The 60948-nt window shown below is 43.0% G+C and overlaps 3 protein-coding genes and 1 long non-coding RNA gene across 7 annotated transcripts in view; all 4 read right to left on the bottom strand.

Annotated features, from left to right (window-relative positions):
• Window positions 1-5067: 5067 nt before the first annotated feature.
• p2ry10 (P2Y receptor family member 10) lies at window positions 5068-14161 on the bottom strand. 2 transcript variants are annotated; one of them, XM_035411535.1, is made up of 3 exons: window positions 14035-14161; window positions 7645-7869; window positions 5068-6927 (listed from the first exon to the last, which is right to left on the bottom strand). In XM_035411535.1, exons 2-3 carry the CDS (start codon window positions 7821-7823, stop codon window positions 6099-6101), a joined length of 1008 nt encoding a protein of 335 aa, XP_035267426.1. In that variant the 5' UTR covers window positions 7824-7869; window positions 14035-14161; the 3' UTR covers window positions 5068-6098. The 2 variants fall into 2 exon arrangements, with proteins under 2 accessions (XP_035267426.1, XP_035267427.1); XM_035411536.1 differs by having other exon boundaries at window positions 13985-14153.
• A 5940-nt stretch (window positions 14162-20101) lies between these two features.
• lpar4 (lysophosphatidic acid receptor 4) lies at window positions 20102-30097 on the bottom strand. The gene is made up of 2 exons (XM_035411194.1): window positions 29568-30097; window positions 20102-24942 (listed from the first exon to the last, which is right to left on the bottom strand). Exon 2 carries the CDS (start codon window positions 24705-24707, stop codon window positions 23646-23648), a length of 1062 nt encoding a protein of 353 aa, XP_035267085.1. The 5' UTR covers window positions 24708-24942; window positions 29568-30097; the 3' UTR covers window positions 20102-23645.
• Window positions 30098-35060: 4963 nt separating this feature from the next.
• On the bottom strand, window positions 35061-42892 carry LOC118224041. The gene is made up of 2 exons (XR_004764556.1): window positions 42450-42892; window positions 35061-36896 (listed from the first exon to the last, which is right to left on the bottom strand). It is a non-coding gene; the product is annotated as an uncharacterized LOC118224041 (long non-coding RNA).
• Window positions 42893-58057: 15165 nt separating this feature from the next.
• The window catches only part of LOC118222890 (type-1 angiotensin II receptor-like), an 11151-nt gene continuing 8260 nt past the window's right edge, over window positions 58058-60948 (bottom strand). For 2 of the 3 annotated variants that reach the window (XR_004764351.1, XM_035408805.1), the window contains exon 2: window positions 58058-59528. Coding sequence is in view for 2 of the 3 variants with exons in the window: in XM_035408805.1 (XP_035264696.1) it covers window positions 58853-59528 (676 nt within the window). In the remaining variant the exon portion in view is untranslated. Of the gene's footprint in view, window positions 59529-59908; window positions 60046-60948 lie in introns of those variants that run through there. The other variant, XM_035408804.1, reaches the window with a different exon arrangement.

Here is a 60948-nt window from a genome sequence, read left to right as displayed (position 1 = left end):
TTATTTTGCCCAGTTTTAATTAGCCAGAAAAGGTTACCTAAATGCAGCAGGGAGACTTTACTCTGTGTGTGTTGTTTCGTGTTTTTGTCTAATTTGACCAATGCATGCAGAGAGTTGGTTCAGTTGGTATGAAGCTGTTCTGAGGCTGCATGGTGTTAGTGGAGGTTAGTGAACTTTGCCTCAGGACCAGCTGAGTGAGGGGGCTCTTCACTGGGCTCAGCTTTCAGCATTGCTGGGCCTTGTAAAGGTATGAGTGAGGGTCATTGTATTAGATGTCTCCCAAATTTTACTGCCCTTTTGTTTGATGAGTACTGGATATTTGCCTAATTCTGCATTCATGCATTGTTGTTTTGTGTGTGTGTGTGTGTGTGTTGGGGAGAGAATGGTTATTAAGCAGATATTTGTTGTTCTAACAGATAAAATAGAACGATTGAAGGTCAGACAGGTCACGTTGAGTGCTTGTATGTTTATTCAGTTTTATTCCTTGCAAAAAATGTGAAAAGCTTTTGTCCTTTCCTTGTTCAGAACCAATCATTTTCTTTACTGACATGGAATTAGATGCTTCATGTTGATCCATAACCATTTAATGTGAATATAACTTTTTTATGAAGCATGGGAACTGACAAAAACCACTCGTTTGTGGCTGAGAACGAAAGTGAAGAGCGAGAACATTCATTAGCTGTACCACAGCATGTGCAACGTATTTACTGAAGACATCTCTGTGTGGCATCCGTATTCATATAAGAATACTATTTGGGTCTTCACAGAACAACATCCACCAGAAGCTGTGGTTTGTTCTACCCACCTTTTTTTGTAACAGCCTTCAGTGTCTGTTCTCCTTGAGCCTTAATTTTTCCTGAAGATTTGAAAATTATGGGCAGGGGATTTCTCCTTTCTGATGGGTATTTTTAAGGTTGTGAAAGTCCCTTTGAGCATGTCCTCAAGTTACAGCAGTTTGTGCTGCATCACCAGCCATACATGAGAGAGAACTTCTGTATTTGGTTGCTTTGATAAACTAACTTCAATGAGGTGGTACCACATACAAGTAACTCTATCCCCTATGTGTGAAATATGTCTTTGTTCCAAAAATGATGGAGCGCATCCGAAAAACACAATCCCAACTGTGAAGCAGCATCAAGTTGAGGGTGTGTTTTGCTGGAAAAGAGACTGGTGCACTTCAGAAAATTGATGGCATCGTGAGGAAGGAGCATTATCTAGAAATACAGAAGCAACACCTCAAAACATCAGCTAGAAAGTTCAAACTTGGTCACAACTGGGTCTTCCAGCAGGACAATGATTCTAAGCATACCTCAAAAGTTGTAACAAAATGGCTTAAAGACGACAAAGTGAAAGTATTGAAGTGGCCATCACAAAGCCTTGACCTGCATCCCAAAGAAAATTTGTGTAATGAACTGAAAATGTGTGTCCGAGCAAGGAGGCGCACAAACCTGACTGAGTTACACCAGTTCTGTCAGGAGGAATAGGCAAAAATTACGGCAAAGTATTGTAAGAAGCTTGGGGAAGGCTACAATTAAAAGGCAATGTCACCAATTACTAACAAAGTGTATGTAAACTTTTGACCCACTGAAAGTCTGATATAGTTAATAAAAGCTGAAATAAATCTGTCTCTTAGCTATTATTTTGAAATGACCTCTTTTTTTATCTTTCCTTGTACAGCACTTTGGTCAACTTCTGTTGTTTTTAAATGTGCTTTATAAATAAACTGACTTGACTTGACTTATGAGAATAAAGTAGATACCCTAATTGACTTAACACAGGAAATGTATGGTAACATGAAATGTGTGGAGTTGTGAAAAATGAGTTTGAATGGCTTTAGCCTAAGTGTACAGCCTCAACTGTATGTATTTTTCTAAAACATTATGGAGCTCACTATATAGTATAGCTCCATTATGTTTGGGACAAATACATATTTTTCTTGATTTGGTTGTTTATACCACAGTTCTACCCTTAAACCTCATAACATCATGCTCATTCCCTTGGACTAGGCACAACACTAGAAAATACCTTCATTTGTATAAAAATGCATTTTAATAAAAGTTGAAAATCTGCACTTTAACTGCATCTGCAATGTTTGATTACAAATCTACAATTCTGGAGCATAGAGCCAAATCAAGAAACATTATGGAGCTCACTGTCAGACCTCCAGCTCTTGTATTTCTAAATGATACACTGTACTTAAGAAACTGTTATTATTTATCATTTCAGCCTATTAAACAGCAGCTGTGCAAATGGGAAGATTTCCACAGTTCATAGTGACGGTTGTGCAAAGTGTTATCCCATAAATGACCACTAGATGGCAAAGTGGTTCCTCACAACGGAGCAAATCTCTGACACCCGTTTTGTTTTTGGCGCGCATTTTTCTTCATGTATGATTGAAATGCAAATTTTATGAAAAATACAAAGGAGTAAACCATTGACAATAACGATTATTGTGTCAGTTACTTTTACAAAGTGCTACTTTATCAAATTGGACATATTTTGGACAAATTTTGTTTCTGTGTGCTGAAGGACCTCCTTTGCTGCTGGAACAGCCTTTACTCTTTTGGGAAGGCTTTCCAGTAGATTTTGAAACATGACTACAAGGATTCAGTTTTATTCAGCCACAAGACCATTAGTGAGGTTGGGCACTGATGCTGGGCGTAAGGCCTGGCTCACAGTCAGCATTCCAATTCATCCCAAAGGTATTTGGTGGGTTAGAGGTCAGGGCTCTGCACAGGTCAGTCAAGTTCTTCCCCACCAAACTCAGCAAACCATTTCTTTATGGACCTTGCTTTGTGCACGGGGGCATGGCTGTTACAGGGCAAAAATTTGATGAACTGACTTTTTGGAAAGGAGGCATGCAATGACAGTGCCACGATGAAAATCACTGAGCTCTTCAGTATGACCCATTCTACAGCCAATGTTTGTCAATGGAGATTGCATGGCTCTATGCTTGATTTTATGCACCTGTTAGCAATAGTTGTGACTGAAATAGCCCAAACCACTAATAACATGGGGTGTCCACATACTTTTGGAAATGTAGTGTATATTGTAAGATGAGTCAGCAGCATCTGAAATAATAATCAAGAAATATTGCAATATGCTCATCTGAAATAAGTGGTTTACTGTGCAATTTGTATACTACTTGCTCAATTTCCGCTACTGCTGTTTAATAGGCTGAAGCAATCTTAAGTGCAGTGTAATGCTATCTTGTGAGTATGCAGTAGCTTTATATGTGTCTGCCTCACAACTAATTACTTGCTATTTTGAGTATCATCGAAAACTGAAACTCATTTAAAGTGGGTTTTGCAGCTGCACCGCAGGGTAGAAGTCTCATTGGAAACAGCTGCAGGTGGAAAACTTATTCAGACGTTAACTGCAGGGTTCCAAGTGTACTGTACAGTCTCCTTGTAATCATAAGGAGTGATGATGAGAAGGATAAAGAATGTAGCTGACTCTACAACTCAACACGATGACAGATATGGCTTGGTATGCACAGTAGGCCTTTATCACAACTATCATCACAACTACATTTTAAACTGGCCAATGTTAGAACAGACAGAACAACAATAGAGATGCAAACAACCAGAACGAGTCATCTCCATCTTACACTATTTTAATCATTTGAGGAAGGTCTACTGTGATGTCCCCAAGGGTGCTGTGGTGGAAACCATCGTAAATCTGTCTTCACTGTAATGCGTGGCATAACTAGAACACGTGAACCAGAGCAGATCATGCTAGGCTACACGATGATGAAACTGAGCCCCAGCAAAATGGCGTCTCAGCTCAGGGTGAGCCTTCCTGTGAAGATATATCTGCTGGAATGCAACTAAACGCTCCACTGTTGACGGCTCTTATCTGTCTGCTGTAATGACCATTTGCGTCAGTGACAGATTACATTCGTTTTTCAGTAGTGGTTTCGAAGCCATCTTAGCTAGCCGCTGAGGCAGTTAGCCGTTTAGTCCTGAGAGAGTAGTTGTGAAACCGCGGTTTGGTACGGTGTGTCAGAGCATCAGCACTTACACGTCATTGCAGGACATTTATATTTAAACAGAAGCCATGTTTCAAGCAACCTCCATGCATGTTTGTTTGATTATGTGTGATTGTGTGTGATTGTGTGTGTGTGTGTGTGTGTGTGAGAGAGAGAGAGAGAGAGAGAGAGAGAGAGATATGCTCCAACAGTATCTGATTTGGCAGTGTTTGTTTCTGCTACTATTGAACAGGCTAGCGGCAATCCTCATGAATTTATTATTTCGCTGCTTTTTAAATGATAGTTATCCCTTTTTATTGCTGCCATTCATTTTTTATTTCTGTAATTTTATATGACTTTCTTTTTCATAACATATGAGCTTGTGAAAGAATATATTAAAAATGTAAGATTTAAGTTCCAAAATATATTCTTCATGCGGGCGTGAATAAATAGTCTAGTCGAAGTATTGATTTGGATCTGAAGTGAATACAACAAATAAGGGGAATTAAAGGGAACGCTCTCCCCCACTGAGGGGTTGTGTAAAATAAGCTGTTGACTGCGAGCAGGCACATAATACTAAGTGACAGGATGGCGGTTAAACCGTCATCAGCCTCGAGGCTTGGCGCAGGGGTTTTAAGCAGCTGCTGATGCCAGTGTGCGTATTTGAGAAAACGCAGCAGCCTTTCCACCCTCTAGAGGAACAGCTGCCTCGTGTCCCCATGCTTATGGGAAAATACGACTTTCGCTTCCTGCTCAGCGCAGCGACTTTGTCCCCCCCCTTACTGTGCCGAACAGTGCAGGAGAAGTCTTTGACTCCTGACAGTCTGCGCATGCACAGTAAGGACGAGTCTGTGCTCCGGGTGAGACCGTTGGAGTCAGACAGCCGCAGGGGCAGAGACTGGTGAAAATAGAGTCTATATTTCAGCCTGTCAGGTTCCCAGCATCCCCTCTGAGTCTCGTTAAACTCATAAACCTGATCCTGCTGCTGCTGTTGGTTCAGAGAGATGACTGATGACAGCAAGGATCTAGCTGTACACAGAGAGAGAGAGAGAGAGAGAGAGAGAGAGAGAGGCAGAAACAGTCTTGCCACTCATCACTGCTTTCATTGGAAAAGTTTATTGCTAGAAGTGCACATCTCAGAGTTTAAATAGCTTACAGCTGACTCTTCCCCATCCATCTTTTTTTGCCTAGGGAAGGGTATTTTGTAGCCCCCTACAGAATGTCTCTAATAAAGGACAGTCAATGCAAGTTGAAGTTCTGACTAGGCTATGAAACAATAGCCTAGTTGAATTCTCAGAGACAGTCATAAAAATGAAAAGACAATGTAATGTGCTAGAGGACTGGCCATTATATGGCTCTTTCTCATCACGTTTTTTCTTTTTTTTTTTGTCATTTTGAACATCATATGTTCCTTTTGAAAATGTCTTCATTTACACAGTCCAACTTCTAATATTAGACTTACTGCAGCATGCAACAGGAGTGTTTCTTTTGAAAACCACTTTCTACTGTCATATTTTTTTACATCATTTAAAAAAAATGAATAAACAAACAATAACATTTGCTTTGCATGCTGATATTATTTCCTAGGTACTGAATTGTATTGATTTTACAAGCCTACCATACAATACCATGAAGATTTAAGAATAATGTTAAGTCTGAGGGTTTTAGCTGAACTCTAAGCTGAGGTCCAATATGTCCAAGCTGTTAAAAAAACTTCATTGCTTTTTCATCTGTTAAAACTGTTCATTATAGTGACAAGACAGTCACCCAATAACTAGCATTAGATGTTGAATAGAACTAGGTCTACATCATACAGAAAAGTCGGCAAACAAAATAGAAAAACCCTACATCTTTTATGACAGATAATTATGTAGGCAGGTGACACCCCCTCACTGTAGCTAAGCATAAAAAGAAATCACGGTCGGCCATGTTCATGCCAGCACATCTAGCTGTGAGGCAGTGGGACTTACACCCCATGGTCCGTGCCAGCAGCATTCAGTCTTCGTTTACCATTGCTAAATTTTCACAGAGAAGCCCATGTGGAGCATTGCAGTTCTGTTTGCTCCGTACCCCCCAACACCTGGCAGTCGGCAGAATAACCCCACGCGGCCAGTGCTCGGCTGCCCTGTCACTCCCTATAGGAGGAGGTGCTCTCCATGCTCATGAGACGGCCCCTCAGCATCGAGCTCCCGTGGCGGGACAGCTGTTCTCGGAACTCGGTGGTCAGGAAGTAGTAGATGAGGGGGTTGAGGCAGCAGCTGAGGCTGGCCATGCAGAGGGAGATGGGGTGGAAGTGCTGGACCACCAGCCGCAGAGGGCAGTGAGTGATCACGTCCTGGGAGACCAGCTGGTAGAGCAGGAAGTTGATGTGGTAGGGGGCGAAGCAGAAGAGGAAGACCCCGGTGCACACCAGCACCATCCGCAGGGCCTTGCGCTTGTCGCTGGTCGCCTGCTGGGCGGGGCAGGCGTGGTGCAGCAAGCGGGTGATGTAGTAGGAGCAGAAGCTGATGATGATGATCGGGAGGACGAAGCCCAGGAGCTCTCCAGCGGCTATCATGGGCACGTACAGGTTCAGGCTCAGCTTCTTCGTGGGCAGGTCCTTAAAGCAGCTGCTGGAGTCGCGCGACTGATTTTTCCTCATCAGGATGAAGGGCGAGCAGCACAGCCCCACCATCAGCCACAACGCGGCGCTGATGCGCACGTCGTAGCGCCGCTTCCACTTCTTGGCGCAGAAGGGGCGCGCGAGGAAGGCGCAGCGCTGGATGCTGATGCACACCAGGAACACGATGCTGGCGTACATGTTGAGGTACTTCAGGTAGAAGCAGAACATGCACATGAAGTGGCCGAAGGGCCAGGTGTGGTTGAAGTAGTAGTAGATGCGCAGGGGCAGCGACAGCACATGGAGCAGGTCGGCAACAGCCAGGTTGATCATGAAGATGATTGCTTTGGTCTTCTTTCTGTGTGGGACGGAGACTTGATCAAGTTACAATGGAAAAAACACAAACAAAGGTTTCTTATGCAGTATTAATAATGTTAGGCAGCGTAGCATTAATACTACACTTTTACAATTATTGTGCAATACTGTTAGATATTTGTTCCGAAAAGAAAAATTGGTGAGCTAGTGATCTGTTCGTTTGAAGGAAATTGTCATTGTAGTTGTGCTATTTAGAAATAATAAAATGATTCAATCATGAAATAATAATCAATCCATCCATCCATCCACCCATTATCTAGATTCTCTTATCCTGGTCGTGGACGCGAGGGGTGTGTGTGGGGGGGGGGGGGGGGGGTTGGGTTGCTGTATGCATTGGATAAGTGGCAGGAATACACCCTGGACAGGTCGCCAATCTATCTCAGGGCACACACGCCATTCACTCACACACTCATACCTATGGGCAATTTAGAGTCTCAAATTAGTCTACCCGTATGTCTTTGGACTGAGTACCCAAAGGAAACCCACACGGACACAGGAAGAACATACATACTCCACACAGAAAGGCCCAGACTTTCAAACCCAGGACCTTCTTGCTGTGAGGCGGCAGTGCTACCCACTGCACAACCGTGCCACCTTAAATAGCAATGCTATTTTTAAATAATAATTAAGGGAAAAATATGCCATTTACAATGTAGCTGTGTACACCTGTGAGATCTTTACTGATCAGTCCTGTGCTCACCTGATGAAGCGACACAGCACCCACAGCGCAATGCTGTTGCCCAGCAGTCCAGGTATGAAGATGAGCAGGTAGAAGTAGGCGTAGAGCTGGTTCATTGCTTCCTTCCATGAGCTCATGTTGTAAGAGCAGATAACCGAGGAGGCGTTAACCCCAGGGAACGATGCATTCGGAGACGCCATTCTGACGCTGTCGTGTCATTTATTGCAGTCTTCCAGAAAATGAAATCTGAGTTGGAAAGAAACACAATATTGTTTTGATATTGTCAAAGAGAATATTTGTAGAGGAGTTGCCATCCTCCTGATTAAACTGATTTTTCTCAGCCAACTCTCTACTTGTAGTGAGTGCAGTGATGTAGCCCCAAACTATTGTGCACGCTCCAGTTTCCTGCTTTACTATGAAGTACAATGGGGCAAGTGCTCACAGTCTATGGCGGACAGCTACAACACCAGTCACAGGTTGCCGTTTTCACTGAATACAAAGGGAGGGGCTGGGTGTTACTACTTGGCCTAAAAGCCATTTTTTGAGAATGTCTAACATTACTCGCCAGGAAGCTAACCACTAAAGAAAGAAAATATAGGTTTATGGTGTTCAGTTCAGTTTACTTTCAAGCTTAATTTTGACTGAGAAAAAAACGCCGCTTCCCTATAGTGTGGGAAATTGCAAGAGTTTAACTTCGATAAAGGAAGCAATTTATTTTACCGCCAAACGCAAGATGAGGGTGAGAGAAAACAATGTCTGACTACAATTGGGAAAGCTGAACATCGTCAAGACACACCTGAGACTGAGATAAAGAATGTGCAAATGTGTAGCAGACACTTTTGCCCAGGTGATTTTGAGCATAACATTCAGGCAAGACTACTGAACATACCGAGCAACTGTCTCTTAACTTGGTCAACGCCCTCTTTACAGTGTTTTAAAAACAGTCAGAGCCCAATCAGAGCATCAAACCCACTCCTACTCTCCCACCATATCACAACCCCCATCCCATATTCTTGTTATGGGGGGTGTGATGTCCCATGTGACTTCTGAGCTTGCCATCAGTGGCTTGATTTGGCCCTGAAAGAAACTGAAGCCATTATGCCACTTCCATAGTCACAGAGATTCTTTGTCAAGTGTGATTGGCCGCAAAGTTTAAACAGAATGTCAAGTGCAGCTGCACATGTGCGGTCAGTTCTATGTGTGCGCAGTAGCAGGAAGTGTCTGAAATTAGACATGTCTGGGTGCGCAGGGTGGTTCCAGTGTGGAAGTGTGGAGCCGATGGGCCCAGGCACATGCTCCAAACCCGGGGTGCCGAGAGTGACTGTGCTTCTGGCACGCCGAACACCACAGTCATTTTGTGCCATGAGATAAGCTTTCCGCCTTTACGGGTGGTCTCAGGTATTAACATGGACAAATCTGGCACTATGAGATACAGAAGGATAAATAAAACTCATGTGATTCTATAGCTGCAGTACTTTAAAACATTTAGTAGCAGTACGCTGTATGCATGGCCATTTACCCAAGGCATTCTCTACACTCACGACAACAGGATGCGGTTCATGAACCAGAAGCCACCCTCTTACCCTCTTTGCGAATGTGCCAACAGTACTGTAGTATGTTTCTGTGACACAACCGAAGCCCCAGCTAGGTTTCACAACAGACTACTCCCTTCCTCTGAAGACCAGAGACAGCGAGTGAGAGAGAAAAAGAAACTGAGAGATCTCTATCGGAACTGGTCATTGAAAATGAACAGCCAAAGTCCCCAATCATGCATTTTTTTAAAACTGCCAGCTTGGCTTTTTTCATAATTACTCAAGTTAATGAAGGACTTATTCTGAAATAATATAGTGATAGTCCTAACATTGAAAATCATTTGGTCTGTCCTGCTGTTTCATTGGTTCAGTCAAAGAAATCTGTTATAAAATACTCTCTCATAGTAAGAGATGTTCTCTCATATCAATTGCACAGTTTTTCTGTATAAATTTTGATATGTCATTATTGATATAACAAACAGGAAAGAAGCATTAACTCATATTAATCTGACCTCCATTCTGACTGTATTCTCTGCCCTGGTTCTGTAGTTATTAAAACAAATAGCTATGTGTCCAAATATGCAAATATCCTATACTCTAAATCTGTGTGTTTCAAATACGCTGTCCCGTGTGACAGACTGTGACTTTGGCTGCTGACCACATCTGTCTGACTGCACCATGAGCTCTTGACCCTTTATCTGTCTGGTGAGAGCTTTGGTCCATATTTCAATGGGAGTTCGTTATGTAGATTGCCTTTTTCAGGAACCTACATGGAGGACAGGCTAACTATGCTCCCCAGCAAGGTGGAGGACTGCACTGCTTCCTGCCAGACCCCCTATCAAGACCCAGCCCCGAAACTCATATGCGGAAATGCAGTCACAGCGCAAAAACCTAGCGGTCTCCACACCCCTGTGATGTCACACCATCTCCTTCATCCACATGTTGGAATGCGGTGATGATAAGCTAACAAACATAAGATGTGATGACAGCATTCAATCGCAGGTGTGCCTGAAACAGGAACCTACCAGAACATTAATTCTGCACTGTGGTTAGGGGAGTTAACTTGTAAATACACAGTTGTAGGTCTGAATTCTGAACTGGGCAGGATAACTGCAGTTGCACTCTTAAGTATGGATTAACTTTGAAAAATACAAGCTAAGCAAGCCCCAGTAGTAGGACACAGGTTGAAGGAGCCTTACAAAGCAAATTAATAATGTGATGAACCGCGACTGGGCATGTCATGTGCGTTTCACATCCTGCAAAAACACAGAAATTTCCCTCAGTGTCTTGTTCTGCTGCTGCACTCTGTAAATGAACACAGTGGTGTGCAGCACTAAACCACCATGTACAATGTGTACAGTTATGTAAACTCCCACTGTCCAGCTGTAATCACAACCATGTTATGACTATACTGTAAGCAGGTAATCAATTAAACTGAACTGTTTAGTGTTGATTTTATCTTTTTTCATTCAATAATGTACTATATATTCAGATTTCCAGCTTCTCATAAGGGCAGTCTGTTTACACTACTCTTACCTATGCCATCTATTAAAACAGTATGCTGTTTCAGTATGAAGTTCAGTCCTTTTTTATTATAACCGCTACTAACCCTCCATTTCCTGCTATGGTGCCGATAAGAGCTGACAGGAAGTCACACAATACTGGCTAAAGAACATCGCACTTTCCATCTAGGTAGTTGCCATCTGCAGGGCATTTCTTCTAATCTACAAACCGGGAGTAACAGTTTCATTGAATTGTTGAGTAACTGAACAACACCCTTCTTTTTCAATTCAGAAACCTCTTTGTTTTTACTCACAATGCATCTTTCATCTTACCCTTCTGTTACACGGCGCAGGTGTCTGACATGCATAAACTCTTCAGACTAGGGAGCCTGGTATAAAACATGGGCCGTAGCACACACATCAAAATTCTCAAAGGATTGGCAAGCCTTTTGACATTTTATGGCAAGCCCTTCAGAATAAGTGCATTAGGGAAATCAGAAAGGCAAGTCATCCAGCTCTCATTTTGGCTTTCTCGTTGACTCATTTTTCAACCTGACTATTATTTGGGTAAATATTCCTGAAGTCTGGAAAGTTATGTCTCTACTTTGTTTAAAAGTGGAGATGTCAGTGACCTAAATAACTACCTCCTGAACTCCAAGTTTTCTTGCTTAGCCAAAATCTTAGAAAAATTGATTGTCAAGTATTTTCACACCTATCTTCTTATGTTATAAACTACAAGGCCTGGTCACAGTACTCTGACTGTTGCATGAAAATATGTAAATGATATCATTGTCTTGCCTTGTTTATTTATTTATAAAATACCTTTGCACTGTGAATCACTGTTTTATTTTAGATACACTTGACAAAACCACACACAGATAATTTTATGTTGCTTTCCAGAGCCCCAGGATTCCATATTAGGTCCTTTGCTTTTCATTTTATTCATAAATGATCTTGGCTTGCTAATTACAAATAGTTCTGTTCCTGTCCAGATGATACCATCATTTACACATCAGCACCCTCAGTTACTAAAGCTTTCAGTAATTTACAGGCTGAGTTTCACACCATTTAGAATGCTTTTAAACAAGTGTTTAACCGAGTCAAAGCTAATTATATGCACTACATAAAAAGGGGAATATCATAGAAATTTTGATTATTTATACTATGGATGGTGTTGAAATTCAGAGATCTCCGAGTTGTAAGTTTTTACACAGTCCAAACACATGTGGCATAACTGGCGAAAAAACTGAAATATATTATGATTTTTTTCTACAGGAACCAAAATGGTTTAACAAGAGCCTCTAGATTAAAAGTTGTACAAGCACCAACTCTCTCCTGCATTGGATTATGTGTACATAATGTGCATGCATCTGTTGGTATCCCCAAACCGCTGGATGCAGTGTATGATAATGAGCACATGTTTATTATAGGTGATAGCTTTAGAACTCCTCACTGTACACTGTATGTAAAGATTGACTTGACATCAAATAGGACTTGAAGAGAATACCACTGCCTTATGCTCATTTACAAAGTGGAGCTATATAAACTGCCATCTTCGATCTGTCTATCTATCTATCTATCTATCTATCTGTCTGTCTGTCTGTCTGTATGTCTGTTTTTTTAGTCATTTGCAGTGCATATGTAATGCTGTCAATGCAGATGTGGAATACAAAATGAATTAGTGTTTTGGCATGACTTCGCTGTAACATGAATGGAGCTGAATGGAAGATTTTGTTTTGTTTTGTTTTGTATTGCATTGGAAACAGTAAAACTCCTGATCCTAGGAGTCAGTTGTCAGTTTGATGTACCAAGTACATAGCAAGTAAACCATCCTCTCAATTTGAATTTTTCCATAGGTAAATGAGACGAGATTATACTGATTATAGTCGATTAGCTGAAACCTTGAAACACTCATTGTCTTAGTTTTTTTCAGTCCAGATACTGAATGTGTTCTGCGTCTGTCCTGCACACCATTTCCATCCTTTTGTCTCTGTCCCATTCCTAGTCTGGGAGCGGGTTGGAGAAACACCCTGGTCCACATAGCTGCTGAGTCTTATCATGCTCCATGGCAAAGAACGTACTAATTTCTGTGTGATGCTTTTCCTTAATAGATGCATTAGATGCAAAACCTTGGAGGGACGCCTATCTCATCATACCAATAGTAGCAAGGGGATGGCAGGCTCTGTAATCCCCTTACCTGCATATTCTCTACTGGGAACCAGCAACCATAATGTTTCTGGAGATGCATGTATAAACGTCTTTCGTTTATCATCTGCTTCACAGTCAGTGTATTCAGCTGCAGTGGAGTACTCCCCATCTTACCACCCAGCCTCTATCTGCTTGAGTTTTGAGCAGGTATCACACTGTGAGCAGGTACAGTATGTCACATAGCAAGCAGTTATGTCATACAATGAGGAGATTTAGCATGCCTGATAAGTCATGCATAGAGCATGAGCAGGGCTATAGCCTGTCCTTCAAAACTGATCACCCTTCCTTCACATACTCTACAGGATTGTAATGTATGCTCTGTACTCTCTCACACACACACGCACACACACACACACACACACACACACACCATCATCATCATCATCCAACCATTATTTAAATATTGGAAGATCATTGAGGGTGGCCGTCATTTACACTGATGCTGAGCATACAGAAAAAAACATTAAAAACTAACAAACATCTTATAACAAATAAAACAGTGTGAATAATCAGTTATAACAGCTACAAACTGAGACAGGAAGGCTTAGAGTCAAATTTATAAAATGTCTAAAAGGTATAAGAATGCTGACTTGTGTCTAAACGAGTTAAAGGTTTTTTTTTTTTTTTTTCACAAATCCGGTGCACAAGAACTAAAAGCAGTCTTTCCATGCAGGGAAAATAAGCAAACAGGTTTTTTTTTTATAAGGTCCAAATTATCAGTGCAACAGTGACATAATACAGGGAGGAAATTTTCAATTTAGACCTTTGCAAGTAAACAAATACCACACTACACGTGGATGGTAGGTTTGGGTTCCTCATATTTACCCATATAGTGATGGAGACAAATGGTCTAGTCAATCGTATGGATGGCTCGGTTTTATTATCAGATTGGCTCAGTTAGTATAGTTTTGCCAGAGTCTGGTTTTGTCAATTTGTGACTTGCTACACGTAAAAAACCCTGAGGAAAAAAATATGCTCACATGTTCATGTATCAGATGCATGCTTCATGCACAAGAGCCCCAACAGCTTTTAATCTGACCAATCACTCATAGAATAGCTAACTTCCATTTTGTAACACAGTTGCACGGAAACACAATCTTTCACAACACAATTTTGTACTTCTCTTTCTTTTTCCCCTCTGCTTTTTTGTTCTCATCCATGCAGCTCACCTGTCCTCCTGGAGTGAAGTGTGTTCCAATCCCAGACAGGGAATCATGTCTCCTTGCTCTGCTCCAGCGTGACACTGCTAGCTTCCAACCAAGGAGTATGACTATTCGTTAGAATTAAGAAGAGGAAATTGCTTGCTATCTGAATCTCACACACCACCCACTTCCCCTCCCCCACCCCGCCCCAAGCGTCATAAATGTTTTATGCTTATTATTTACTTTTGCCGCTTAGCAGCAGATAAACAAAGGACACGTGTACCTGTAGAGGAAAACCCACTCACCCACCACTGAAACTAAGTCCAGCATTTTATCTTTTTTTTCAACTTTCAACTGTTCTTTTTTTTTTTTTTTTGCTCAAATTGACATCATCATAGATTAATACAGCGATACCAGTGAACTTTCACCCCTTTTTGGGCACCTTTTTTTTTTACCCAGAACGGTAGCCGTCGCTTGCAGCCTCCATACTTTCCTCAGTACCGTTGAATGTCTAACATCCTCTACTCAGTGCCTGGCTTCATGTGTGGCCTCTCACCCAGACTCACATAGTGGAGGTGAACGGTGTTCATGCTCATCAGCCTCAGATATTAAAAGCTCTGCGATGTGTTCTTCTGTGTTCCACTCTTCTACTTAAGACATTTTATGTTCACATGAGTCTTACCCTCGCAATAACAATTTTGAACACTGCAATGTAAACTTTTTCAAAAAGTGGAAATTTCTTAGGCATATCCCCAATTCACCCAGAAATTAAGAGAAATGTTTTTTATTGTGTTTTTTTTCTTCATTATTTCACATGCCATTTTAAGGCATCAAATAGGACCGAGATTCATATTTAAACTATTTTAGTTGGTGAGCTAACATTTGAGAGTGAAGAAATTCCCAGGATTCTTTTAAGTTGAAAGTAGTCCGAAGTGGTGTGAGATAAAACAAAGAATACAATACTGTAATTTGCTGTTCCGGTGAACATCATTAGTTCAAAGAGCAGAGCACAATTTGAGATGCAAGTGACAATAATTATACTCTTTCAGTATGTAGTCATTATTCTAGGCTTTTGATTGCTTCTGAAGTATGTTATTGGCGTATGGCCACATGAGCACCAGAGTTGAGTCAGTGAAAGTCAAGAAAGCCATTATGGGGCTGAGAAATAAGAAAAAAAACTGTCAAGACCTATAGGTCAACCATGTTGAGTGTTTCGATGCTGATTACGTGCAAGCAGCTTTCGGCTTGCCAAAATCAACTGTTTGGAACATCAAGAAGAAAGAGAGCACTGCGGAGCTCAGTAATCGCAAAGAGCCTGGTAGGTCAAGGAAGAACTGTACAGCTGATGACCAAATAATTCTCACCATAATGAAGGAAAACACCCAAACACTTGTCCAACAGATCAGGAGGCAGTCATGGATATGTCAGTGATTACTGCCCACAGAATACTAGAATGACTAAGGCTACTCTGCAAGATGCAAACCACTTGTTAGCAGCAGAAACAGGACAGCCAGCATACAGCTTGCTATGAAGTACCTGAAAGAGCATGCAGAGCTCTGGAAAAAGGTCTTGTGGAGAGATGAGACCACGATTCAGTTGAGGGATGGCAAGAGCAAAGTTTGGAGGCCAAAAAGAGCTGCTGAAGATCTAAAGCACCCCCTCCCCTTATCCGTGAAACATGCACTGGGAGTGTTATGGTTTGGGCACATATGGCTGTCACAGGTACTGGTTCATTTGTCTTCATTGATAGTATAACTGCTGATAGCAGCAGCAGAATGAATTCTAAAGTGTACAGAACCATCTTATCTGCTCAAGCTCAACAAGATACCTCCAATCTCATTGGACGGTACTAAACAAAGAACTACACACGACTCCTTTCATTTACATAACATTACTGTAATATGTCCCAAACAGTATGGTTCCCTGAAATGGGGGCTAAGAATCAAAAGTGCTGTAATTTCTATATGGTAAAACCAAAGTGTAAAAAAATACCCTGAAATAAAATCTGAGATTGTGCACTTTACCCACATGTGAATTGTTTGATTACAAATCTAAAATTGTGTAGTACAGAGACAAATTTTTAAAAAAATGTATGATTGCATAATCCAATGGTTATGAAGCTCACTGTACGTGTATGTGTCTGTGTGCATTTATGTGTGTGTGTGTGTGTGTGTGTTCAATAAACAAAAAGCCAAATCTGTCAGAGAGATCTGAAACAAGTCATTATTTCAGTTAATAAAGCTGCAAGCACAGCAAGAAACACGATGTTGTGGAGTTCATTGTTTTATGATAAACAAAAAGCAAAAAAGAGGAAATAGAGGAATAAAACACAACTTCCCCACATGAGTTATTTGCAGTCCTTGCATTACCACAGATACACCGAATGCATGCGCATTGATCCAGCAGGGCATGATGGGACAGAGTGTCCAGCTGATCACCGGAAGCAGGCAGATTACGTTGCTTGCCTTACCTGTGTGAGGCTGGCCAGGTCAGCCGTAGTTCAGAGTGTTCTCACAGATTTTTTTCTCTCTCAGGTATAGAAGGTTCCTTTTTCCAGTCTCTCACTTTTCCCATAAAGTTGTAACGCCATTAGCAGAAGGTCATGGACTTTGTAGAAAGAAATATGCATTTCAGGCAAACCGGCACAATGTCCCAGGCTCCTCCAACTGCAGTATCCAGCTAAAACATTTATCTAGGCATTACCAACTAATCAAAATGCAGAAACTATCACCTCCAACACACACACACACACAATCACACATACCCACCATTTCTCTCATCTACCATTCTATCTTCCTCTCTAAGGCACGGAGACAGGTGCATAGCACATCTCTGTGGCACTTTATTTGGTGCTATGCTCTCAATGACTTAATGACTATGTGAAATGCATAATAGTATGAGATTTCTGACACTAGTCATAAGATAACTCAATATATGTGTCATTACACTAGTAAATATATATGACATGTCTTGACAACTTTCTTATGACACATCAATCACTGTGCACAAAACATTCAGAATCGATATTTTTAAAGTAGGATTAAAGTTTCAGACTGAAGTCCAAGCAGACAGCTTCATTTAGGTTTTGGTATATGTGACTTCTAAAGCATGTTCCGCAGCCATTGAGTGCAGCAATAACAGCCTATCATAATGTGGCCTCACTATGAAACGCTGTATGGATCACTTCCCGTAAGTTGCAGCACTGTAGTTGGGCACAAGCTTGTAAACAATGTGGGTATGAGCCTTGCAGCGCGGCGAACAGAGTATCTGTTCCACATTCTGCCGTCATCACCGCAAGTGATGTAACTGGGGCTGAGGACCACAGAGCTGGCTGTGGTCGGAGCAACGCTCTTTCAGAATGACACAGAAGCAGGGCTGGAACCGAGTGCCTGGTGTCACGCGAGGTCTCCCACGCTCTCCCTCATGCAGACAGCGCACGCGCTGCTGCTGGCCTGTCCGACACGCGCTTCTCTCACTGCCGCTTCTGAGGTTAGCACACAACGTCTCACACTGCCTCATATAAATCACTTGCTAGTATAATTCAGGTTGAGGTTTCACCTTTTTCAGAGGCGGAACTGCAATGTCTGACAAAGAAATCTATTCTCCAACTGGTCGATTGCAAGCCCTGTTGCCCAAGCACTTAACTGCTATGATCAGATGCCCCATACAGCCTAAATGGTAAATGGACTGCATTTATGCTTCTATCCAAAGCGCTTTATAATTGATGCCAGCCTGGGTGAGATCCCTCCTTGGCCAACCTCACGCTCTAGCCATTCATCATACAGTGCTGTGAAAAAGTATTTGCCCCTTCCTGATTTCCCCTATTATTGCACATTTATCACACTGAGTGGTTTCACATCTTTGGACACAATATAATATTAGGCAAAGGCAAACTCCCTCTGAAGGAATAGCATACTTCAGCATTGATTGTGCTGGTTTTCTGTGTCGGAACAGGGTCACTTCTGTTTCCCTTGGCATACTCACAAACAACCACTGACCCGATGTTCTGTTTCTGCATTCTTCTGTCATGATATATGGCAGGGAGGACTGCTCTCGATCAAAGAAAACACACAGTAAAGATAGACAACAGAGAAATGCAGCATAAAAAGAAACAGTGCTGCCACCTATTGATGCTTTTTGTCATTTCAGCTCAGAGCAACAAGACATGACCGTTCTTCCACCACTGGGGGGAAATGGTGTGTAACGAATACAGCACTCCAAAAAAATAAAATAATAATAATAATAATAATAATAATAATAATAAAGAAATAAATGCCATTTAGACCTGAATGACCATGCAGTCTCATAAGAGGAATGGAGAGATTTCCACACCTGACTGCAGAGCAGCCAACCCTCGACCCTCATTCTTCTGAGGTTCGCTTTAATAGCCAAGATTCTTCATTCTTCATGTTCTTTGCCTGTTTTTAATCCTCACAGGAAGAACACTGTTTGGTTTGTAGGAATGCTGTGGGAGTACGCGGCTCCTAAACTGTGATGAGAGGCCCACGCGTGAGGAGCTCCAATCCCGCTGGGTTTGGAGCGACGCGCCGTCCGCCTGTCTCCCCGGGTTCCGCGAAGGGGCGCCCGGTCAGATGGGCTGCAGGGACCCCGCGGCCCCGCCCAGAGAAGGAACATCTGCTGCTGTCTGGGCCCCAGGGCTGGGTAATGACATTACGGAGCAGTACACCACATCCCTCTGCATTAGGTCCGTGCCCTGCCGCAATTTCTTCAGAGGACACCACAGCTAATGCTATTTACTTCTCATACGCACCAGGCACGTAGTGGCAAGGATTACTGTACATATCGTGTGCGTGCACTCTCGTTGAATAAGTGTGCGTGCATACAGAGAGTCGATGCTTTTTGGACAAATTTTCCTCTAAAATTGATGAGGTCAGCCAGATGGCTCTTCATCCACCCCAGCCTCTGTGAAGGAGGTTGTCACAGCTTATGCAGGCATACAGGAGATGCCCAGTAGTGCAGGCATCACTGCACTGACGTCTTGCAGTCAGAAGCACCACTCGGGAGCCCAATCTGTATCCATATATCAAAACTAAATCTGGCTGATTATGTCACAGAAACCTGACCATGCACATTGATCAAGTCTGCTGAGGTCTATGTGTGATACCTTCCTAATATGAACGACTGAGTGTCGATCCATTCTCATGAGCTTTGAGTTGTTCTTGTAGGCACCAAGTTGAAAACAGAGGCACATAGACACAAAGAATTTCAGTAAGTACACTCATAAAACTACAGTGATTTTCTTTATTCTATAAAAAGATTGAAGATTTTAACTTTCTTCTGATAAAGACAGTATTTCAATGTTTGATTTTTTGGCTATTTATGAAAAATGGAGAGCAGACCTTTTTTTTGTAAATTTTACTGCTGGGACTCCAAAACAGAACTATCTAGAGCTCAGTAAACTTTTATAGAGAGCTGGACAGAGAAACTGACATTCATTTAGGAAATTCTCCATTCCTTTTCCCCCAACCCCTTGGGGCAGGAAGACCCTCGATCGCTGAGTCTTGGGTTTTCTCTGTTGACACAAACTGTGATCCGCAGGAAATGGTCTTTCTCAGACCCTCCTGCCCTACAACGTTCAAGAGAGGTGCGCAACGGCTGCACCAGCACAGTCCAGCATGCCTGAGCATTTCCCTTCTGAAGAAGTCTCTGTAGAACAACTCTGAAGTTTCTGAGATAAAACTCATTTTCAAGTTTTTTTTTTTTTTATAAATATGTACACGTTCTTTACAAGGTGTCTCTGGTGAGACTGAAAAATATCCAGCAAATTCCTTGAGGAGCATGATTTACATGCATTTACAGCATGGCCAGTAAACAGGAAATAACTCTTGAGATGTTTCAGGAGGACTGATTTAAAACCCTTGGTTTTCCCTGATGTCAACACATGGATAAACCATGGTTTCTGACAAGCGTATTAAATGAACAGATAGATAATGAATATTCCAGCTTCAACTATAATAAACTTTGCTGGCCATCACCCCTGTATACACCAACACGCACACACACACACACACACACACACACACACACAAGCACGCAAACGCACACATAAAAACACAAAAAAAAAGGCAGGAAATCACAGATGGAGGAATTTTAATGATAATAAAGATGACATCCTGAAGTTGTGTGAATGTGGGGCTTGCTGTCGTGTTACTAATAGCAGCTGTGGGTCAGAGCCATATTTACCCTGCATATCTTCGTACGCCCCACTCACCCAACTCACTCATCCACCCCCGACTCTGACCACCCTCAGGCTAGGCCTGGGAAGGTCAAAGGTCAGCATTGTGTTCAAAAGTCACGTTCCCGTACGTCCTGTGTGTCTGCCTCTGTATTCCCCCTCAGTTCTTCTTTTTCTTGCATGTCCAACAGAAAAATCCTTTACCACAGTGAACTCTCCTTCTGCTGGCCTTGCTGCCCTGTCCAGTCCCCAAGTGGCCATAACATCCCCTCTTCCCAAACTTTAGTGATGGGACAGTGAGGCTTCATGAACTCTACAAATGGATGGAGGCATTGCATGTGTTACGTGTACTGCCCACCAAACATTGTGTTTCGCTATTCATACTGACATACAAATTTGCCACTGACAGAAGCCATTAGCTCTACTTACAATGGAATCTGTGAAGCGTCACTCACCCCATCACTACTAGAACCCCCTTCCTCCCCTTTTCCCATCCGCCCACCCCCACCGGACCACTCTTGTCTCCACAGCCCCTTTCTCCCTCCAGACTCGGGGGAACTGTGCCGGCTTGGCAGGCAGATGCCAGTGCCACTCAAACACACTACCCGTGAGGAAAGAAATGGCGGCTGATATTGGGTTACAAGATAAACCAGAGGCCCCGCCATCGGTCACCCACACAGCAGCTGGAGTGTGCTGCTCCCCAAATCCAGCCCCCCATTACTCTCCCAGCATCGGCCTATCCCGTGTACAATATTACAGTGTCCCATACAGCAGTTTACCCGGTCACTTTGAAGGCTGGTCCCATTACACTCGTTTGAAACCTGGCCTGAGCAGCAGGACTGCCGCCATATCACATAAAGCCGCTAACGCATTCTGCTCATTTTAGCGTTAACACAGCAGCTAAACCACAGTTCAGCTCATTTGTTTTCACTAATGAGGAAACACACGATTAAAAGTTTGAAAAACAAAAATGTTAAACGGTAAAAACAAAGTCCTCCCCCTTTCACCTTCCTTGGCAAGTGGCAGATACTGACTAGGGTGGGGGTGGGGGCGGAGGTGAGGGGCTCTTAAGTTAAAAGGCCATCCCACTCCTCCCCGGCAGACTCATCTGCTTTGTGTTAGGCTGCCCGTGTGGAGCCGTCGTGTTTGACCGCCAGTCCTCAGCACTTAACCCCCCCATTTCTGGAGCACAAGCAACTTAAAAGGGACTAATTTGAAATCCACCAGCTAATCTAATGAACCTTACGTGCCAGAAAAAAAAGTCCATAACAACATATCTGGGAGCATTAAGGCAGCTCTCAGGACCCGCCGGTGATTAGGCTAAAGACCCCTCTTTCAGTGCAGGACAATGCTCCACTGCGGTCGTCGTAACGAGCGCTCGGCCAGGGGAACACCGTGGGGGCTTCTCCGAAACAACAAGATTTCTTTCTTTTTTTTCTCTTGCCTGGTTTGCATAAGAGCCGCGCTCCCGCATTCGAAGCACGCTCAGTTCAGCAGCCTGGCACCGCATTGTGCAGCCCTGCACGTCGCGCCAGCTCTGCAGGGGAAGGGACATACAGCAGTCGATTCTGAGGTCAAATGCCAGGCCATTCCGTTGACTTTCCGCCCAGCCCCATGCCACTGTATTAATGCCGTGGTGGGCGAGCTGGATGCAGTGGTAGGCCTCAGGCATTGACGTGAGTGGGAACAAAGCACGCCAACGGACTAGGATTCTTTAAAGGCTATGATCCCTCCTCTGAAGAACATGCCATGCCCACCATGGAACTACGCCCATCACACAAGCATACTCACGCACTAGCACACATTAGACACACAGAAGTACACATGCAGACACACACACACACACACATACACACACACACTTGCACACACACACAGGACTTTAGGACTTCAGGACTTAATTATCACTGCTGTGCAGAATACAGGACTGATGACTGATTCCCACAACGGTGCTCCATTTTGTATGTGGGGGAAAAACAGGCTGTCACTAGGTGTAGTGTCCAGCTGTAACGTAATTCTTTCACAGGTCCACTCAGCGAGGTTTCTGTGAGTCATTTAGAAAGCTACAATCAGAGCTAAAATAATTATCCACATGAGCAGCACTGGTAAACTACAGTTAACTCTGTAACCCTTTCCCTGATTTCACAGTGAGGCATTTCAAATGAGACACACTCACAGGCGTAGGGGGTGGGCGCAGTGAGAGACCCAGAGCTAAAGCCTTCAAATGAAACATTTGTTTTTTTCAGATTTTTTCCTTCTTTTTGCTTTTTTAATAGCTCTCATTCCAGGTCTACAAGACAGACATTCACATAGACATAGAATTCCACATTGAAAAGTGCTCTTTTGTTAACAGCAGACGCTTGTTTACTACAACTGTGGTCTCTTCTGACAGTTCTACTCCGGAACAATGATCTATTCCGCATCTGAACACAGCCGCCTCTGTACACAGTGTCTTTTCATATGAACAATATAATACAATTTATTAGAATACGATACAAAAAGATCACATAATTAAAAGAGAAACAAATCCACAATCCAGTGTGCAAGTGTGTATGTGTATGTGTACGTGTGTTTGTGTGTGTGTGTGTGTGTACGTGTCTGTGTGAGTTCAGTTAGGGGGATAAAGAGATTAAGATTGTGTAAACAGACTATTTAAACGGAGGAATTTCGCTGAAAGATTTGTTTAAATGAAAATCCTATTTTTTCTCTCGAACAGAATAACTGTTCAATAACATGCTTAGGGAACGCAGATCCTTGTAGACCAACATAATGAATTTAGTCGTATTTTATCAAGTCACAGTGCTCACGACAACACTTTGATGCCACCTCTGAGGAGAGATGACTCTAGAGAATAAACAAACCACTCACCATCACCATCACTCACAACCACCTTTTTTCAAGGCAGGACAGCAACAGTAAAATTATAAACAGAATATGGCAAATATCACAATGGCCATTGGGTGTTCTTGGATCTGAAGGATATGGTGGCAGCCCATATCTACGATTAAACAAATTTTCATTCACCTTTGACCAGATTGTTTTATTTTTATTGTTGTTCTTTAACACTGTAAAATCCTCGGCATTGCATCAGAGTAAATTTAAGACTGGCTCTGTCAGCTATTTTATGATCATTAAATTTTCACAAAGAAAAAAAAAATCTCTTAAACAGAACAGGACCAAGAGGCCCTAAACACTTGACTGGCTAACATCAGAAAAAGAGAAAAAAACACAGTAGTACATCTATAGCACTTAACATTCTGATAACACTGATAAAACTCCTTCCTCCACAGCCTGGTTCTCCAAAGAACTGCACTTCAAGACACCCACTGCTTTGATACTTCTGGTTTCGGAAACTAACGACCACGGCTTCAAAGGCAATGAGGAGAAAAGCCAGCCAACTGGTAACATCTGTTTAACCCAGATGCTTCCCTCCCTCCCCTATTCAGAAATGCGTCTCAGACACCAGGTCCTTGCCATTGCTGGTCTGCCTGTGGGCCTCCGAGGACTCAGTGTCATTGGTCTCCTTGCTGGAGAGGGGGACCTCACTACGCAGGGTGTTCTCCTGCTTGAACTGGGTCTTGCCCGTGGTCAGAGACTTCTGGAAGGACTCGGAGGTGAAGTAGTAGACGACGGGGTCGAAGCAGCAGTTGAGCGTGGCCACGCAGAGCGTGATGGGGTACAGGGTGCGAGCGAAGCGCTCCAGCCCACAGTTGGCCAGGGCCTGTGAGCGCACCATGGCGTAGAGGAAGAGGATGGAGTTATAGGGCACGAAGCACACCACAAAGATGGCCACGTGTACCACAATCATGCGCAGCACGCGCTCCTTGTTGGTGCCGATCTGGCAGAGCGTGGCGGGCTTGCGCAGTGTTCGCAGCACCATGGACGAGCAGCCCAGGTTGAGCAGGAGAGGGATGAGGAAACCCACCACCTCGATGAAGATGGTGATCTTGGACAGGTAGGTCTTCCAGGTCTTCTTGGAGAAGCCCTCGAAGCAGGTGGTGCTGGAGTTGGCCTGGTTGGTGGTGGAGAAGAACGTGACGGAGATGCCCCCGCCCAAGATGAGGAGCCAGACGGCGGCACACACGATCCCGGCGTTGCGGCGGGTACGGATGGAGCGCGAGCGGAACGGGTAGACGATGGCCAGGAAGCGGTCCACGCTGATGCAGGTGAGGAAGAGCATGCTGCCATAGATGTTGGTGATGAAGGCCGTGCCCGAAACCTTGCACAGCCCGTCGCCGAAGGGCCAGTGACGGTTGACGTTGTAAAAGATCTTGAAGGGCAAGGTGAAGACGAAGACCAGGTCCGACAGGGCGAGGTTGGTCATGAAGAGCGTGGTCTCGTTGCGCATCTTCATGCGGAAGCAGAAGACGAAGAGGGCGGCGCAATTGGTGATCAGCCCCAGCACGAAGACCACGCTGTACACCACGCCGTACAGGTTGTACTTGAAGGAGTCGTCGATGCCGCAGTCCTCCATGCCGCTCTCGTTGAGCGCCAGGCTCGCCATGGCGACGGCGCTGAGGCGGAGGCTCGAGGTACGGCGGCGGGAAGGGGAGGGGGAGGGGTGGACGGACAGGCCGAGGCTCTCTCTGAAAATCCCTCCCCTCAGCAGCGGAGCTCCCAGACGTGCTCCTTCCTGCCCATCGTGGGCTCGCAGGCCGAAGTGGCGCTGACCCCCGTGCTTCCCAGCAGACCAAACACAGCGCCGCCTGCCCCACGAGAGCAGCGACAGCTTCTGTTTCCTGCGGAGGGGGAGAAGAAAAGGCTGGGATTAGCATGTTCCAGGAGGCCCCGGCAAGGGCACAGGCCTTGCTGAATTTCACCTGTCGCTGCCTCTACCACATCAAAGGAGGCAGCAGCTGCGTGTGCTCCCTTTCCACCTCACCAAAGAGCCCTTAGACCTGCCCTAAACCCTGAGGTCCCATGCACTATACCATCCCTGTCCAGCCACAAAAGTGGCCTGTCAGCATGCTATCCCATACTCCCTTTCCCTGGAAACAGACGCAGTGAAGGAGACGCTGTGAAGCTGTGGTCAGCACTTTAGACAAAACTCCTGTTGATGGAGGCTGGAAGTCTGGTGGGTGCACCGCTGCCACATTTATGGTTGCACTGTGTGTGTGTGTGTGTGTGTGTGTAAGTGTGTGTGTGTAAGTGTGTTTGCATGCACGTGTGAGTGTGCGTCTGTGGTGTGTGCATGTGTGTTTGCGCGCGCGTGTGCATTTGTTTGTGCCTGAGTAAGTGTGCGTGTGTGTCTGTGCGTATGCGCACATTTGTTCGTGCAGGAGGGAAGGGTGTGACTGGCTACATCATAATGAGGTGGTGAAAGCGCCAAAGGTGTGAAGCCCTCTGCTGAGTCTAACACAGTCACTGAATGTGTGCACCCACACGCACTCAAGACATTCACACACACAAACATAAACGCACCACTGATAATATTTTACTCATAGAGCTTCTGGAACACTGTGTGTCCATAAGTTAGAGAGTGAGACAGAGAGTGAGAAAGAGAGAGACAGCCTGCTGCTTGTACCCCTGCCTGGCATACATGTCTGACATCCATCTTTGTTCAGGGGATGAAGGGAGTCCTGGAGAACCTTCACAGCACAGGAGGTCACAGAATAATCTCATGTTCTCAGTAACAGTACATGCAGTTCTACACCCTTCATCTGAAACCCAGGACCTCTCCAGGCTATGACAACCTATGATTACAGGTGATTTGTAGTGTGTGGTAGAAATGCAGGAACGAAACTTCACTACTCCTGTTCCTGTGTACTAAGAACATGCAGGAGGAGTGCGCTAAATGGACTACAATTAGATTTCTGCATTCGAAAAGTACCCTCTCGCAGGAGAAGAAAAGGCCACCATGCGTTTCTGATCAGGGTGCATTAAGCCATTAAGGAGGACCTAATGGGTCATATAGGAAAGAGCTGCTGTGTGAATAGGTTGGTCCAGATGCATGGAATGGGGCAGGGGGGTGGTGGTGGGGATGGGGGGGTGGGGGGCGTGGAGGGAGCCACCAGGCTCGTCTGAGGTCTTGCGCTCCCATCCCGCAGGGCTGGGGGGATTATTTGAAGTCGCACAGCCTCTCCCAGATCAGATGACTCAAGCTAATCCATTCCTGCTTTCCCTGCGAGAGAAATAACAGCGGTGCTCCAGGGGCACTCGTCTTTAAACGAAACAGCTGTATCGCTTTCAGAGACAGATCTAACCTTTACTCCGACCTGTAGGGTGTGAGAGAGACCGAGGGCTGTATGTGTGTGTGTGTGTGTGTGTGTGTGTGTGTGTGTGTCTGTGTGCGCTTGTGTGTGCGCTTGCGTGTGTGTGTGCATATACACAATAAAAACAGCAATAAAAAACTGTCCGTGGATGTTAATGGACATGAATAACTGAAAATGGCTAATGGCATGAGGCAGCCCCATGGAGCCACTGGGCCAGAGAGCAGTCGGCTGTGAGTTTGGCAGCAGCACAATCATAGGAACTCACTGTCCTGTCCTGACTCGCCTCCATTACCAGCACATCAGCACATGACCCCCATATCCCCTCCCCACCACACCCCTCCCCAATTCCCTCATGGAGAAACACAGTCTCAGGTATCATACACAGCGTAAGGGGGTGGTCTCATTTCGCACTACAGGAGACGGCAAAGTACAGACGCTCCAAATTCAGCCAACATGGCGGACCGGGGTCCTAGATGGTCCCTTGTGTTCCCCAATACCTCCCTGTGGCCCTGTGCTGTTTCTGCTCCCCTGGTCTGTAGCTCTTCCCCCTCGTTTGACAGAGGAAAATCCCCTCTTTATAACCCGCCCCCCCCCCCCCCACTACTGTCTGTCTTAAGTGCTGGTCCAACTCTCTTCCACCGCAGTCCATCATGCACTGGGAGCTGGGGCCGCGCACTGACATCTTTACTGGGCTTTCACACGCCTTCCACAAAGCCCTCACTGTAGCGCATGCTCCCGCGCCGCCCGCTCACAATACAGCGACTGTACTGCCTGTACTTCACAGGCCGGCCATTCTTCTCGCACAGTCCAGCCCTGACACAGCCTGCCACACAACTCCTTTCATTTATTTCACCGGAGTCTCCTGCTGCCCAGTTGGGTTGAGCTCATCATGAAACGCTTTAATTCGACCACCTTCGTGCGATGGCGGCCAACGGCGGTCCAGAATCGAGAGCAACAGCCGCCTGAGCCCCGGAACACTGCTTCCAGCTCTCCACCTTCAGACTGGGAGTTTGTGAGCCTCAACCCTCACGGAAAAAATCGCATGTATTCAAAAACCATATGTGAGCATCCATCATGTGAAGAGTACACAAATGCGAGCTATAAAAAATAATCCCACTTACAAGACGGAAGCAGAAAAATGTAACCTGCGCCATTTCAAGTCATTTGCTTTGCTTTCACGTGAACATTTTAGTCCACATTTTAAAAACTCATGTGACGTATGAAAATATGAGGATGCAAATGTCTCAATGTGACCTATTTTGTTTTCACATATGGAAATTATAATTCACACGTGAAAAAAGCCAATCATATGTGAAATTTTCCAGTTCGCATGTGACATCATCTTATCCCATATGAATATTTTAATTAACATGTGAAAATGATAAATTCACATGCAGAATTGTGGTTTTCATACATGAAAAGGCAAATTGATGATTTGATAATGATATTTTTTGTAAAGGAAGCTAGGTGAGAAGTGCTAATCTAGCTGTGCCTTGTGCAAATCAGGCATTTAAAAAATCCAAAGGAGGCCAGGGCAGCCATTTTGCAACAAGGCATTTCTGTTACCATAGTTTTCAGACAGACCGTAAAAAGTTGTAAAAAGTAGCTGATTGTTTTTCACAGTACAGTATGGCAGTAGTGGTATTTGGAGTAAATCCAGGTTAAGCAGCACTTGCTCGTGGTAAAGAGTTAACAGTTAAACCGCTGCAGTTTAACTGAGGCGCCCACAGGCAGCCTCTCTCCCCCTCTCTGCCTGTTAAGACTTACTCCGGATCACAGCCCTCTTTGTTAATTGTGTTATAACCGTGGAAACAGCTCGGCCTGCCCTCTTAACTACTGTAAAAAGGAAGTGCAAAACAGTAAATAACACACGGCCAACGCTAACCCTGGAGAGCGTCTGCACTCCACCACATTTACTCAAACATGATAAGTCCTCCTGACACCCGGCGGAAAAAAATTTCAGGTATTTTAATACAAGTGTCTTGGGTGAGAAAAACATGTTGCAGAGAAAATATTTTCTAAAATGTTATTTATTTATAACGTCCCTTGTAGCATAGGTTTCAGCATCATATAATACTTGGCACTTGAGATGAAGACCAGAGACTGAATTACCAGGTCTTAGGAGAACAAGTTAGTATCTGGTCACTGTGGATAAGAATTTGACTATGTTTGTCAATGTTGGACACTGAACAAAATGCTTTCTCGCAGAAATCTACAAGGGTTTCACTTTTGTGCTGGGGCTTCGTGGATGTCTGTCAAGGGTGGTGTGTCTAGTAAAAGCCTCACACTAAACTGCAGCAGCTTTAAAACAGCCTCAGAGACTTCATGCTGTGGTTGTTTTGTTATTATTTTCTGTTAGGTCGTGGTTTTTTCTTTGGTTCCTTGACTCATTTTCGCATACACACTCATCTTAAATGCCACTGCTTCCAGCACATGACAGAAACACTGAGCTGGTACTGGGGCCACAGCTGGAAACTATGGCGCGGTCACACCAGGCGCCTGAAATGATCACTATATTCCCCTTATGAGGGAAATTACCGGACTCAAACAGGGACACTGCCGCTAATCAAAACAGCTGCAATGAGCAGAACTTATTTACTACAAAAAAACATTGACTGCTCCATCCAAAAATTTTACTTCAATTTTTATATCAGTTTTATGTGATTCTTTATTTAATCTGAAAAGCCACTGCAGTTATACATAACTACATACAGAAGGACCAGTGACATAGCCATAAACATCCATCGTTCACACCGTACATCCCGTTCACACAGCAACTGAACTGGTTCATTTCAGTGGTTTGCATTTGTTGTGATTTACCACAAAACTGAGATAAACTATAGTTCATCCAAGACTAATTTTGTGGTTTCTCTCTATATTGATATTTCTAACATTAGAGAAGTTTTGTTTTGTTTGATGTTCCAGTGAATAACCTTTTGACAACGATTCATCATTCTCACATTCAAAACAACACGCGAAGTTACAGGCCACTCTGTCAATTAGCTTGTAGTTGAAATATGACAGATGTACAAGTAGTAGCTAAGTACATACACGCTAATATTTAAAACAAATACAATCTTAATTTTGTAGCCAATTAACATCTGCCAGTCCTAAATATTCGTTAAGCGTTGTATGGGATGGTAAGTACTCACCCTCGTCGGCGCCGCGAACCTGTCAGTTTAACACGAGTTCCATAGTCTGCAGTTCTGCGAACAGTAAAACCAGCGAAACTTAAAAATGAGGGGAAAAGCGTAGTCTCCTTTTCCTGACAGGTGGGTCAACCTTTCGAAAATGCTCAGTCTTTCCGGAAAATAACCGCAAATGTGAAACTGAAAAAATAAACAAGTAATCCAGCATTGCCTGTGCCAGCATGCAAGCGCATGTATTTCCAATTCGCTTGGCTTGACAAGGTTTCAGCTTTTGCGCAGGACGGAGTAAGAAATTATAAAGCGCAACATTGTTTCGTTACATTGTGTCTGCATGCGTGTGTGTGTTTGAGTGCGTGTAAGCATGTGTGTTTATGCGGCCCCAATGTATCTGACTTTACGCAAAGCTACATTAACGGTTTCCACTGGCACAGGAAACGAAACAATAGCACCTCGGTCTTTGCTGGAGAGGAGGGGGCGAGGAGAGATTGAGCCTGAATGGAAGCCTGTCGGGAAGGTTGGGGGAGGAAGGGGGTTGGTGTCATCGTCCGTGGTTAAATAAGGAAGGGGGTGCTGTCAAATCAACCAGACCTGGTGCTCACAATGCGTCTCTGATGGAGTATGTATTCTTTATTTAATCAATTTGTGGTGCTCCGTGGACATACAATGCAAATACAAAATAAATAAATAAATAAATTTCACTTTGTAAAATACAAAGGAAATTAAATAGTTACTCCATTAAGATGTGAACCTAGTATCTGATTTTAGTCTGAAATTCATTGTATAAAATGAACTTGTATTGCATTTTAACTGGATATTGTGTTCACTTATTTGTATTGTATGACAGTTGTATTTGTCTGTTTGTATTCTTGTGTTATTGTTGTAACAATTTTTATGCTGCTTTCTTGGCCAGGTCACTCTTAAAAAAGAGATTTTAATTTCAACGAGACTTTTACCTGGTCAAATAAAGGATATATATATATATATATATATATATATATATATATATAATGTGAGAATCAGACAGAGAATGAGTCTAATTCTGTATTGCAAAGCAAGCTAAGATGAAAAAACTTAAAGATGAAAAAGAGGTGGTGGTTGGGTTACATGGAGAAAATAAACCCAATAACACCCAGGGTGTGTTTTTAAATTGAGTATTTTTAGTGTATCCTTAAATAATATAGTTATACAACGTTGCCTCGATTTATCAAATCTGACTGGACACTGTCACATTTTATTCATTCTCCTGCCTGGGTCCTTTATCAGTCTGATACTTTGTCATGTAATACTATTATTACAACCTTGCAAATCCACAGGGTTTCAAAGTTTCCTATATATAGCCTCTCCTCTTGAGTGTTTTTGGAGACGATCCCATTATACGTGGGCCGGTGCGGGTCTGCGGGGGGCCGTGGTGACAGAGGGGATGTTGTCCTTGGACGGAGGTCCCAGCCGGGCAGAGCAGCGCACAATAGCGCCAGAGAGGACAGGACATCCTGCTCTCCCCACACCTCCAGCCCGCTCTGAAAACAAAGCCCTCCGTCGTTCCTGTCGGACAGACTCCCCCGGCCCTGTCTCTGCCACTCTGACAGGGGCACCCCTCTAACAGACCCCGCCCTGTACCCTGAGTGCCCGCACCTGCATGCAGGCCTCGTGCTATTGGCAGGGAGAGGGCGAGTTACTTTCATGTGGCAGACGTGCACTCGATTTTCAGTCATGAGGCGCACTGGTGTGTGTGTTTGTACTTGTGTGCACGTGTGTGTGTGTGTGTGTGCAAGTGTACGCAAGTGTGTGTGAATGTGGTCTGAACAGTGATAATAGTAATGGATTACATATAATCTGGATTTTGTAATCAGATTACTAAAATGAAGTAACTTTAATCATCCCAGGATACTTATACTTTTTCAAATATTCATAATCTAATTACAGTTATGTTTTTAAAGATTACATGATTATATTTCTGATTACTTTAATGTGCAATATACGCAAGCACACATACACACACACACACACACACACACACACCACTTGCACTCTTACACTGGAGGATAAACAGGAAGTGAGTATGTACAGAGATAGTCTAAAAGGAATCAGATTAGATTAGACCATTTGAATAATCCAACAGATTATATTACTGATTACATTTTTTGTCATCTAATTTGTAGAGAGCACTGGATAACATTTTGTATGTAATCTGCCTAACACTGGTTTTAAATATGTACATTTTTAAATGTGTATGTGCAGTGGATTAATAGATTATATTATGTTCGGTATGCTACATGTTAAATTTATTGAACAAAAGTTCAAAGTTGAAGCATTTTGTAGAGAAATCTCCATGAGAGCATGCAAGCAAGTTGCTTGGATTTACGTACTTTTTTCATGATGACAAGAATTTTTGTTTTTGTGGCAGAATTGTTATTTTTTTTAATTTATGTTCAACAAATAGTTTTGTCATTTCCTTCCCTTTTATACGAGAGAGCATAACTAAATATAAATATGTAGTTATATGGCCAGTGGTAGAGGTGTGGAGAATAAATTAAGGGTTGATGAGAGGCTTGCTGGCTTGCTTTTGTAGGCAGTTTGCCTCCACGTTGTGCTTTTCATCAGTTTAGTCTAGTCTAGTCCAGTCTAGTTTCGTTCAATTTACAATGACTACTGTACATTTTCAGTCTTGCATACAGAGTGCACCAGAGGTATACTAGTGAGCTATTAGCCTCCATGGATGGGGGCGTTTTCTATGAAAATATACTAAGTAATGTGAAATAGCATTAGTCATCTGTCAAGGTGCATCATATGAGGAAACTGTTGGCAAACAGAGCATGGTGTTACGGTTTAGTGTCGGTAACGAATGCACTTGTGTCTGTCGTCCCACTCATATGGAAGGGTGGTCAGGGACAGGGGCGGGTGATTAAGTTTTCATTGTAGGTAATGAATGCACTGGTATCTGAGTCAAGACAGCTGATTGTGAACAGCCCGATAAGAGAGAGTCAGGGTTTCCTCTGTTTATCTCCGTAATTGAGGTGGCTTTATTACGCCGAGCTAAATAAAGCAGGAGGGTGCCCCCACTGGGCCTAGCCACTGGCGCTGGTCCAAACGTGCCTCAGCTCAGCACAGTCCCCACAGCAGAGTGTACCCCTGGTCCTGGGGGAGGGGGGGGTGGGGGCAGGGGAGGAGACAGAGGCCTTGCTTTGACCCCTCTAGGGCAAATGGTACACTCACGTAATGTCACACCAGCCGCCAAATCCGCCTGCACCCGCCTGGAATGTGGCTTTGATCAGATTTGTGTGGATGCCATGTGAACGTAACAAATAGTCACGTCTCCGAGGTGTAGAATTCCTCTGATTAGCTACAGTAGGTCCTGTAACTATTGTATAGCCTCATGTAGGATTCTAGAAAGAAGGAAGTTTATGTTCTGTGAAATTTTATTTTGCTTACTTCTCTGAAGTCTGCAGTGCAAATCTATGGTTTCGTTATCATTCTCATTTTAATGGTTAGTCCCTTGCAAAGAAACCATGCAAGTGACTAACTGTTAAAAAGAGGGGGTGTTGAAGGTCATACGTCTCAACTTACAAGAGTGAAGAAAAGTGTGATATCACCAAGAAAGCACAAAAGTCAAGTTTGTAATTTAAGTGTAAAGTGAACCAGAAAAACCAAGAATTAATATTATAAACAGAATACCACTACACATCAAACCTAAAAAAGACAGAGGTTTGCTAAATGGGGTTGGGGGTGCCACGAAGAGGTGGGTCTTCTGTGAGCAGATGTCAGTAGCCAGTGGAAGGAGATGAGAAGGGCAGTGAGAGTAGACTGTAGATCAGGCCTGCAGAAGCATTGGTGATGAACTGAAGAGGTCTGAAGCAGGCAGACTAGCAAAGAGGAAGGCAGGAAGCCAGTGTGGAGGGAGTCCTGTAGTCCAGATGGGAAATGACCCCGCTACTGGACTAAGAGCTGGGTTAAGTGGGTGCTGAGGATTCTCCTCATGTCGTACAGGAAGAATCTGCATACCAAACATACCGCCATGATCTTCTCAGAAAGGGCCAATTTATTGTTCAGTTCCACTTGAAGATTCCTAGCAGAGGATGAGTGCAACACTATGGTGACTTTCAGGGTGAGTGAATGGTCAGGCACGGGACCTAGCTGGGGCGTACAGGATTTCATTCTTAGCCAAGTTGTTCTTTCCGCGATGGTTTGTCTTCAAGTTTGAGATGTCTTGGGGGGTCCGTGCAGGGAAGGAGAGAAAAGGTTGAGTGCCATCAACATAGCTGTGATAAGACAGGCTATGGGAGATGAAGACTGAAATTTAGTACAAAAAAAGAGAAGAGGACCAAGGACCAAACCCTGGGGGACACCTGCATTGTTTAAATCTTTTGGTCATAACAATCTGTAAACAATAAATGCCTCCCACATAAACAGGATGTATTTTGACACATACTTAACATTGCATATTTGTCCAGTGTCCATCACAATTAAATGTTTTATGCTATTTAGCCATATCACTTTCCAGACCCGTTGCACTTCCCTTTGCAAAAATGCCATGCCATTTTGGAGAATGCAATGTGCAATTATCATTTAATGTCAGCTAAAACTTGCAGGCTTACTTACAGTTCAATGACTTCTAATGCACACCCATTAGGCTATTACATCAGAATATATCATACAAAGAGCCTAAAGAAGTAAACAAGTAGACAGGGATGGCCAGAGATTGAAATCAGTGTGCAGAGAAGGGAGAGTTAGACATTTGTTTATTGATCTTTCTCAGAGGCAAGGCTTTTGTGCTGTTCGCTACAAGGCAGATTAATGTTTTCAGCTGAGGGTTAAGATGGGGGAGATCACAGGCTCTTGCATTGCATTCTGGGAAAAGTTAACTGGGTGCTGATAAACACTGTAACTTAACCTCTGGAATATTTTATGGGTCAGGCTGTAGAACATAACTACCCTCCTTTCCCTCTTAAACCTGGGGATTCCTATCCATTTCCACAAAAGAGATAAACTCAATGGAAGAGAACAATTTGCTCAGGGAAGAGGAGGGCTCTTTGTCTGTAGTAAGGAATTGAAGCCAGCCTTTTAAAACCAAGAGTTCTGTTGTACAACCCTTGAAATTAAGTTAACTTTGGTTTTCCTGTATTTTCATGGTGGTTTGATACGGTTTGTGATCTGATGGGTCTTTTGGCCTGAAGTCTCTTGTTCTTGGCACTAAGGTCTGTTATCCAAATTGGCAAAAGAAATTACATTATCGCTAAACCAATCATGTGTTTTAAACTTTAAAATTATATTCAATATGAATGATTCATGCTATCTATTTAGAAATGTTTGGGCATTCACTACTTGTAAAAAAGTATTTTCAAAGCTAAACGTTGCTTTCTTTGAATGTTATTAGCCCTGATGTACCCTCTCATGCAACTCATGGGGACTCCTCTGTTTCCACCTAGAAATTTTAGAGATTTAACATTTAAGAGAACACTGTGAAATAAACAGGGGATTAAATTCACATGGACACACCACTCATGTGATAATGTTTATTGCCATTCTTCATGTACTTACACTAAACTGCCCAAGATAATAATGTTAATGCAAATTGCCACCATTTGTTTTCTGCTTGTGTTTATGTTAGCACGTTTATGTGTTTGGAATCCTAGTCCAAAAAGAAATTTAAACCGAGTCTAAATATCAGTCAGATTGATGATCTATTAATGGAAAGTTAATCCAGGAAGTTACTGTAAAATGAGGAGCTCCTGAGTATTCTGGGTGGTGCATATGTGGTGGCATGGTAGTTAAAGGAGTTCCAGTGGAATCTGATGAGGGTGGGGGCGGAGATTGCGAAGGAAAGGTGAGTGGGAGGAGCTGGTGTGCCGTTGAGGGGCTGGTGGAAGTGGTCAATGTGGTGTATGTGATGGGGGTTGCATGTGTATGTGTGTATGTGTATATGTGTGTCTTCGTGTGCCTGGCAGTCTGAGAATCTAGTGGCTCAAGCTCAGCCCTTTTTGGCTGCCCAGTCTGTTAGTCAGACAATCATAAATGAAGGCACCAATTAACAGCTCCTGCCTCTGTTGATTCTGAACTCTTGTGCTATAAAATGCCTCTCCCCCCCCCCCCCCCAAATTACTTATGGGGTAGTTGTTTTATTGGCTCTGCTTGTGGAGGCCCTAAAGACTTTTTTTTTATTTTGACTTAGTACAGATGTTAATGCATTTCTCTGGTTCGCTTTTTGGACCCAAATATCCTCTCTCTCTCTCTCTGGTCACATTCAATGGGATCCAAGCGTTCCACACATTTTTTGTCTCCAGACAACGTGTTTTAGACAAAAGCCATGGAGGATTCCTTGCAGGGCTTTTATTGCCTGACCTTCTAGTTTGGCAGAGGTCCTGCCATAGTTTTGCTGTGGTCCTTGTTGCAGGAGTGCTGGCCAGTCCAGGTGCAGTTGCTGGCTTCCTGAGAGACCGTGGGGCAGATTCCAGACCCCAGAGCTTTGGGAACCAGTAATTTGTGCTTTCTGTGCCAGTGTGAACGCATCTTCAGACCGCTGGTCTCCAGCTCCCATCCCATCATCCCCTTCTGCGGCGAGGGACATTTTTGCGTGCAGCGAGGCGGAGTTCGGAGTGCGACGTTTGACCTCCTTGGCTTACGCGAGTTGGGGGGTGGGTGGAGGTCAGCAAGGGGAAACGAGCATCAGGAGAGTGTGGTGCTCAGAACCAGAAGGACAGAAAAACAATGGGGCAGCCCAGCCCTAGACAGCACTGTCTGCCTCTGTCAGTGGCATGTCGAGCAGAAGCATTTCAAAGGATTAATTACTTTAAGATGATTCGAAATATAAACAACGCATAACAAATGACAGCTGCTGCAACAGCACACATAAACACTCCCCACCCAAAGAAATTCAAGACTTGTATGTTAAGGGCGGGGGTAGGTTGTAAGGAAATGGGAAACAGTTCTTGGGAGGGATAGGCCATATTTTTAGAATGTTCAGTGCTCTAGAACACATTATGCAAGGTGCTTGACTTCAAAAGGCCTGAATAAAAAAAAAATGGAAAGAAGTTAACCGACAGTGAAGACAGCTGTGTAAATAACATGCCCAGTGTTTGAATAAACCTTCTGAATAAGCTTGAAACATGGCAAATGGATTGAGGAGACTCCTTAAACTAATAAATAGTGCATTCACCTCTGTGGTTTCTGTGAAGCATTTGCAATGAGCAGTGCTGGACGCACACACTGAGAGGTCAGTGGCCATGTGTACAGTGTTCTGGAGGGATGGCTGAGGGACAGGCAGGGGCTCCTAGCAGCGCAGAGTCCGGTGGTTAGCTCACCACAAACTGAGAGCACTTCCCGGATCCTTCCCCTGAGCTGGAGCGAGAGGAAGCGCATGTTACCAAAGAGGGAGTCTTTGGCCTAAGGGGTCTCCCTACTGCATTTCCCCCTTCCACTGGGAATTTGAAACTGAACAGGGGTCAGCCCCAAAATGACCAAAACCATCAGGTGGGATTTCCAGGTTAGAGCAACCTATTCCTGTCCAAATCTGGAAAGAAAATATCTGAATGTGGGGAACTGTGTTTCTCATTCCCCAGAGAGTCCCATAGACCCCACATACACATGCACACAGACAAACACATACACACACACATACACATGCACACACACGCACACACACACATGCAAACACACACACACACACACACACACATGCAAACACACACACACACACACACACACACACACAAACATGTGCACACACATACACACACATATACACACACACACAAAACACACACACACACTGTGCTGCCGTTGCTGGGGGTTGTACAGGATGTTTGCAGGGGCCATGTGTCAGGGAGCCCACAGGAAGTGCTCTGAGAGTGCGTGGAGACTTTAGCCAGCCGCACACAGCTGTGGAGCTGAACTGGAGCAGCGCACCACACCGTGAGGCCAGAGCCGTCTTTGTTCTCCAGCCCCTCCCCATTTCTTTTTTTTTTTTTTTCTAGCAGAGTCACTCTGCCAGTGCTCTTTACTGCACTTGCTCCTATTGTTCTCTCTCCCGCCTGGCTTGACACTACTGCACTTGCCCCACAGTCTCTGGGACTAATCAGGCTCCCGCACATGTTTTATCCAGTGCTCTGTGCACTGGCAGACGTGCAATCAGGACTCACCCTTTTTCAATCTTGTGCAGGTGTGTCCCTTCTCAAGGTATCAGAGCCCCCTCCAGCATGCACACATACACACACATATGCACACAATTACACAGACACACACACACTCACAATTTCATGTGTCCAAAAGCTTTCATGCCTATCAGAAATTCCTGATTAGCACTGCTGCCCCCCAACCTAGCATAATCCTGATATCCCCATCCCCCTCAGTGTGGTCTAAATCAGACTCTGGGACGTTGCTGGGTGTATGCTTGTCATATCAGTGTGTTGTATTCTGGTCCCTGTGCTATAGCTGCTGTAGCTCTGTTCTGCTGGTCAGCTGCGCTGTCTGGACAGTTGCCTGATACATCTGCTCCTGCACACTGCTGTTTGCTCCACAGCACCGCTAATTAAGGCTCTGTCCTGCGTCCAGCATGAGCAGCCAAGATGAGCAGGGCTGGAAATAGCATGCCATGAGGAGGGAGAGAGGGAGGGCAAGAGACAGAGAGAGAGAGAGTGTGTGTGTGTGTCACAGGGAGTTCGACTGAGAGAAATATAGAGAGAGAAAGAAGGATGGACAAAAAAAGAAAATGTTGACATCAAGATATTTTCAGAAAATATTTTCTTTGGTATTCATTTATCAAATTTGTTTTGCTGTTTTCTGAAAAGTGGAAAGGGAAGCTTGGCCTTCCATGTTACATTTCCTAAAATACTTTGGTAATAGCAGGATCTTTCTAAAAGTGGATCTTTACGTACACGTGATGCGTGTAAAGGAATAACCGGTGACGTGACCGTGCCATACCTGAGCCTGGCGAGACATGGGGCCTATTTTTAAACCCTGTCGGCCTCTGCTCCGGGCCCCTTTGTGCAGTGTGGGACTGGGGCCGGGCACACTCCTTTCCTGTCATTCACTAACAGCCCGAGGGCCGTGCTCAAGGGCAGACTGCCGTCTGAGCACAATGCGCTGTGCACACACGGGGACGATGCGGCCCAAAACGCTCGGCACGTCGCCCTCAAATGTGTCCCTGATGGGACGGCGCTTTTTTTTTAATGCTACGTTTATAGATGACCTCTCACCCCCCATCACGCTGGAACATCAGGGGAACTCCCAGCTTCCAATGCCCTTATTGTCTTTTCTGTATAATTGAACTGGTGGGGTGGGTGGGGTTGGGGGGGGGGGCACCAGTGTGTCATGATTGTGTGTGGAATGGAAGGAGACAGACTACACTGTGTGTTAAATCACAAGGGTGCTGTGGTCAGTTAGGGCTGCTAGGATGACAGAGGAAGGCAAGGCCTGGATATCACCTCTTCACTGAGGGTGCTGACGATACGGGGTTTAGCTTTTGCCCAGACCAGACCTGGGTCAAATATGTATTTGTTTTGGATTTCTTTGCTTTACTGATCTGGTGTGTTGGAACCAATGAAATACTCTCAAAAAGTGCAAGCCCCGCCTTCTGATCATATTGGCAGGCTCAATTACACCAGGCAAAATCAATAGAGCACAGAAAATGATTTGAATCAAAACAAATACATATTTGACCCAGGTCTGGACCCAACAAATGTACATGCACATCGAATTCATTCATTTACAAAATTCGGTGTCAAGATATCCTTTTACTTAGATGTTAAAACTGCACTTAAATGAATGAGTACACACACATGTCACATCTGGGTTAAATATACACTGTATGCGAAACATTTTTTTCTTTAGATGCTGGCAAATGTTAGAAAATATTTCTGCCAATCATTTGGAATTTTCAAGAAACTAATCAAAACATAATATCGTTTTAAAATTGCTTATAATTTTAAAATTGTGGTTACTGGTGGACTAAAATATGTCAGATAACTATTTGACTGTGAGCTGACAGACATATCCCCATTCAATAGAGTAGCAAAATTATTTGGAGCTGAAGGGGAAGAATTTCAGGGAACAGGATATGAATAAGCAACAGATATCTAATGAATCACTTTGTTCTACAACCATGCTGAAAGAAGTTTCTCTCTCTCCTCTCTCTCTCTCTCTCTCTCTGTGTCTGGCTCTAAACAGAAAAAGAAACACCACAAAAACAGCGACAGCCTCTACGCCCTCACAGGCCATAGATGAGGGGATGTCGGTCGGTGGACAGATCCCTGCTCTGCACATGTTTAGTCTTTGCCCCCTGAGAGCTTATGAAAATTCCTGCAGCCGATTTACTCAAAGCCGCCTATTTGCATTCTGGACGCAACTTGTTTTCGCTCCGCTCTTTGTGAGCCGTTTGACCGCGGAGGACCTCGGGGAGGGCTTTTTATGAAATGTTGCAGACTCTGCGTCTGTCCTTTCTGCTCACTGAATGTGGTCATCAGGTTTCGTATCTGGAAAGTGCAGCCTTCTTCCACTGCCCGCACATCCTTTCGAATGGCACTCAAACCACAAGGCTCAGTATGACTAGAACACATGCCCGTGAATGAATCAGTTCCACCCCTGCCTGTCTCAGCAGCAACAGGTTCATCATTGCATCAGATGTTCCGTGGGGGCAGCCCACAATCTGTGGCGTCGACACTCACCCAAATCTCCCCAAATGCCAATATCCTGCCGAACGTTAGGTGTGGGGTAGCTGTTCATAAACCCTTTCATCTGAGGACTCACTGAAATGACTACACTGTGACTAAGCATTTAGTTCATAAAATGGTTTACTTTGGCGCAGATATTTTTCCATTTTCTTCCTCAAATCCCTGTTCACATGTGTCTTGAGGCCAGGTAACTGTGCAGTAACTGTGCAGTTGCACAAGGTGCCTTCTCTGAGCAACTTCCCAGCAAGTAAATACTACTGATAAAATCCTGACACGTTAAAACATAGCCAGACACAGCACCCCTGTTTTATTTTCAGCTTCACAGGATATCATTTTAATCTGGTTAACTTTTTTTGAAGAACAGAAAGGGTTTGCACACCTCTGATAATGTCAGTACCGGTCTCAGGATCTCTACATGACAGCAGCTGACATTGACATGAATTGAATTCAATTAACACAAAAACAGGGGATTCCTTTAATAGCTTCCCCCTACTTGTACAGGGTGCTTACATATTTATTTAACAGTGTTTAACAGAATCTGGATTTCCAGCACATGTCAAATCCTGGAAAATGTGGTTTAATACAACTGTACTGACACACCTTGAATCTGTGTGGTCCAAGTGTCCAAGCTAAACACATAAACGCAGGGCTTTGGCCAATTAGAGCTGTGTTGTTGGCTGCCCGGCACAGGGGATCATGGGAAAGGGAACTGTTTTGACTGAGCCCCTCCCCCACTTGCTGGAATCCCCCCTCCCCCCCTTTACCCATCTTTAATTGATTTGTTCCCAGAACTTTGACACAATTCCTTCTCTGTGGCAGCAATGCTAATTGGCATGGTAACCTAGCAGCCAGATCTGAATGGGCACAACACACAGGTCCGACTGCTCTCAGGGTCCGGCTGTAGCTTCACTGAAGCATGAGGCCTGGGAGGAAGCAGGGAGCAGTGGGGCCCCCTCTTTATGCCAAGGGAGTTCTGAGGTTTTTTTTTTACCTCAGTTTAAAAAAGTACACATTTACATATTACATATGTATTCTTTAAGACAAGATTTAACATTTTCTTAGTCACAGAGGGGGTTTTTGTGGCATATTTGCACACACACACACACACACACACACACACATATATATATATATATATACATTCACATTTCACCCAGTAAAGCTGCATGTTGGAGAACCACAGAAGATGTACAGGAACAGTGGGTCTCCACTGGCCTATGAACTGCACATAGCCAGCTCCTTGGGCCACAAACACAGGCAGTGTCTCTCTCTCTCTCTCTCTCTCTCTCTCTCTGTCACACATGCACACACACACACATGCACACGCACACGCACACGCACACACACACACACACACACACACACAGTCAATCACTGGGGAACCCTGCAGACGGTGTCCCTGACTGCTGTAAGAGCACAAGGATGCTGGAATGGAGACCATGACCGCTCTCCCTCTGGCATCCTCGGCAGCACTAAATCTTGGAAATCCCTGTCAGCTGACTGACGTGCCCATGGCTCCGTGCTTCCTGGCACCTGTCCCAGCTCGTCCTACACTGCCCCCTGTCCACCATGCAGCTGACGGTCCACGCTGTGGGTGCTTGTAGCAGGAGGAGACACACGAGACCCACCCCCACAGGCACTGTGTGACAGTACCAGCTGTGCTTGGAGGCCCAGGGTCTGGGCCTCTCACAGTGGTCTGAGTGTGTGAGTGTATGTGTGTGTATGCGAGTGAGTGAGTGTGCATGAGTGCATGCGCGTGTGTGTTTGTGTGTGTGTATGTTACGGAGACTGAGGGAGAGACGGCGCGGGCGGGTAGAGTGAAAGAAAAACAAAGAGGTTGATAGGGAAAGAGAGAAGGAAAGAGAGAGATCCAGAGATCCATCAAGAGGGAAAAGCAGAGGCAGAGGAGAAAGAAACAGACAGAGTCAGATGTAACAGTATCCACCCCACACCCACACTAAAAAACAAGGAGGATTCTGGCCGTCTGGAACTCAGTGTGAAATTGTACCGGGAGGTGCCCATGTGGAAACACAGCAACAGCCGCAGCACCCCCAGGGGCCCCACGGCTTGGGATTTGTGGCCCCTTGGGAGATGACCCAAAAACAGCAGCAGTCGGCTGCACCAGCAAGGCAAACAATTAAAGGACCTGCAGCACAAAAATACAGACAAGCAGCAGCTGCACAAAAACTGGGACATAAACACACACGGCTCACTTCACATTTACCGCAACCACATGCACACGTGCACATGCGCATTAAAGAGCTGGCACTTCCTGTCCTTTTAGTGTTTCAAACATTCCTTTGTCTTCAATTTTCTTGTTATCTCCTCCCTCAGTCACTAGGGGTTTCACTGACCACAGTTCTTTTTCTTGCTCTCTTCCTATTGGGGATTTCTTCTGGGCTTCTTCTGGCATTCCCCAAACGATGCGTCTCCAGGGAATAACCCAGAGCTACAGCATGGACTAGCACTGGGCAATGGAGGTTAATTGGGAGGTTCTGCTTCAGCTGTAATCAGCAAAATGAACAGGCACCAGGCCAAGAATATGAATTCTGTAGCAAATACATTTTCATTTCCTCCTCCCAGCGTTTCAATCGAGCCACAGGCAGCTGTGGAAACGTGTCGTTGAAATCCCATAGATGAAGGCCTCTGCTATTTCCTACGATGGAAAGAAACTCAGCCCCACAGTATCAGAACCAAAATAAATGGCTTGTTGTATGGGGAGCACCTGCCCCCTGCTGGCCAGCCTACCCAAGTGCAGTGGTAGGGAAATGGCTGGTGGTTGTTAGTAAACTGACACATTAAACATAGTGAAAGTAAAGCTTATATGCCATAATGAGACATAAATGTTCATTCAGGCAATATGTCTTGCTGTTAAAATGATGAAAGACACTGACTAGCACATTAAAGTGCTAAAGTGCCAGTTTAGGTTGTTGTCAAAAACTGAGGTCCTGGGGGGAACTAGAACCGATATTTGAAGCATGGACAACTTTCAAGAAGCTATCTGTGGATTTCCAGCTATACATTAAACTGCTCATCATAAAATCCTCAAATGACTTGTTTTTGTGTCATTGCAAAACCAGGACAAAGAGCAGTTCAACCATTCCTGTTGAAATACTGCTACCTGCTGTCATGGAGGGAGAAGTGCACAGTCTGGGCCAAATAAAACATGTTTAACACGGTCTAGAGCAGAGGTTGGCAACAAAGGCTACGTCTGTCTCTGGTTTTCATGCCCCCTCCTGAGCTTACTTAGTACTAACATTTATATCATCTGAGATCGTCTTGCTACATTTCTTGATAATTTCTTTGTTGCATGTCAGACATTAAATTGTCCAGTCGCACCACAAACTATCAATGTTCAAATAATTTGAAAACCGGACATTCCAGTCAAAAAAAGAAACAGAGCCCTGGAAATCCTAAATTAAAGTTGCATTTGACATTAAGTTCAATGACATGGCTGACTGAAATTCAGAGAGGTCAAGCCATTACTATGTTGTTGCAAGGCTAGATACAAACACGTTACAAGGAAATTCTGTGTTTCTCAATCAACCACAAATCATCTGGCAGCACAACTCCGAACCACCGACCACTGGCACCGCTTCGGATTGCGCCTGAAGCGGACGATGACATGTGATGATATGTTGTCAGGACCAAGCTATATGACTTGCATATTTGCAAACCCATTTTCAAACTACTGTGGAAACGACTACCATGGGCTGAAACCAATCAGAGCTCAGAGGGTTTGAAATAATTTGATGGAAGCTTGTCTGTTGGTCTGCAGACCTTATGTTGGCCCAGTTCTGGCAACCAGAAGGAATTGACTGTCAGATATCTAGTGTTTAGATTATGGCCTTAGAGCGAAACAATATAATTGGATTGGGCAAGCTTGTTCAAAATCCATACAGTATTATACTGTATTGTTTCTATGTATATCTGATATAGAAACCTTGGGTGTCCTGAAATCTTCTCTTCTTCAAACTTTTATCACTTCCAGAAGAAACACAGCACACCAGAACCATTTGGGGTCAGGGACACAGCGTGGCCATAAGCCACAAGAATCATGATACTTATGATTTTAAGTTTGAATGCAATTTGTGACCTTTAATTGAAATCATCAATTGAAAGTCTTAAAGGTCCAGGCAACTGGATTCAAACTGTGGTAATATTTCCCAGACGTGACAGTTGATTGTCTTCTTAATATTTCTTTCTTTTTTAACCCAGTTATAACTATTAAATTCACTTGTAATACACATTATTTGATTATTGTGATCTGTTCAGCAGGCAAGAACAGGGTGGGCGTGGTAACATCTTCTGGGTAACATCTGTGAGTGGACATTGGGGTTTGACCTTGTGTTGGCATCTTGGAAATCTGAACCTTGTATTTGGGTCTGGTGTTTCTTGGTGTTTGGTGCACGCAGGGTATGAAATTCTTGGTCTTACAGCTCATCTGGCATTTTAAAATTTTTATCACTGGCCTTTTTTTATTTTTTATTAATTAGGTAATTAGATAATTACCTCCACCAGCACTACCCAGGAAATCAGAGGCAGGGAACGTAACACAGTCATAGCCTTAAAAAGAAAGATTTTTGTCAATCATTACTTTATGGTTCTGAGAGAAGGAAAGGTCACTCAGTACCGTAAAGTTGACAGGGCTGTAGACAGGGCTATTTCAAGATGAAAATGCCTCAATCCACAGAGCATATGTAGTCACCCATTGTTGAAAGACATGAGACTTTAATTGTGAATGTCATGGCCTTCTCAGTGACTAGATCTGAATCAAATCAAGCATTTGTGGATATTAGTGTTTTCCCTCTACAGCAACTAAGTATGAGCTGGCTGACTTTGTTATGGAACAGTGATTTGTAGTCTTCCTGCAAAATTCTAGCCTATGTAGGGAGACTATACCATGGCAGATACAGATTATAGTATCCTTCTCTTACCTCTCCCACTTCTCATCTGCCCATTTCTTTAGGAGTCACTCCCCTACACCCTTCGCAGAGTGCCCGAAATCTTGGAGTTGTGCTGGACAACAGGCTGGCACTCTCTGAGAATATCGCGGCAACCACCCGGTCGTGCAGGTTCATCCTGTACAATATCCGCAGAATAAGACCACTCCTCACCAATTATTCCACACAGCTCCTGGTCCAGGCCATGATACTGTCACGTCTGGACTACTGCAACTCCCTCCTGGCTGGCCTCCCAGCATCAGCCACCAGACCCCTTCAGCTCATCCAGAATGCAGCAGCACGTCTGGTTTACAACCTCCCTCGTGACTCCCACGTCACTCCCCTCCTCATCTCCCTCCACTGGCTACCAGTGCAAGCTCGCATCCGGTTTAAGACACTGGTGCTTGCTTTCCAAGCAGTCAAGGGGTCAGCTCCTGGTTATCTGCAGAAGATGATCAGACCCTACAAGCCGGCCAGATCGCTCCGATCGGCTACTACAGGGCGGCTGATTCCTCCCCCTACACGAGCAGCAACAAGGTCTCGACTCTTTGCAGTTCTGGCCCCACGATGGTGGAACGATCTTCCAGTGGAGGTCAGAACAGCAGAGTGTCTGAGCACCTTCAAACGGAAACTCAAGACGCACCTCTTCTCTGTATACCTCTCTCCTCTTCCCTAAACCCTCTCCCATAACTATTTAAAAAAAAAAAAAAAAAAAAAAATTTTTTGGTTCAGACTATCTTGTTTTTCCTTACTGTATGCTACTATAGTAAAGGCTTTTATCTGCATTTTATTCAATGGACTTAAGTGGACTTGATCCTGAGTTTGGTTACACTGTTGTAAGTCGCTCTGGATAAGAGCGTCAGCTAAATGCCTATAATGTAATGTAATGTAATAGTGATAATAACCTATTAAAGGATTTGTTCATGTTCCTAGTTTAATATTTGCTTATTTGTGCCTGCACTGCTCCATCAACTCAAGCTAGGCAGTACAAAACAGTGCTGAAGCCGTTTGAAGTATTTTAATTTTTAAAAAATAGTCATTTTTGTATGAAAGCATTTTTTTAAAGACAATGGGGCCAACTTCCTAATAATAGGTCAATTGGCTGGAGCCTAAAGTTAATTAACAAAACAAAGAGGTTCATAAAACAAGATGTGTGGGTTGACTGAGTTGTACGAGTTTATAATTGCATTACTGTAGGAAACATTTTGTCAGTTTTCTTTGCAATTGTTATCACTGTTTGTTCATGTAAAGTGTTCTGTAGGTTTCTCCAAGCCTTGGTATCCGCAAACTTGCATCACGCCATTGAAACTTGTTATTTATGATATGTAGACTGGATATAATTCTCATCACCATTAGCTTGTGAAGAGTGTATTCACAGTGTGAGGGACAATACTCTGGAGCATCCACAGCTTTCACAGCCAGCTGAAAGCAGGGGAGCCCCTTACTGATTTTATTTTTATTGTTATTTGTTAATATTTCATTCTGTAAACTGATTTTACAAGACCTTGACTTTCAGCCTTATATTTGGCCTTCATAAAAGGAATTGTGGTTATATGTGATCTGTACAAGACATAACATGACAATCAGCCCGACACCATTCAGACTAAATGCTCAAAGTTGCAACATGATTCCAGTAGCGAAGGCATGGGAAACATTATGATAATATTTAAAAATTCTTGAGTGTGGGGGAGAGGCTCTCATCTGGCAGGAATCCAATGTTAAAGATGCAGTATGCAAGTTTGGATAAACAAGCAAGAGAATATAAAAAAATAGATAAATAAATAAATGTTCCACCTCCCACCCTCACTTTTCAGCTCTCCCTCCAAAGACCCTCCATCCAAATACATGGACATGCGCTGCAGAGAGAGAGGACAAAGGCATTTAAAAAGTAGGGAGAGGAGTGCAGCACATCATGTCTCATTCACGAGTATAAAATACTTCATGTATTCATAATGAATGTAAATAGTTGGCATAGCTATAGTTTTTATTTACAGCTGTGGGCTATAGAAAGCATGATATTATTGCCAAACATGATTGAGTTTGATGCAAATGCAATTGATGCTGGCTATGTAGCAGTAGAGCTAGCGTTAGTTGTGGTAACAAAGCTAATAAAAAAATAAAGCAAGAAAGTTAGTGATAGTGCAGAGCCAAACTTTATTTTCATTTAAATATTATTTTTGCTACAGCACATCATGCATAACTTCTGTCGACAAAGCAGCCGCAGGTAACTAAGTTACCTAGCTAGTAGCTACTAAGCTACTTGATGATTTATTTCTGTGACCGACATCATTTCAGCAGAAATACAGTAAGCTCGACATCACTTTTGAAGCCCTTGAAATCTCTCTGCTCTCTGACAAGCCAAACTGATGTGAACACTTGTCTTATCTCTTGCTTGGTTCAATTTTTTTTGGGTCAAATCTTTTCTTCTTCAGTCTTTCTTTTCTTGCTTTTTTTATCAGTATAAGCCATTGTAGGCAAAGGCAGAGTTGTTGTAGTAACCTTAGTAACCTATCTTAATCATTTTCTACTAGGTTGCTAACTTTGGCACGATCTTCACTCTGCTCTTATCTGTGTAGCCCCACCCTGCCTGCTCTGGCAGCACTGTAAACGTGCAACAGGACTGAGAGGCAGGTACGGAAGTCTCCTTGCAGAGAGCTGTCCGTCCTGATTGGTTGTTAAATTTCAGGCGCGGTGAAATTTGGAGTGGCTGATTTCAGAGCCTGGTGCAGTCAGAGAGACCAGATTTTTTCTTAGAGCTTTTAATTTAACAAAATAACAACCATTAGATCTGGTATTAGAAACACTGGTTACTTTAATCTCTAAATTGACTAAGTTTAGGGTTGTAACTAGGTAGCTGTTTCGTAGGTGACTTAATGCACTCATCTTAATAATTGCTTGTATTTTTGCATAGACTGCATTGTTGCTGTTCTTGTTTGTGTTAAGCTGGGCACCCACCGCAAGCGTATCGACCGCGAGCGCACTATGCGCGTATTACGCGCGTAACTGAAGCGTAGTTGAAGTACTGTTATTACAGCGGCAGCGGGCGACGTCGTCTCCACCAGCGTCGCGAACCGGCTGCGAAGCTCCCGCGACACAAGCGAACTGAAGCGTAGTTTTTCCGCTTCTGTTCTATTTTTTTGGCTTGTCGCGTGTCACGATGGCCTGTTTATACACAGAAATATTCTCTAAAATGCTAGGTATACATGCTCTGATTTATATTTCATCCTTATATTACTGGGGGTGTGTCCCTAGTTCCCTCTTGCAGTAGTGGAGAACAAGATAAAACAAGATAAACACCAGGTATTTTATAAGCAGCTAAAAAATACAAGCCTTTTCATTTTTCTATTGTCCTGGCAGGAAAAAAAAAAATTAAAACTGGAACCTGGGAAAAGGGCAAACTTAGTTTCGCTATCTTATTTTGCGGAGGGGGCGGGGTAAATTTGAAAATACACCACAGAAAGACGTAGCCTATTGAATGATGTAGAAGTGAATGCACCGAGCAGCGGTTTGTTAGCTTGAGTGTTGGAAGGTAGTTTTTAACCAACCATTGCTCAGCCTATTTGACTTTTCCGATGTCTTTATTCGCCGTGCTTTCAAAAAGGGCTTGTTAATAAAAATCAGATAATCCACAGTGCTTTAAAAAAATCATATTTAGTGGTCTTGCCGATGAAAATTGACCTATTTTATAAATGAAGTTGTAAGCAAGCCTTTATTGCACTTGTACTTCAAAGCTTCCAGTGTTCATGACGTTGTGGTGTTCATATCCCTTCAACAGTTACGCTATCTTTTTGACGATTAACTGATTTGACTAAATATGATCATATAAATGTTTTGACGTGAATAACAAGACGACACGGGAATTCCCAATGGTTGATTATGGATTATTCATTATTATTATTATTATTATTATTATTATTATTATTATTATTATTATTATCATTACATATTCTTCATAAAGTTGGCACGCTTGTTAACCAAGCAAATAAATTAATGCAGTTTGAGATTGATTATTATGTAGGCTACGTTGCGATTTAAGCTTATGGTAATTCTTTAAAGCGTTTACTTTCGCACGTATTTACATGTGTTAAAAAATATTACCAAATTAACAGACTGAAAAAGGTATCTCACCAAGTATTCACATACCCATAATCAACAGTCGTGAACAAACGTGAAATACACGATGTAATCCCACTGCAGACTGCGAGAGCTACTAGGAATATAGAGCTTTAAGCAAGCCTTTGCGCGACACAAGGTTACTAACTAGCCTACGCGCTTTCAATTTATTGAGGATGTTGGTGTCTTCAACGTGGCCGTGTTCTGCAACCGTCGCACATGCCGCACATTGCGCACAACCCCTACACAGACCTATTTTTACATGTACTATGCAGAAGTATAAAACAGCATTTAGTGTTACGACATAGTAAAGGCCTTTAAGCCTAGCAGCTAGGAGACATCCTTGACGATGTTGGGTGAAGGTATATGATCATGAGGACAAAACCATTTAACCCTCCTCTTATGTTTGGGGTCAATTTGACCCCATTCAATGTTTACTGTCTCTAAACATATGGTTACCATACTTTTTTTCAGCTAGATATTTCATGACTTTTCCTAACTTTATGGGGAAAACATGGCAAACATGAAATTAACTGAAAAAAAATATTTTCAATGTCCTGTACACATGTTGTACGCATTGGTGTTGTTGGGGTCATTTTGACCCCAAGCTCTGTTGTTATATATACCATTATTTTGATCTTGTTTTTGTTGTTGGCTGAGAGCACTTTCACATTAATTTGTGTGTGTGTGTGTGTGTGTGTGTGAAAGAGAGAGAGAGAGAGCATGCGTGTGTGTGAGGAGAAAACATAGTTCCTACGAGATCTCTGATCATTCTCGGAACATGGGGGCGGGGGCAAACTTATAATAAGGGCTGCACACACAGCCCTCTAAACCACTTCTCTTTGCATTTGTGCCTCAACTAAAGATTTTGAAAATGACCACCAGACAGGCGTATATTTTCTGCCACTGAGGTTCTGTCACAGATCTTGGAGGGTGAAAGTGATTTAGATGAGGATATGTCTGAGACTGAGGATAATGTTGAGGAGGACCCTGACTGTGTGGCATCCTCCTCTGATGATGAGAATGAAGCCTTTGAGATACCACATTCCGCCCCTCCTTTTGTTTCTCAACCACCACTAAAAGACCCTCCTGTCATCTCTCAACCACCAAGAAACCCCCCTGTCATCTCTCAACCACAAAGAAACCTTCCTGTCGCCTGTCAACCACCAACAAACCCTCCTGTCATCTCTCAACCACCAAGAACTGACATGTTTACTTCCAAAAATGGAGAACTACCATGGTGTGGATCCCCAGTTGAAAGACAGGGTAGACTTAGTGCTGCTAATGTCATCAAAATGGTTCCAGGCCCCACCACATATGCTAGCAGTCATGTACAAGACATAAAGTCTGCATTTGAACTCTTCATAACATCATCAATGCAAAAGGATATTCTTGAGATGACAAACTTAGAGGGGAGGCATGTGTATGGTGACAGTTAGAAAGAGCTGGATGTGACCCACTAGCAATGCTGTATTGGGTTGCTTATTTTGGCAGGAGTGTACAGGTCAAATGGTGAAGCAACAGCAAGCCTTTGGAATGCTGACACTGGTAGGGCAATTTTTCCAGCTACAATGTCTCTGGAGACATTTCATGTTTTCTCCCACATTATACACTTTGACGACAGGGAATAAGGCAGGGGCGACAGGAGCGTGACAAACTTGCACCTATCTCGTTTGAATGAAGAATTGATACCCACGGGTACCTAGTTGAGCTGTTATGTTCATTTTTTATCAAAACTCAATTATGCTGACTAATTCACTTTTTATTGGTGTTTCTTCATTATTGAATAACTGTTATACAGTCCCCTCCAAAAGTATTGGAACAGCAAGGCTAATTCCTTTGTTTTTGCAATACACTGAATACATTTGGGGTTGAGTTAAAAAGATGAACATGAGACAAGAGTTCAGAATTTCAGCTTTTATTTCCTGGTATTTACACCTAGATGTGTTAAACTACTTAGAACATAGCACCTTTGGTATCAGACCACCCAATTTTTAGGTGAGCAAAAGTATTGGAACAGAGAGTATTTAAGTAAATGAAAGCAAATAACACTTAATATTTGGTAGCATATCTCTTGCTTGCAATAACTGCATCAAGCCTGCAACCCATTGACATCACCAAACTGTTGCATTCTTCTTTTGTGATGCTTTTCCAGGCTTTTACTGCAGCCTCTTTCAGTTATGGACTGCATTTATATAGCGCTTTTATCCAAAGCGCTTTACAATTGATGCCTCTCATTCACCTGAGCAGTTAGGGGTTAGGTGTCTTGCTCAAGGACACTTCGACACGCCCAGGGCGGGGTTTGAACCGGAAACCCTCCGACTGCCAGACAATCGGTCTTACCTCCTGAGCTATGTCGCCCAGTTGTTGTTTGTTTCGGGGGGGTTTTCCCTTCAATCTCCTCTTCAGGAGGTGAAATACATGCTCAATTGGGTTAAGGTCTGGTGATTGACTTGGCCAGTCTAAAACCTTCCACTTTTTCTCCCTAATGAAATCCTTTGTTGTGTTGGCAGTGTGTTTTGGGTTATTGTCTTGCTGCATGATGAAGTTCCTCCCAATTAGTTTGGACGCATTTCTCCGTAAGTTGGCAGACAGAATGTTTTTGTAGACTTCTGAATTCATCCTGCTGCTACCATCATGAGTTACATCATCAATAAAGATTAGTGAGCCCACTCCAGAAGCAGCCATGCAAGCCCAAGCCATGACACTTCCTCCACCGTGCTTCACAGATGAGCTTATATGTTTTGGATCATGAGCAGATCCCTTCTTTCTCCACACTTTGGCCTTTCCATCACTTTGGTAGAGGTTAATCTTGGTCTCATCAGTCCATAAAACTTTGTTCCAGAACTTTTGTGGCTCATCTTTGTACTTCTTTGCAAATTGTAATCTTGTCTTCCGATTCTTACTACTGATGAGTGGTTTGCATCTTGTGGTATAGCCTCTATATAGCTGCTCTCTAAGTCTTCTTCGAACGGTTGATTGAGATACCTTCACCCCTGTCCTGTGGAGATTGTTTGTGATGTCACTGACTAATGTTTTGAGGTTTTTCTTCACAGCTTTCACAATGTTTCTGTCATCAACTGCAGTTGTTTTCCTTGGTCGACCTGTTCGATATCTGTTGCTCAGCACGCCAGCGGTTTCTTTCTTTTTCAGGACATTCCAAGTTGTCGTACAAGCTATCCCCAATGCTTGTGCAATGGCTCTGATCGATTTCCCCTCTTTTCTAAGCTTGCTTTTCTCCCAAAGACAGCTCTCTGGTCTTCATGTTAGTTTATCCAAGGTTAAAACCAAGAGTAGACATTCAGAACTATTTATTGTTTAACCAATCAATCTAACAGGACCCATCTGGGAAACAAGAAACACCTGTCAGTCACATGTTCCAATACTTCCAATACTCACCTAAAAATTGGGTTTTTTGATACAAAAGGTGATATGTTCTAAGTTGTTTAACAAATCTAGATAAAAATACCAGGAAATAAAAGCTGAAATTCGGATCTGTCATCTCATGTACATCTTTTGACCTCAAACTCAATTGTCTTCAGTGTATAGCAAAAACAAAGGAATTGACCTTGCTGTTCCAATACTTTTGGAGAGGACTGTATGTTACTTATTGATGTTCTGAAGTGTTTTCTGATCCTGAACATTTGAAATATTTGACATTTTAAATTTTTTTTCCTGGGGTCAAATTGACCCCAAACATAAAATGTTACTATGCTTGATAATAAAAGGTGTGTTTCTTTCCAAATGTTATTTTACTAACATTAAGCCCTGCAAACACCAAAACATACTTTGTTTTCAATTTTAGGTCAATGAATGAGATTGTACAGTCATTTGCATATTTCACAATAGTCATATAAAATCAATACTTGATGTATAAGGGGAGGATGGGGGGAGTCATGTTTTATTTACTGGGCTATTAAGATGGTCAGTAGAAAGGCCTAAAGTAGCTGAGAGAGAAACTTGGGTAACACTTTCAGTTACAATTATTTTCTGCAGATTTATATTGCTGGGGTCAAATTGACCCCAAACATAAAAGTTGTTAGTTAATTTGAACATGATCGGAGGATTAAAAATCGCTCCATAGGGGGCGCAATTGTGCCAATGCTTGGACCCATCCTAACGCCGCTTGCGGCTTTAATTATTATTATTATTCTTATTATTTTTCTCCACTAAAAGTCTCTGAGGCTCAGCAACTATAAGTCCTAAAGCAACCACATTTGGCAGGTGGGTTCCTATGGCCCCCCACTACTCAGGAACTAAAAATCACCTATGTCGGCCAAATGGTGGCGCTATAACAAAGGGTCATGCCTAAAAGGCCATAACTCCCACACCATAAGGTAGATCAACATAAAACTTAATTGACCTATGCATCTGAATGTGCTCTACAGCTATTGGGACCTATGTCTGCCATATTGTTTGCCCGCCATTTGTACTTTTTTATTAGTTGGTGTGCGGAAGAGCTGTAGCTCCAAATCTAAAGTGTTACGACATCTAGTAAACTCCTTTACGGCAAGCGGCTAGAAGACATCCATGGCAACGCAACTAAGTAATCTGACACCGTCGGGTCTAGTTTTTATCAGTGAGGGGAGGGTCTGAACTTCATAATGGACAATATTATCTATCTGGGCATTCATAAAAATATTCTTTCACCACTCAAAAAATGGTATTTCGTCATAGCAACAAGATAAACCCGACAATAGCCCTAAGATATGCCAATATGGCAGTGAAAACGCTGCTCAATGAGTAACAAAGTAAATGAGACAATGTTTTAAAAAATGATACCATGTCATTCTACTGTCAATATCTGGAACTAAATATTGAATAAACATACAACCTTACCTTTGGTTTTCCGTGTAGAGATGTCCATTTTGTGACTGAGTGGTCATATATTGTCTTGGACAATCCGTTTGTGAAATATATGCACATCTGTGATAGCTGTGCGTAATACCACACCTGTTGTTTACGGCGTTGTCGCCCTTTTTAGTACAGCCTGGCTTGATTGACAATTCATTTATTCAGTAGGTGATTGTATAAGCTTTCTAACGATGTATAACATGTCTGATTTTGCTTTTGGAATAGCGTGTTATCGGTCAGCGTAACAGAAAATTTTCTTATCATCGCATTCACTTGCACATTCACTGTGGGGTAGCATTAAAAGACAACGAAACGTTGTCAATGATTTTCATAATTTCTTGGAGAGTACTATTATTATTGAGGACTTCGGGGCATATCTAAGCCATATCTTTGCTGATAGACCTATTTGACATCGTTTTCTGACGCAGAACAGAAGCGGATAGGATTTTGTCATTGATTTACTGTCTCTGTCAAATTTCAACGTCGTTCCGTTGCTACCATAATATAATAAACTTTCTTGTGTCTACAGCTGCAGTTTCTTGCTGCAATTACTAATATTGAATATAAACAACAGACACAATTTATGCTGTAGTCTGCCAATGTCGAAATAAATAATAAGGTAGGCTACTCTGCGGGCAGCTCGCAGGTAGCAGGGATGGCGAGTTGATATTTCATTTTTTGTTTCATTTTTTTTCAACGTCGTATTTATTCTTTGAAATATGTATTATTATTCTATCTGTCTCTGAGGCGCTCTGAAGTGTGCATTCTCTGCTAAACTGAGCAATGGATTGGAATATGTGTATGACGTAGTGTTGCACGGTATTCTGAAACTTCAGCACTTTTTCGGTACTTAAAAAAAAAAAAAAAACGGTTCGGTATTAGAATTTTCCGACGTTCGGTAGTTTTGTGTCAAATGTAAAAGCCAGGGAAATGTGTCTTCCACATTACTGATTGAGAGGATGAAAAGTGTAATTTGTCAGAATCTTCCCTAGATGACAGTAGCAACTAAGGTTGCCGAGGTGACGTTGCGCTTGTGCACTCACTCGATACAGCATGAGCTTCGACACAGTTCACTTCAGTAGCAATAGGTGTTCTAATTTGAAAATATTTTATTATAGGAAGATGCTGTATTGTTATTAAAATATACTGTTTTTAGATCTATTTAAAAGTGATAGACCTATTTAAAGATTATTTCGTTTACAATTGTTTAATTTTTGAAATATATTTAACATATTTTTCTATTGTGTTGTAACACTATAGGCCTATGCTTATTGATATGTTGAACAGGCTTCAACTTAAAGGTTGTTAATAACCCAGGTTGTTACTAAACTGTGGATTCAAAAATGACGTCAACCTTTGTAGACATTACGTTTCTGATCTATTAAGGCAATTTCAGTATCGTTAGGTACCGAGTATCGAATCAGTATTGTTTAAGTTTCAGGTATCATTTCAGTATCGAGTATCCTGATACTAAACCTGGTATCAGAATCAAAGTCAAGATTTTGGTATCGTGACAACACTAGTCTGACGCCTTTTTAGTTCCGGCGCGGAAGCACTGCAGCTCTACATACACGCCGGGCCATCTAAGTGTTATGACATGCCATCTAAGTGTTACGACATAGTAAAGGCCTTTACAGCAAGCGGCTAAGAGACATCCATGGCGATGCAACTAAGTAATCTGACAGCATCTCTTAGCACAAAATTGGCCGTAAGTCATCTATATTTTACAAAATCATCATGATATTCAGAAGATATGTTGGGTGAAGATATATGAAGAGGACAAAACCATTTTAAATTCGCTCCATAAGGGGCGCGATAGTGCCAATGCTTGGACCCCTCCCAACGCAGCTTGCAGGTTTAATAATAATAATAATAATAATAATTATTATTATTATTATTATTATTATTATTATTATTATTATTATTAATATTATTAATTTAATAGCAAAACTTTTTAAAACAAACGGACATACCACACCATTAAGGAAATTCACAAATGTTAACAGGTGACTGCCTACGTCATTTAATTTCAGATCATCTAAACAAAGATCCTAATTATATTCTTGGTTTGGGCTATACTATTGCATGCTTAAGAGAGCAGCCCTACTTCAGGCTTTGGTGTATGAGTGCTTTTTGATTTATGTGTATTAAAAAAGAATAAAAAGTGATGTTTCTCTGGTAAAGTACTGATCCATAAGATTAGCAAAAAAGCTTATTGTTTGAAAAGCATGATCGAAAGTATTGAACTTCTGAGCATGGAAAGATTTGTGAGCTGTATGCTATTCAAACTGAACTCTCCAGTAGTAATGATAGGTTGAGTTGAGGATATAGAATCATGATTTGATAATTTAACAATTTGTCGAATTGCCAATTGGTCTGTAATTTCCTGCTTGTGAGTGCAGAGCGTAATGCACTTACCACTCTTCTGATGGCTAAATTGCATCTTGATACGTGGTCCCTCGGGTAGACAACATTATAAACATAAGGCCACATAGCTATTGACTGTTTGACTAGAGAGAGACAAAGAGCAGAGTAAGTTCATCGCTAATGAGGCCAAACATGTTTGGTTCCTTCCTGGCCCGGTCAGAAAGTTCCTGTCCTTACTTAAATAGGTCAAGTATCAACCACACTAGAAAACAAGTGAAATGAAAACTGGAGCATATTTCAGTTCTGAGTTACTGGCTGTTAAATGTGTAAAGATCTTTATCATATCAGATCAGTTTGTAGGGTGCTTTTTACAGAAAACTGTCACAAAAATGCTTTACAGAAAAGAATGGCGGAAGAGAGCAAAAGCAGGGCAAGAGCAAGAACCAAGCAAAAACCAGGCCCGAACCCCCAAATAGCAAGCACACAAGGAAAAAAACTCCCAGTGGGGAGAAAAACCCTCAAATGAAGGCAAGAAAAACTCCCTGATAGGAAGAAATCTTGGGAGGACCCGACTACAGTGGGGGAGCCTGTCCTCCGCTAGTCAGCTTGGTGTAAATCTTCATGAAAATTCATCAGCACCAAACTATTTATTTATATTATATTATATTTTATTTATATATCTATTTATATTTTGGGATTTGAGTTTCCTATTTGTAGATCACTGGCCATCACAGATTGCATTAAATGACTAATTTGCTCATTAGGTGGTTTTATCGATGATGGCTTACTGTACATGGCTTACATTTTATCTGCTGCATCTTTACTGAATAAAGCAGTGAGCTAAAGTACCGTATAAGGCGTAATGATCATACAACAGAAGTTCAGGATTTGACACTACTGTCTTATCTTTTATTTTCATAATTAGTCCCATGAGATAGTGAGACTCCAGAAACAGCAAACAAAAACAAGTGCTTCTTGTCCTTCCTTTTTTGTGCAGTACCACAACTGTTATGCTTTTCTGGTAAATGTATAAAGTGCTGCCACAAGTAAAATCATTATCTGTGGGTTTGCGGTATTCCTAGCTCACATTTTCTCAGTTAGCCAGTTTACTCCAGATCAGCAGTGGTATATGATGAGAGTGTATGTCATGCATTCATTTATGGTTTGTAACACAGCAGGATGTGAAAGTCATGACTATTTTCCAGCCAAAAATAATACAAGTTGGGCTGACTTGTTTCAGAGAATAGTGAGATCATAGTTTCCCCCTTGTTATGTATAATTCCATTTTTTTTCCCCCAGCCCTGAAGTTCAAGACCTGACAGCAGCCAACCTTTTGTGTTTACCACATACGGGTAGCAGGCTTCCATGACAGAAGAGTGGATTTTGAGCCAGAGTAGGAATATAAATACTTTCTTACTGTTCAAATTTCTCAGCACACATTTCTGTGCGCCTTGGTAATGGCCTGCATATTTATACAATGCGTAGTTGGCTATAGTTCTGTGGAGCACAAATGCGCAAGCCTAGAAATCATTCCAGTACTAAATGGTTGTTTTTTCTTTGCTGAACAGCATGCTTATTATTTTTTTATTTTTACCACAATCCACTAACACCTGAATTCTGCAGTGAAAGAGGAACATTTAAATCATTTTTGTATAATTTTTCATTTTTTATTAAAGGCAAATACAAGATTTTTTTTTTGCCTTGCTGTGGTCTTGTGTTTACAATCAAAGAAGTCTCCTCCTTCATCTTCAACTCTGTCCACTCACCCCTGAGTCACAGACACACAGAAATTCATTAGAAACTACTGGTAAATTTCCCCCATCGATTACTTGGAACGGACATTACAAATTTCCAGCTGGGACCAGAGACAGAGAATGCCAGCACATAATAGATATGCCATAGCATGGTTGTTTTATAATATTTTCAAGGTAAAAATCCTGCACAGTATGCCTTTAATTCTTTTCAGCAGTGACAAAACATACATTTCACATACTAGCACAAATGATTGCCCATTTTTTACCAGGTAAAAAGCATTAAAGTTATTATTAATAAATTAATCATATAAACAATGAACAATGAGTGCACAAATCCTGATAATCACTGATACTGTGTTTATCAGTTTAGTGTCTATAATTTTAAATACCAGCAGTCTTTCTGAGCACAGTGATTTTCTTTGACCCTTGAAATGTTTCCCCCTGCTGTGGACATTTCCAAGAACAGAAAGCTCTATATATAAACTGCAATAAAGTTCAAATCAACATAAAAACAAACGAAGCAAGTCCAACAGCAGCCAAGCTGTCTTCTGTAAGTTTGTCAGCAGCTCATAGCTCCTGGCGAGCATCACATGGTGCTAATGGAAGTGACTCTTCCTGTGCTGAGGACTGTAGGTAAAGAGTATATAGTACACCCATGCATTTCCCAGCCACAGCGCCCCCCTCAGGCAGTGAGAGAACACACGGAGGAAGGGAGCTATCAGCAGGCACCCCCGCAGCACCAGCCCCAGAAGAGGTCCTTGAGGGTACAGGTCCTGGGCATGTTCAGCGGCCTGCAGCACCAGCAGCTCCACCATCACTGCTGTCCACACCAGGGTGCAAGCCAGACGGGCGCCACGGACCGTCCGGAGCCTGCGGGACTCCACAGGCCTCCAGGTCACCAGCAGGGCCTCCAGGCTCAGGCAGCTGAGGAACAGCAGGCTAGCATGCTGGTTGGCGCTCAAGAGCTCGCTCCCCAGTTTGGCCAGGGCCCCACGGTCCTCCACGGCCCACCCTAGTGCACCAAGACCCCAGCATGCCACCACCAGGCCATCTGCCCAGGGCAGCTGGCTCAGCAGTACGGTGGAGGCCTTGCGGGACACATGGGGGGAGCACAGGAGGAGCACGGCTGTGTACAGGCTGGCCAGGGCCCCCAAAGTCAACAGTACCTCGTTCCCCAGAGGAAGAACCAAAACCTGCAGGTATTTCAACAGCAGATACCTCTTCAGTCCACCCCGAGGATCCCGTGATACAGCTCCAGGAACACTGGCCTCCCTGTAACAGTAACAGTTTTATTCACAAGTTTATTTACTAATTAGTGATCAGCTTTCTGCATAACAGTCCTTTCCTGGCATGTTTTTGAGTCAAAACATGGTATTTCTGATTCACATAAATGTTATGACCGTTTTGTTTGTAATTCCAGAATTCTTTTCAGAACATTCTTAATATTTGTTGTTTTCATTTTTATGGTTAATTCATTGGCACAAAAGCAATACATTACTTAAAAAGCAAAGGGATGTCGAATAGCATGCCTGACAGCAAGACAATCAAAATACAAACCAAATAAAATATATTACAAAACTGCCCAGGTATCACAGTCACTCAACCATAATCAATTTACCATGGCCTGTATGAATCAAGTTTTCCAAACTTACATTTGCTTGGAGCCTAAGGGCTGAGCACTGACTTCCTTTATAGTTTTCATGTGTTTGGCAGGCTATTGTTCTTGAGTTCTCATGTCTTTAGCATGGGATTGTAGCAGTTCAGTGAAAGTGTGTCTCCTTTTTCTGCAAGTCTGGGCCAATCAGACCACCGCAGAGCTATGCAACACCCCTCTCCTCCTCCACTGGCCCTCCCCTCCTTATATTCATCAAAGGAAGACCCAGCTCTGACGCATCGCCTGCTGCGGGATTTTGGGGAATGCCCTACCCTTTCCTGACCCAAGCTGCTGAGACTCATCGCCTGGTCACGTCATTTGATTGGCAATTGTTTATTTTTCCATACACCAAAAACTGATCTATGACGGAATTTGTCTGGTTTTGCGTGTGTGTGTTATATTGGGTTATATCTCCTGAGCACAGAGAGTTTGCTCCTGAGCAAACTCTCTGTGCCTTCAGGTTTTACAGCCTGCTAGCACACCATTTTCTTTTGTGGCATGTGCAAGCCATGATTATATCACCAAAAAAATGAAAAGAGCAAAAGAACACTTGTCAAATTTAAATTGAGAAATGTGACCTGGGAAAACCTTTTTTCAACAAAAGATTATAATATCCTATAAATGTTTTAGTCTCAAATAGTGGTTTATTTAGTTGTTCTACACTGTGAATTGTCCTCCACTACAGTGGAATATGAAATGTTCCATGTATATTTATGTTCTATGAACTGTATCTGAGGCATTCTGCACTGTAATATGTGTAAATTGTGTTTACAGAATATTCCTTGTTGGAAAAGCAATTTGGTCAGTGTCGTGCAGAAACCTTACATTTCCATGAAATGTCATTGTCGGGAACAGAAAAAATAAAAAACAGCTTTTCTTTTCCATTCTTCAACATAGTCAAGTGAGATTTTCAACAAACTATATTAGTTGAGTTATGAAACACTTTGTATGCTGAACTGAATAGTATTCTTAAGTTGGGCTTCTTCATAGGTCATTAAAAAACTCCAAATTGGGAATAAAGACAAATAAATACAGTAT

This window comes from Anguilla anguilla, chromosome 3 (genome assembly GCF_013347855.1).
Source record: "Anguilla anguilla isolate fAngAng1 chromosome 3, fAngAng1.pri, whole genome shotgun sequence".
Lineage (NCBI taxonomy): Eukaryota > Metazoa > Chordata > Actinopteri > Anguilliformes > Anguillidae > Anguilla > Anguilla anguilla.
The sequence above is the reverse complement of the archived record's forward strand: the minus strand, read 5'-3'. Positions and strand labels throughout refer to the sequence as shown.

Bases quoted from the DNA above. Each gene is read 5' to 3' on its own strand.
- p2ry10 (XM_035411535.1), bottom strand. From the start codon at position 7,823: ATGGCGTCTCCGAATGCATCGTTCCCTGGGGTTAACGCCTCCTCGGTT. The intron at 6,928-7,644 runs GTGAGCACAGGA...CGTCCCACACAG, and splicing joins GTGCTGTGTCGCTTCATCAG to AAAGAAGACCAAAGCAATCA.
- lpar4 (XM_035411194.1), bottom strand. From the start codon at position 24,707: ATGGCGAGCCTGGCGCTCAACGAGAGCGGCATGGAGGACTGCGGCATC.